This window comes from Bos mutus, chromosome 13 (assembly GCF_027580195.1).
Source record: "Bos mutus isolate GX-2022 chromosome 13, NWIPB_WYAK_1.1, whole genome shotgun sequence".
In the NCBI taxonomy this organism is placed as follows: domain Eukaryota; kingdom Metazoa; phylum Chordata; class Mammalia; order Artiodactyla; family Bovidae; genus Bos; species Bos mutus.
Genome location: NC_091629.1, coordinates 37,592,473 through 37,664,561, shown reverse-complemented (window position 1 = coordinate 37,664,561; position 72,089 = coordinate 37,592,473). Strand labels below are relative to the sequence as shown.

The window sequence follows — 72,089 nt, the reverse complement described above, 5'->3', positions numbered from 1 at the left end:
GCTTTCCAAACTGACTCCACTTTCTAACACCCTCAGAGGAGTATGACCAGCAGATAGTCCTGGGCTAGAATCCCCATTCTGCCATTTCTAAGTGTGTGACCTTGAACAAGTCATGTCAGCCTTGCTCATTTCACCTGTCAATAAATGCTGATGACCTGTAGACAAAGAAAACAGACTTGTGGACACAGGGATGGGAAGGAGAGGGTGGGATGAACTGAGGGAAAAGCATGGAAACATATACATTACCATATGTAAAATACATAGCCAGTGGGAATTTTCTCTGAGACCCAGGGAGCTCAATCCAGTGCTCTGTGACAGCCTAGAGTGGGGAGATAGGGTGGGAGATAGGAGAGGGGTTCAGGAGAGAGGGGACATATGTATGCCTGTGGCTGATTCATGTTGATGGATGGCAGAAGCCAAAGCAATACTGTAAAGCAATTATCCTCCAATTAAAAAAAAAAGAAAAATAAATAAATGCTGATGCCCACTTTGCAGAGCTATAAGGAGTCAACACCTGGGCTAACACATTAAATACTTGGCCACTTTGCTATTTTACTGTGAGTAGTAAATGGCTGTTGTCACACAGGGTTGCATTTTCAGGTTACAAATGGTTTCCTACCTCTCCCCCACCACCCTTCCTGACCAACTGGGAACCCTTAGGGACGAGCTTTAGCTCCAGTCAGCCCAGGTTTCCAAGGCCAAGTCTGTACTCAGAATCAAGGAAGCATCTACATACGTGGAAGGAAAGAAGGAAGGAAGGAAAAAGGATTGACTCCTTTCTCCTTCAGCCCCAGGCTTGTCTGACAAGGCTCTGATCAGAGGAATGGATCAACAGCCCCTGTTCATTCCCATATCACTTTCTGGAATCACAACTTAGGTTCGTAGCTGTCTAATTTATTATTATATGGTACAGTGCAGGGTAATTATATGCTATGGCATAATTTGTTATAACTTGGGCTGAGGCCTATAACTGTATAATTTATTATTATACAGTACAGTGCTGAATAATACGAAGAGTATATAATTTATTTCAGGCTTACGAGCCTAACCTGTAATCCAAATGCAGCACGCAGCCTCTGTGGATGAGTTAATGTTTCTACGGAAACCTCAACTTGGAGATTTCTTCATTTCTAACTGCTTTCCTTGGCTTCTTAGAACTACTCCTGGTCATGAGTTGCCAAGTTCCTGGAACTTTCTGTCTTGAGTCAGGCTGAAATCTCACTGGGCCAGCCTGAGTGGAACTGACACATCAGGTCTAGAGAAGGAGGCCCAGGGCTGTCTCTCTGCCCAGTGAACGTGGGGAGGCCACAGCTTGCCCAGGGTGGTGCCAGAGGCAGGCACATCTGCTACTGCTGCTGCTAAGTGGCTTCAGTCACGTCCGACTCTGTGCGACCCCATAGACGGCAGCCCACCAGGCTCCTCTGTCCACAGGATTCTCTGGGCAAGAATACTGGAGTGGGTTGCCATTTCCTTCTCCAAGCTGGCACAGAACCATGGTCAAAACCCAGTTTCCTGGATCCCCAGCAGGACCCCTGGTCTTGTGATTCCTCTATATATTTATTCTTTGTCTGTTCTCAGCACTGGGAATACATCCTTTGACCCAGAAAAGGCTTCCCCTCATGGAGCTTGCATTCTGGGAGTTGAGGGCTTACATTTCAAAGTTTCTCAAAGTGTGGTTGGTCCCTGGACCTCATCATCTGGGAGCTGGATGGAAATCCAGAACCTCAGCCACCTAGACCTGCTGAATCAGAGTCTGTGTTTTAACAAGAAGCCTTGCTGATTCATACATGATCAAAAAGCACTGCTTAAGTTTCTACATGATTTAGGAAAACCATTTCCTTCTGTCCATCCCCCTACCCTGCAAATATGTACCCACTCGCTGACTTTTAAAGGAGGGTTCCTTCTCCCTGGGGACATTTCTTCTTCTTTTTTTTTTAAGAATGCTTTTTGTTGTTGTTGTTGTTCATAAATGTTCATTGTGAAACTTTTGAAAATAACAAACTAACAACAACAAAAAACTCCAAGAAAATAAAAATCACCCAGAATGCCATCATCCAGAGATGATGTTCTTGATACTTTAGTGACTAATTCATTGGACACTTTTTATCCACCTGCATACATTTTTTAAATCCAAACTGCAAGAAAAAGTGGAATAGGGTAGATCCTGGTAGGCTTGTTCAAACATACATCACTGGGCCTCACTCGGAGAACTTCTTATTGGACAGCCTGGGAATTAGCATTTCTAACAAGTTCCAAGTGATACTGAGCTCCTGGCCCAAGGACCACATTTTGAGAATTGACTGTGGGATCTGGTGTCAGGGGTTGAATTCCTTCACCAGCCTCCTGCCTGCAAGGAAGTCAATCGGTCTCCCATGCTCCAGCTTCTACAAGCCACAAGGACAGCACCTGCCTCAGAAGATTATTGTAAGAACCAAATGGGTTAATTAATTAAGCAAAGCATGTGGGAAGAATTAATTATGATGGATATGCATATACTTTTATAATTGAGTTTTCTTAACTCGGCAATTGTTCGTAAACATTTTTCAAGTCATTCTTCTTCTGCATATTTGTTTTTAAAGGCTGTGGCGTTGTCTTTTGAATGGATACATTTATCAAGTCCCCAGTTTTCAACTAATATAAACAGAGCTGCAATGAGCATTCTCCTGGATAAATCATGGTGCACCTGTCCGATTATCACCTTAGCATAGAATGTTCTAGTTGTGAAATTGCTGAGTCAATGGGATGAACATATTTAAGGCTTTTGATAAGCTTTGCTAAATGGCTTTCCAGAAAAATAGTACTGATTTATAATGTCATCAGCAGCATATGAGAGCACCTTCTCCTTGTACTTTCATCAATGCCTGTGTTGTTTTCTTAATTATGCTAATATTTTGTTTGTTAATTTGAATTTTTTGATGACTACTGAAGTTGAATAGCCCCTTGGCAATGTCCTAGGACTTAAAAAATTTTTAATCCCTCAAAGATCTTGTTTACATGATGTCAACCACCTCTTTTCCTCTCTAATGAACCACCTCCATCTTGGTGTCACTCCATGCTCCTCACGCCTCTGGTAGCAGAGGCCTCATCTCACTGTTAACAGCTGCCTGATTTAAATCCCACCTGAGCTGCTGGTAACACACCTCCCACTTAATAGACAGGTGTGGACTAGAGAAGGCATCAAACATTAAGAATGCAAACAAAAGGAGAAGAGTCATTCGTTCCACAAAAATTTCCTCATCTTTGCCCATAGGTCAGGTTCTCTGCTAAGTATGAAGAGATGTGGATGAAAAGACAGGAGTTTCAAAGTCAGAGAGGGAAGGGAAGAAGCACACAGGAAAGACACAGAAAACGGCACAGAACCCAACAGCGCAAATCGGGACAAAATGGCAAGAAACGGCACTGGCTTTGAAGTCAGAGAGGAACTGGGTTCAAATGCTGTTTTGTCCAACTCCTCACTTTGGGTAGGTTGCCTAACCTCTCTGAGTCTTAATTTCCACACCTGTAAAATGTGAAGACTATTTTGAGGCTTAAACTAGTTAGAATAACAAGTAAAAAGAAAATCTAGAAATATGTAGGTTATGAGTCTCAAGGCTACCCAAGGGCAAAATATAGCCTGTGAAATGTCCTGTTTCATTCATTCAGTGTTTTTTGTTTTTTTTTTTAAATTACAGAGGTTCTCCATCCGAGTTGCCCAGTAGAAACATCTGAATCTATATCGATTCCTTGAGAAGAGATCTGAGCTCATTCATCGACTTTCTTTCTGGCTTAAAAGGAGTTATAAGTGGAGTTTGTCCTCTCACTTGAAACCAAAAACTGGGCAAAATATATGAAACAACAGTTTTCCACACCTCAGACATCAGACAAAGAAGGCAGTGATCCTAGAGAAAGAGAAAGCAAAAGAGAGGGGCCCCCAGCCTCATATCTGGAGGGGCTTTCAGATCACCGTGCAGGAGCGGGAATCTAGGTGGAGCCCCATGGTCTCCCTGAGGATGCAGCTGGGAGGCCAAGATGGCTGCAGTTCACAGGGCAGAGTGTCACTGAGCAGAGAGCAGTACAGAAAGGGAGAAGGACTGAGAGGAAAGAAAGAGCAAGAGCCGGCCTTGGATATCTGCAGATGAGCCCTCAAGTCTTCTGAGTACCAAGGAACACATCTGCATTAGCCAGGGTTTTCCAGAGAATCAGAAACAATAGGATACATGTAGAGAGAAATACAATTGACCCTTGAAAAACACAGGTTTGAACTGCCTGCCTGCTAACTTGTTTCAGTCATTTTTGACTCTTTACGACCATATGGACCATAGCCTGCCGGGCTCCTCTGTCCATGGGATTCTCTAGGCAAGAATACTGCAGTGGGTTGCCATGCCTTCCACCAGAGGTTGAACTTCCTGGGTCTATTTACACACAGATTTTTGACTGTGCAGGGAGTTTGCACCAAAGGTCAACCATACACATAAAGATGTGCATATAAGATTTAACTTCTATGCAGAGTACATCATGTGAAATGCCAGGCTGGATGAAGCACACGCCAAAATCAAGACTGCCTGGAAAAATATTAAAAACCTCAGATATGCAAATGACACCATCCTTATGGCAGAAAGCAAAGAGGAACTAAAAAGCCTCTTGATGAAGGTGAAAGAGGAGAGTGAAAAAGCTGGCTTAAAACTCAACATTCAAAAAATAAAGATTATGGCATCCGGTCCCATCACTTCATGGCAAATACATGGGGAAACAATGGAAACAGTGTCAGACTTTGTTTTCTTGGGCTCCAAAATCACTGCAGACAGTGACTGCAGCCATGAAATTAAAAGACACTTGCTCCTTGGAAGAAACGTTATGACCAACCTAGACAGCACATTAAAAAGCAGAGACATTACTCTGCCAGCATCTAGTCAAAGCTATGGTTTTTCCAGTAGTCATGTATGGATGTGAGAGTTGGACCATAAAGAGGGCTGAGCACTGAAGAATTGATGCTTTTGAACTGTGGTGTTGGAGAAGACTTTTCAGAGTCCCTTGGACTGCAAGGAGATCAAACCAGTCAATCCTAAAGGAAATCAATCCTGAATATTCATTGGAAGGACTGATGCTGAAGCTGAAGCTCCAATATTTTGGCCACCTGATGCGAAGAGCTGACTCATTAGAAAAGACCCTAATGTTGGAAAAGATTGAAGCCAGGAGGACAAGGGGACAACAGAGGATGAGTTGTTTGGATTGCATCACCGACTTGATGGACATGTGTTTGAGCAAGCTCTGGGAGATAGTGAAGGACAGAGAAGCCTGGGGTGCTACAGTCCATGGCGTCACAAAGAGTTGGCCTGGCGTGCTACAGTCCATGGCGTCACAAAGAGTTGGACACAACTGAGCGACTGAACAACAACACATAAAGATGAGAGGAGATTTGTATAGTAATTGGCTCATGTGGTTATGGAGGCCAAGAATCTCACAATCTGCCATGTGTGAGCTGTGGAACCAGGACAGCCAAGGAGCAATTCAATCAGAGTCTGATGCCCTGAGAAGCTGGGGAGCCAACTGTGCAAAACCTAGGCCAAGTCCAAAAGCTCGGGGGAAAAAATGCCAAGAAGAAAACCAGGAGCGCTGAAGTCTAATGTCCCAGGGCAGAAGAAGATGGAAGTCTCAGCTCAAGCAGAGAGCAATTCACCCTTCTGTCCTGGCCCAGTCCTCTGTGGACTGGATGAGGTGCACCTGCATCGTGAGGCCGTCTTCTTCACTTAGTTCAACAATTCAACAGAAACAGCCTCATGGCCACACCAAGAAATGTTTTACCAGCTCTCTGGGCATTCCTCAGCAAGTCAGGTTGACTAAAAACTAACCATCACAGCATGCGTGTGTGGGAATTATCTGAGGTTGTAAGTCTACCCCTTGTCAATTTGACACACATACAGTTAATCCTCAGATAAAGACAATACAAGATCAAAATTCTTTGTAACATAAAATTACCCTATAGAACCAAAAATGCATTCATCTCTTCTCTAGAAGAGGAAATAATGTTCTTGAGTGAGTTTTACTCCTCTCCTGGTATCCCATAACTTAAATAGTTTGATATAAAATAGCAATACTTAAACACTATAAAGTCAATACATCTTATGTTACATGATAAGGTAATAAGAAAAGAAAAAAACAAAGGTATTTACTTAATACATGTGCATACACTCACAAACACATTCATAATAAAAGAAGGAGGAAATACAACAATTGAAGTCCTCATTTCTGTAACTGGATCTGCTGGACCACATGGCCTGAGTATCCCGGCAGCTTGCACAGCAGCCTGGACCCACCGCAGAGTGTTCTCCTGTTCAGGGCCTCACTCAAAACTAACAGCCTTTCAGGTCACCTACTAAATGAGCTGGAGCAACAGCCCCAAAAGAGAAATACGTTTCCTCCAAAATTTAAAGAGATGAGGTAGGCATGTGCCCCTTTCTTGGCTGTAGGAGGGGCAAAATGCAACAACTTATCCTTTTAGAACTAACACCCAAAAAAGATGTCCTTGTCATTATAGGGGACTGGAATGCAAAAGTAGGAGGTCAAGAAACACCTGGAGTAACAGGCAAATTTGGCCTTGGAATACGGAATGAAGCAGGGCAAAGACTAATAGAGTTTTGCCAAGAAAACGCACTGGTCATAGCAAACACCCTCTTCCAACAACACAAGAGAAGACTCTACACATGGACATCACCAGATGGTCAACACCAAAATCAGATTGATTATATTCTTTGAAGCCAAAGATAGAGAAGCTCTATACAGTCAAAAAAACAAGACCAGGAGCTGACTGTGGCTCAGATCATGAACTCCTTATTGCCAAATTCAGACTTAAATTGAAGAAAGTAGAGAAAACCACTAGACCATTCAGCTATGACCTAAATCAAATCCCTTATGATTATACAGTGGAAGTGAGAAATAGATTTAAGGTACCAGATCTGATAGATAGAGTGCCTGATGAACTATGGTCAGAGGTTCGTGACATTGTACAGGAGACAGGGGTCAAGACCATCCCCATGGAAAAGAAATGCAAAAAAGCAAAATGGCTGTCTGAGGAGGCCTTACAAATAGCTGTGAAAAGAAGAGAAGTGAAAAGCAAAGGAGAAAAGGAAAGATATAAACATCTGAATGCAGAGTTCCAAAGAATAGCAAGAAGAGATAAGAAAGCCTTCCTCAGCAATCAGTGCAAAGAAATAGAAGAAAACAACAGAATGGGAAAGACTAGAGATCTCTTCAAGAAAGTTAGAGATACCAAGGGAACATTTCATGGGAAGATGGGCTCAATAAAGGGCAGAAATGGTATGGACCTAACAGAAGCAGAAGATATTAAGAAGAGGTGGCAGGAATACACAGAAGAACTATACAAAAAAGATCTTCATAACCAAGATAATCACGATGGTGTGATCACTGACCTAGAGCCAGACATCCTGGAATGTGAAGTCAAGTGGGTCTTAGAAAGCATCACTATGAACAAAGCTAGCAGAGGTGATGGAATTCCAGTTGAGCTATTTCAAATCCTGAAAGATCATGCTGTGAAAGTGCTGCACTCAATATGCCAGCAAATGTGGAAAACTCAGCAGTGGCCACAGGACTGGAAAAGGTCAGTTTTCATTCCAATCCCAAAGAAAGACAATGCCAAAGAATGCTCAAACTACCACACAATTGCACTTATCTCACACGCTAGTAAAATAATGCTCAAAATTCTCCAAGCCAGGCTTCAGCAATACGTGAACTGTGAACTTCCAGATGTTCAAGCTGGTTTTAGAAAAGGCAGAGGAACCAGAGATCAAATTGCCAACATCTGCTGGGTCATGGAAAAAGCAAGAGAGTTCCAGAAAAACATCTATTTCTGCTTTATTGACTATGCCAAAGCCTTTGACTGTGTGGATCACAAATAACTGTGGAAAATTCTGAAAGAGATGGGAATACCAGACCACCTGATCTGCCTCTTGAGAAACCTGTATGCAGGTCAGGAAGCAACAGTTAGAAGTGGACATGGAACAACAGACTTGTTCCAAATAGGAAAAGGAGTATGTCAAGGCTGTATATTGTCACCCTGCTTATTTAACTTATATGCAGAGCACATCATTAGAAACGCTGGGCTGGAAGAAGCACAAGCTGGAATCAAGATTGCCAGGAGAAATATCAATAACCTCAGATATGCAGATGACACCACCTTTATGGCAGAAAGTCAGGAGAAACTAAAAAGCCTCTGATGAAAGTGAAAGAGGAGAGTGAAAAAGTTGGCTTAAAGCTCAACATTCAGAAAATGAAGATCTCGGCATCTGATCCCATCACTTCATGGGAAATAGATGGGGAAACAGTGGAAACAGTGTCAGACTTTATTTTTGGGGGCTCCAAAATCACTGCAGATGGTGACTGCAGCCATGAAATTAGAAGACGCTTACTCCTTGGAAGAAAAGTTATGACCAACCTAGATAGCATATTGAAAAGCAGAGACATTACTTTGCCAACAAAGGTCCGTCTAGTCAAGGCTATGGTTTTTCCAGTGGTCATGTATGGATGTGAGAGTTGGACTGTGAAGAAGGCTGAGTGCAGAAGAATTGATGCTTTTGAACTGTGGTGTTGGAGAAGACTCTTGAGAGTCCCTTGGACTTCGAGGAGATTCAACCAGTCCATTCTGAAGGAGATCAGCCCTGGGATTTCTTTGGAAGGAATGATGCTAAAGCTGAAACTCCAGTACTTTGGCTACCTCATGTGACGAGTTAACTTATTGGAAAAGACTCTGATGCTGGGGAGGATTGGGGGCAGGAGGAGAAGGGGATGACGGAAGATGAGATGTCTGGATGGTGTCACCAACTTGATGGACGTGAGTCTGAGTGAGCTCCGGGAGTTGGTGATGGACAGGGAGGCCTGGTGTGCTGTGATTCATGGGGTCACAAAGAGTCGGATACAATTGAGCAACTGAACTGAACTGAACTATCCTTTTCCTTAGAAAGGATATCTTGACATACTACTGCTGCTGCTAAGTCGCTTCAGTCGTGTCCGACTCTGTGTGACCCCAGAGACGGCAGCCCACCAGGCTCCCCTGTCCCTGAGATTCTCCAGGCAAGAACACTGGAGTGGGTTGCCATTTCCTTCTCCAATGCATGAAAGTGAAAAGTGAAACTTAAGTCTCTTAGTCGTGTCCGACTCCTAGCGACCCCATGGACTGCAGCCTACCAGGCTCCTCCGTCCATGGGATTTTTCAGGCAAGAGTACTGGAGTGGGGTGCCATTGCCTTCTCCTGACATACTACTAGACATACTACTAGACCTCTAGAAATTTCACTGAGGTCAAAGACCCTAAATTTTTGTCAGAGTTACTTCCCACCCTCTGATACACAAATGTCTTACCAGTAAATCTAGAGTAGCTGCTACTTCCTACTCACTAGGTCCTATTAGTATAATGTGATCAATGTAATGGACCAATGTGATATCTTGTGGAGAAGGGCAATCAAGATTCCTGCAGGTGAAACTATGACACAGAGCTGGAGAGGTAATGTATCCCTGAGTTAGGACAGTAAAGGTGCATTGCTAGCCTTGCCAGCTGAAAGCAAACTCTTCTGGGGACACTTTTAGGTATGTATGAACAAAAAGGCCTTTGCAAAACCAATAGCTGCATGCCAGGTACCAGGGGATGTGTTAATTTGCTCAAGGAATGAAACCACATGTGGTACGGCAGCTGCAACTGGAGTCACCCCTTGGTTAAACTGATGATAATCTACTGTCATTCTCCAAGAACCATCTGTCTTCTGCACAAGCCAAATAGGAGAGTTGAAGGAGGACACAGTGGGAATCACCACCCCTGCATCTTTCAGTTCTGTGATGGTGGCGCTAATCTCTGCAATCCCTCCAGGAATGTGGTACTGCTTTTGATTGACTGGTTTCCTAAGTAGAGGCAGTTCTAATGGCTTCCACTTGGCCTTTTCCACCATAATAGCCCTCACTCCACAGGCCAGGGAACCAGTGTGGGGATTCTACAAGCTGCTAAGCATATCTATCCCAGTTTTGCATTCTAGCACTAGGGAGATAACCACAGGATGGCTTCAGGGACCCAGTGAGAGATGGAGCTAATCTGAAACTCCATTGATTGCCTGACCTCCATAAATCCCTACCCTGACTGGTGAACCACTGTGATATTTTGGGTCTCTTGGAATTACCATCAGTTTAGAACCGGCGTCCAGTTGTCCCCAAAAGGTCTGATTATTTCCTTTTCCCTAATGAACAGTTAGCCTGGTAAAAGGCTGTAGGTCTCTTTGGGGAAGGCAGGGAGAAAGATTAAGAGTATAAAATTTCAGTAGTGTACTGGGATCCTTCCTCAAGGGGATCTGGCCTTCTTTTCATTCAAGGAGTTCTGAGGCTGTTCATTGACTCATCTGGAGATTAACTGAGAGGTCATGACTCTGTTTCTTTGATTCAAGTTTGAATTTGTTTCACTTGACTTAGAACTCCTTTGCTTACATGGATACAGCAAGAATTTAGTAGGTTCCCTATCTATTTCACTTCTAGGAACACCACTATTAACTAGCCTGATATGGGCTAGGTGTACTTGAGTCACTGGGCTTCCGGGGTGGCTCAGGGATAAAGAATCTGCCTGCAATGCAAAAGACATGGGTTCAATCCCTGGGTCAGGAAGACCCCCTGGAGAAGGAAATGGCAACCCACTCCAGTATTCTTCCCTGGGAAATCCCATGAACAGAGGAGCCTGGCAGGTTACAGTCCATGGGATCACAAAGGAGTTGGGCACAATTTAGAGACTAATCAACAAGTCACACTATTTTGATGCTTTGATTCTGCTTAGGGTAAGGTGGGGAACCACGCCCACCTTGACTTTGGTGGTTGAGTGTCACCATTTGGCCCTAGCCACTCCAGGATTCAGTTGTTCTTATTGTATCCAGGTTTTCCAATTGGTTGGCTTCAGTTCCCACCATACGGTCCAGCCTACAGAGAAGAGTGATCATGGAGCTCTTCAAGGATGCTGGGACTTCTCTTACAAATTTCTTTCTCAAAGCATTGATGAAAGATATGTCTTCTGGACCCTCCCAGTGTGAGTGAGTGGCTGCTACTGCTGCTGCTGCTAAGTCGCTTCAGTCGTGTCCGACTCTATGCGACCCCATAGACGGCGGCCCATCAGGCTCCCCTGTCCCTGGGATTCTCCAGGCAAGAACAGTGGAGTGGGTTGCCATTTCCTTCTCCAATGCATGAAAGGGAAAAGTGAAAGGGAAGTCGCTCAGTCATGTCCGACTCTTCGAGACCCCATGGTCTGCAGCCTACCAGGCTCCTCCATCCAGTACTCCAGTACATCCAGTACTCCATCAAGAGTACTGGAGTAGGGTGCCATTGCCTTCTCCAGAGTGAGTGGCTATTAACTGACAAATCCACTCTAACATTCCAATATCCCTAGGCCTCTGAACCCCTTCCTCTGTGCTGTGCTGTGCTTAGTTGGTCAGTTGTGTCAACTCTTTGGAACCCCATGGACTGCAGCCCGCAGGCTCCTCTGTCCATGGGGATTCTCCAGGCAAGAATACTGGAGTGGGTTGCCTTGCCCTGTTTCAGAGGATCTCCCCAACCCAGGAATCGAACTCAGGTCTCCTGCATTGCAGGAGGATTCTTTACCATCTGAGCCAGCAGGGAAGCCCATGCCTCTGAACCCCTTCCTCTACATTAAATTAGTTCACCCACCACTTTTGGTCCATGTTTCAGCTGATCAACCAAACCAGTTGTTCAAGGTCTTTCTACCTCCCCAGACTGCAACATTAAATGCAGAATCTCCGCTTGTTGTTGTTCAGTTGCTCAGTCATGTCTGACTCTTTGCGATCCCATGGACTGCAGCACACCAGGCTTCCCTGTCCTTCGCCATTTCCTGGAGCTTGCTCAAACTCATGTCTGTTGAGTCGGTGATGCCTTTCAACCATCTCATCCTGTCGTCCCCTTCTCCTCCTGCCTTCAGTCCTTCCCAGCATCAGGGTCTTTTCTAATGAGTTGGTTCTTCGCATCAAGTGGCCCAAGTATTGGAGCTTCAGCTTCAGCATCAGTCCTTCCAATGACTATTCAAGGTTGATTTCCTTTAGGATTGACTGATCTTATTGTCCCAGGGACTCTCAAGAGTCTTCTCCAGCACTTTGGAGAAACTGCAACATTAAATGCAGAATCTCCACTTAGTGAGCCCATGTCAGTAAATTCCACCTGGTCCAGCTTTCCATTCCTTCCACCATTATCCCACTCCTTAAGCAACCATTTCTACACATGTTCCCAGGAATTTTTTCTGTACAAATCAGAGAATTTAACTAGTTCTTTTGAAGTGTGGCTCACCTCCTCAGTGGATCCACACTTTGTACCTCACTTTTGGGGGCCTGGTGGAACTTTAGTCTGGTTATAGGTCTAGAAGCAAAGAGGGGTCATGGGGGTGGGTCCTGAAGAGAATCAGAATCGACTTGCATGAAGACTGCCTCCAGGAAGGCCGTTATAGATTTCTCAGGCAGTACGGAGTTTAATCCCCTCAGCTGGTGGCTCAGATGGTAAAGAATCTGCCTGCAATGTGGGAGACCTGGGTTGGATCCCTGGATTGAGATCCCCTGGAGAAAGAAATGGCAACCCACTCCAGTATTCTTGCCTGGAGAATCCCATGGACAGAGGAGGTTGGCAGGCTACAGTTCATGGGGTCGCAAAGAGTTGGACATGACTGAGCGACTAACACTTTCACTTTCACTTTCACAGGGTTAATCCCCTCCATTGGAGGTGAAAAAGCCTATACCAAGGGGTGGAGAGGCCACTTCCTCCACTAGGGGTGGGGAGATCTCATCCACTGGCAAAGAAGACTCATTAAAATTTAGGGGTTTAATGTTCCACCTTCCCTTTATCAGGGTCTTCCCACACATCCCCAAACCAATTTACAGGATCCTGTTCTTTCCCAATCAATGCCCTCACATTAATAGCACTTACTGGGTGAGGCTGAGTTCAACTTGCATTGCAATTCATCCAACCATAGGATGATGTTCTGCATTTGATTTTCAGCAATTTCAGACCACTGGCTACAAGAGATAAGGCTCTCCTTCAAGTCACACATAGATGCTCTTAGGCCATTTATGCAATGCTTGAGCTGGGAATTTGAATCCCTGAGCTCATCCTTTTCCTTCACCACCTTGACCAACAGCATTAGAAGCAACCAACCAGCATTATTATATTCTTAGTTTTACAAAAAATGTTTGAAAATATCATAATCAGAGTCACCTAGCTTTTTGATCCTTAGAAATGGTTGTTTGCTGCTGCTGCTGCTAAGTTTAGAAGTATCCAATACAGATATTTTGTATATCTCTATAAGCTATTCACATCAAAACTACTACTGCTATAAAGAGCAGTACATGAGCAATACATGAGTATCGCCGTACTCATGTAATCACTTCAGTTGTGTCTGACTCTTTGCAACCCCGTGGACTATAGCCCACCAGGCTCCTATGTCCCTGAGATTTTTCAGGCAAGAATACTGGAGTGGGTTGCCATTTACAGTCATTAGTATATATAAATATGAGATACAGTCATTAGTATATATAAATCTAATCATATTAGAGAATCAGTTCCAGAAACCTCAGAACCAATTCACAAAACTTAAAACTCTGTTCCTATAGAACCACTCTTGGTATCAAAATCTGTATTAGTCAGGGTTCTCCAGAGAAATAGAATCAATAGAATACACACACACACACACGTGTGTGTGTGTGTGTGTGTGTGTATGTATGTATATATATATATATATAATATAAATTTTATTGGGTTGGACAAAAAGTTTGAATATTCCCGAACAAACTTTTTGGCCAACTCAACAGTGTAAGAATTGGCTCATGCAATTATAGAGGCCAAGAAGTTCCACTCTTGTCAAGCCAGAGAACTAGGAAAGCTGGTAATCTAATTCAGTCTGAGTTCAAAGATCTGAGAACCAGGAGCACTGATTTCTGAGAGCCGGAGAAGATGCTCTCAGCTCAAGCAAAGAGCAAATTCGTCCTTCCTCTGCTTTTTGTTCTATTCTGCCCCTTGAGGAGTTGGGTGATGTGCACCCACCTTGGAGAAAGTGTTCTTTACTCAATCTACCTACTGATCAAATGCTAATTTCTTCCAAAACCACCTTCACAGACACACGCAGAAATAATGTTTTACCAGTTTTCTGGGCATCCCTTAGCCAGTCCAATTGACACATAAAATTAACCAGCACAACACACATGCATGGAGACTACATGAAGCCACCGAAAACCTGCTTTAAAAGGTTAAAGAGAACGATCTCAGGGGCCCACACAGGACTGGGACTGATTTCTGTTCCCAGGAGACTGGGTGAAAAATCTCATAATTCACAGGGCACTAAGCAGAGTGCTTACAAGGTTTATGTCTCAGTGAAAGAAAGAAAGTGTTTGCCACTCAATTGTGTCCAACTCTTTGTGGCCCCATGGACTGTAGCCCGCCAGGCTCCTCTGTCCATGGGATTCTCCAGGCAAGAATACTAGAGCGGGTTGCCATTTCCTCCTCCAGGGGATCTTTTCCACCCAGTGATTGAACCCCAGTCTCCCGCATTGCAGGCTGACTCTTTACCAACTGAGCCACCAGAGAAGACCTATGTCTCAGTAGTGGGATAAAATTAGCTCTAAACTAAACATCGCTCTGGTCCTATTTTCCAAAGCTTGAAAACAAAGATTAAACAGATTCCAAGTTACTACATGCTATGGATTGGGAGCGATAATAATATGTCAATGTAGGTTCATCAGCTGAAACGGATGTATCGCTCTGGTGGGACACATTAGTAACGGGGGAGGCTACGTATGTGTGAGAGCAGAGGTCTGTGGGAAATCTCTGTACTTTCCTCTCAGTTTTGTTGTGAACCTAAAACGGTTCTAAAAAATTAAGATTTTAAATATGAAAAAATAAAGTTATAGCTAAAAAGACAACAAAATAGATGAAAATGGAATAATAAGAAACATCCCATCCAAAAGAAAACAGAGGGGAAAAAGGAGAAAGGAAACAAGCAACAAATGGGGCAAATAGAAAACAAATAGCAAGATGATGTATTTAAATCCAATCATATTACTTATCACATTAAATGTAAATGGTCTAAATGCCCCAATTAAGGAAAAGAAACCGTTAGATTAAAAATCAAGACCACATAATATGCTTGGCCCTTTAGGGCACTGAGTTTTTCTCTCCTTGCCTGGAGAATCCCGGGGACAGGGAAGCCTGGTGGGCTGCCGTCTATGGGGTCGCACAGAGTCAGACACGACTGATGTGACTTAGCAGCAGCAGCAGCAGAGCCTCAGAAAATGATGAAAGCTAACTCTTACTGAACATCTCCAGTGTGTGCCTTGTAGCTTTTAAGGGCTTGAGATGTATTATCTCATCTAATCCTCACAAGAGCCCCACGAGGCAGGTACTAATGTCATCCCTGCAGTATGGCTGAGGTTATAAACTGAGGCTTAAAGAAGTGAAGGAATGTGTCAAGGTCACCTCCTAATCCGAGGTGGACCCAGGCAGCCCCAGCAGCTGCTCTAACACTACACTCTGCCACCTGTTGGATGTATGGGCCCTTCCCTGTCGGGCCAAAGCAGAAGGCAGGACCATCTGTGCCAGGCTGAGAAGGGAGAAGACTTCCCAGCATGTGCTACAGGAATGTCAGTATAGAATAGCAATGAGTTAGCCTTGAGAAGCAGCTGCGGGCACACCCGAATGAATCTTCATCTGCCTCCATCTTCTTCCCGCAAGGCCTTGGTTCTGATTCCAGAGTTCAACTGACTGACCACCCAATACTTGGGTAATCTCTCGGTGGCCTGTCCCACCCTCAGATGGTTATTCTGCCAGCCAGTACTAGAGACAGGATCTCTCTGGGAAGACAAGTCCTTGGAAACCATTTCCAAATGCCACAAGCAACCAGATTATCCTAGCAACCCCAGGGAATTCAGAGTGGGTCTTTATCAAAGGTCTGCAGAACCGCTCCAGTGGCAGGAGAGACAGTCCTCAGAGGACCCAGGAATAATATAAAGTTATCTTGTTCATTCTTTGTTTGGTAAAAAATTTACTGAGGACCTTCTATGTGCCAGGCACTATTCTTGGCTCAAAAACACAGTGAGAACTGTGAAAAGGCCTTGCCTGCCAGGGCCTCACAGTCTAGTGGAGGGAGAAAGACAGAGGGAAAATAAATATTGGCAATAAAGCATGATGACTGATGAAACAGCCATCATGAGAAGGTACAATGAACACACCCAGTCACAGTTTGAAGGGTGAGCAGGAGTCTTTTGGGGATTCAAGGCAGGGAAAGCTGTCACAGGCAGAGGGCTGGCAGGCGCAGAAGCAGAGGCATAGGAGTGGGACGTGGTGGGGAGCTTCCGAGGCTTCTGTAGGCATGGAAGGTGCGAGTGAGGAGGTGCAGCCAGGCAAGCCAGAGAAATGGAAGGCGCCAGGTGAGAAAGGGCTCTGAAAGCCTGGCCAGGGAGTCTGGACTTGCCCTCCTGGTCTGGAACAAGACACCTTGAAGGGTTTCAGCAAATGAGTGACATGAGGCTATTGGCGGTTCAGAGAGGCCACTCTGGAGGCAGAGGAATGGCCACGCAGGGACTGAGGGAAGGCATTAAAGGCAGAGAGAGGAGAAAGGAGGCTGGTAAGGAGATGTTGGCAAGAGATAACATGGGTCTGAATCCAGTAAATGTCAGTCTGGCTAAGGAGGGTGTGAATGGAGTGAAGCGGTGGAACGGGCAGGCCCTAGAGGCTTATCAGACTCAGGGAGAGAAGCGGAAGCTGGCAGGGGTGGAGGTTTGTTCTGTGATTGATCTAAAAGATATTTCTGCAGAGGCAACACTGCCCAGAGTGTGACCACAGGCAGATGGAACAGCTAAACATGACTCTTAACCACTGGCTCTGACACCGATCGGGAGAGGTGGGCTCTGTCACTGAGGACACTGCAGGAGCCTGAGTTTCTCACAGTCCTGCAGGGTTGATAAGAGCTGATGGAGACCAGAAGCTGCTGGGGGCAGACAGAGCTCCAAACGTGGCCATCCTCACAATCTTAAAGGCCAAAAGTCACCTGGGAGAGACAGGAGTGATTCCAGGCAGTGGGACCCACTCTTCACTGCCTCTCTATCTTTCTCTAGGTTTATTTCTAATTCCCAGCCACACCTACAGGTCCCCTTTCACAATGCCTGCTCTGCCTCCAAGCCTGTGTACATGCTATTCCCTCTGCCTGAAATTTCTACTGCCTCTCGGATTTCTTAAACCCCACTCCAGATGACAGGATTCCTTCTGTGCTCTACCATCCCCTTGTCATGGTTCTAATGACAGTGAAGTGGTGGCCTTTCTTTTATTCACTGGATGAAACTGGATTTTGTCTACTTCTCAATTTTCAGAGTCAACTTGAGGCCTGAAAGGACGGAGGTTGATGGGGGCATGGATGAACAGAAGGAGGAAGTGATGGAAGAATGGTTGGAGGAATCAGTAGATAAAAAAGTAGCTGGATGGATGAGTGGATGGATAAATGGAGATAACAGTTGGAGGAAGGGATGAATGGATACATATGGGAAAGGCAAAGCAATGAATGGATAGATGGAGAGCTATATAATTAAGTGAATGTATGAATTAGCTAAAAGATTAGTAAAGGAGTGAGTGAACAATAGAGTAAGAGAAAGAGCAAATAATGAGTATGCAAATAAGTGAATAATCATAAAAATAAATGAGAGAATAAATTGATGAGTGGGTGAATGAATAAGTAAATGGGGAAATAAGTAAAAGAATGAATGAATGAATGAATAAACTCTCTGCCTGAATAAAATAAAAAAACAAGTAAGTGGATGAATGAGTTGATGAATGAAAGTGGTGCATGAGGAAATGCCATGGGTATCTGGGCCGCCCAAGCAATGTACCTTAGGACTGTGTCGGGTGCATAAAGTGAAGTCGCTCAGTCGTGTCCGACTCTTTGTGACCCCACGGACTGTAGACTACCAGGCTTCTCCACCCATGGGATTTTCCAGGCAAGAGTACCGGAGTGGGTTGCCATTTACTTAATTAAGCGTCTGTTGAATGAACAGAAGAATGTTGGTAGACCAGTTGACTAAGTACCGTGGCAAACACTGAAGTCAATTTAAAAGGTTTGGATTCTAATTCCAATTTTTTATTCTTCAATTATGTTATTTTGAATTTATCATATTCCTTCTCTAAGCTTCTGCTTCCCCATCTGTAAAATGGGGTGATCATTTTATTTGTCAAGGCTGTTATAAAGATGTAATAATAAAAGCCATCTGGCAATGATAGGGGTTTAACAAAAGCTACTCCAGTACCCCCACTCTTTTTGTACTACTTTAAATATCTACTGGATATTTTTTAATAATACAAAGCCCCCAACATGTCTCCTCTCTCACAGAAACACACTTTCTAATTTATACATCTGAGCAGCTGAATTTAACCTGTAGTACCTTCCAGGATACCGATCCGTACTCATGAATGCTCATCCACTCAAGCATTTAAATCTCAGTTGAGAGTCCTCAGCATTTACAGTTTATTATTGTTGCTTTTATCATCATCATTATTATCTAAAAAATTCCCCCAGAGCTTTAGATAAGGATAGATGGACAAAATTAATTGGGTCTGTTTTTATCTTATTTTAAACTTTGAGTGGAGGAAAAAATGGAACAGGTGGAGAAAGAAAAATGCTTTGTTCTCTAGTGAGGCTTAAATTTCTGAAGCCAATTGCCCAAGCTCACTCTTTACTCATGCAGATGGGAGCTCTGGCAAGCCTTATATTCTTTACTTTGCAGTAAGGAAATTGCTTAATCATTTGCAGCCAAAGAGAAAAGACGGCACCGAAGAACAGCCTATTTTAATAGGAAGCACAGAGACCTCTCATCTTAATGCTAATGACTGCCCATTTATATTAAATAGGCCTCTGAGCTCTGATCTTAAATCCTCATTTTCTTCTTGTCTCCTGGAGTTTGAACCACAAGACCACCAGGATGGTGGGGAAAAAAACCCAAATCCCTTAACATGTATTGCTGAGTCTCACCACCAGGGGGCGCTCCCAGATCAGACACAGGTGGGTGCTGGCCACCTGCCTCTCTGCTGCCACCTTCTGTGGATGTAGCATCTTTGCAGACTTACCCAAAAGAGGTGGACCAGAGAACTCCTGCCTTCTGAAGATGACCATGAAGACCACATGCAGCTTTGAAGACTGGAAGTCACTACAGAGGAACCAGATGTTCCTTGAGGCTTCTCTGGATCACTGTGAAACATACCGGGCCTCAAGAGGAAGCGATGGGAACTAAACTGAGGCCCTACTATGTGCCAAGGCTTTGCATACCTCAAGTTGTTCACTCCACAAACACTGAGGGCGTATGGGAGGAAGCTGAGGGTCGAGGCGGAAACTTGACCCTCGGATGAGTTTCATTGGCAGCCAGTAACACTCACCACGTAAGTTACTAAGCAAGAAAGCAGTCTCGGCTGCGGACTAGCCTCAGCCTAATTCCAGGTGAGCTCTGGAGAGTGAAGTGCACCACACAAGGTGAGGGGCTTTTGCACCCCAGGCCAGGGAAAGGAAGGGTAGACTTGCCGGGGAGAGGGCAGTTTTATGGAGAAGAGGGCACAGTGGTGAGCAATGGACTCGAAGCACTGAAAGAGAGGTGCGGCAGCCTCAAGTGGGGGCTTGGGTGTGGCGCGCACAGCACTGACTACGGAAGTCAGAGTGATCACTCTCAGGTTATTTTCACGTCCTGGATTCATCCCTTCCCAGCCACAGAGTGCAGAGATGGCTCTCAGAGAAGCCCCTCTTTCAGAGCTCCTCTGAGGACCTCGCTGGTACCCCAACACTTGCACAAGCGTCTCCCATGACCTTTTTCCTTGCTCCAAAGGAAAGCTTCCAGGAAGGTCAGTGTGTGACCTCGGGAAGTTGAACTGAGTGAGGTGGGGCAGTGGGGACCTGCGTGGGCTCCCTGAGCTCACACACCTGTGCTGACCTGAAGCAATTCATTCTTGATGCCTTTTCTCTTGCCTCCTCTCATGCAGTCAGTTGCCATGTCCTGCCCATTCCATCCTTTTCATGCTCCCCACCCAGCTGGCATCACTAGGTAGCCAACAGGGACTTTGAGATCACCCACAAAAACCTCAGCTTAGCTCCTGAGTAAGCCTGGGAATTTCAGTGTCAGAAAGATTTTTTTTTGTATGTAGAAAAGTTTGCCTATGAGTGCTTATTATTTAATTAATATTCATTGTATTACAGTAGCTTAAATAAAAAACTAGTCATTCTTAAGTTTGAAGTTCAATTTACAAACCATTATTCTATTTTTATGCAGTCACTTTTAAGGGGCTTTTGATTAATGACCAATCCACTCATAGTCAGTTAAATGATCCATCCCATTTGCAAACTTGGTTAATTAAATTATCTTCAACATTTTTCATAGGACTTACTAATTTAACACATTCAATTTCCTTTTTTAAACACTTTCATTGCCTGACCTGACAAGCATAACTTTCCAAAGTACTTAAACTACTTTGGAGAATCTAATTTAAAAACTTATACATACAGTTAATCTCAAGATCATGTATACATTCTGGTATCATTTATAAATTTAGTATAAGAAGATTTGTATGCTTTTCTGCAGAAGAATCACGAGTCTAAAATCAATTACACATTTTTAAATTGGAGTCACAAGGCTAATTTGTTCATACTCTAATATGCAAAAAAAAAAGTCTCTTCGATGTTATGAATACTTTAAATACCAAATACATAATAATATGGGTTTGATTTCTAACCTTTGCTGGGTTGCAGGTATTTGCGTAGTGAAGGGACAGCCTCCTTCCTCAATGAATTGCAGGTGACTTCCTTCAGTTTGCTAGGCCATCTCAGGGGAAAAGGTTTCATGTTGTGGCAGAAATTGCTGGACCCCCATATCCATACTCTCCTTCCTCTTTAGAAACAGAACTTCAGTTTCTGAACTGGCATTTGGCCACCTGAAATAAAGAAAGTATTTCCCAGCCTCCCTTGCAGCTCAGTGTGACCGTGTAACAAAGATCTGGCTGGTGAGAGAGAAGCAGAAATATTAAGTGGCGACTTTAAGAAGCCTTTCTGAAAAGACAGTTGGTGTGTGTGTCCTTTCTCTCTTTTGTCTATTCCTCCATCTTGCCACCTGGACTGTGGGTGTGATGGTTAGAATCTAGCTACTTTTGGACCCAGAGGACCAGGGGCCCCCTGGGAATGGTGGAGGGGTTAGCTGGAAGGATCTCCTGGGATTGGAGGACTTCATGGAGCAGAAGGTCCATTTCAGCCTGTGGTAGATTGTTAGGAAGACCCCTGCTGTCCCAATACCTCTGGGCCACGTGACTTTGCCCTCTTTCTGTCAAGAAACAAAGTCTATTTCCCTGCCCTGAATCTGGACTGGTCCTGTGATTTGATCAGTAACATGTTTCAGAATTGGCATTGAGTGACCACAGGGGCTGCACAGCTTCCACATTTGCCATCTTGAAGGGCTGACGCAGGACCCCAAGAGAGGATATGAGGGTCTCAGCCGGGAGCTACAGCTGCAGGGAAGAGAGTGAGGCTGCCCTCCAGCTGAGCTCAGGAGAAGCCCATGGCGGAGGAGTTCCAACACCACCCAGAATGGAAGAGATAAACTGTCATTGTTTTCAGGCACTAAATTTTAAGACAATTTGTTTATGCAGAAAAGGCTGGATAAAAGAGCCCCTAGGCTGCCCACCTCTGACCTTTTCATGAGAAAGAAACCTTGTTCTTGTTGAAGCCATTCTTGTCGCAGGTCTCAGGTGGGCCAGGTCCCGATGCACCGGTGGACCAGAGGTGTACGCTGGGATGTGACACCGCAGAGGCCAGGGTGATGCTCTGTGGCCGCTGAATGACAGGCTGAGCCCTTTTTGAATTGGTTGCCATGACGACAAGGGACTCCATTTCCTCTAAAAAGGTTGGTCTCATAGACAATTCGATTCTGGCCATACCCATTACCTAATTCTTTTGACTGATCTGAAACTACAAACCCCCCTCACACTCTGAGCCTTGCCCGGGAGGTCAAAGCCGACTTCCTCTGCTAATCTCCTTACAACCTAATTGAATTCTTACCCTTGCTGTCTGCCCAGGCTTAACTCTGATAGATACTCAGAGGCTGCCTCTTGGATTCTGTATCTCTTCCTGTGCTCTCTGCTACATCATCCCTGAAGCTGAGTTAGACAGGGACGGCGCACCTTCTCCTGCACTGAGCCTTAGTGTCCTGATCTGTAGGCAGAGACTGGATCAGACCTAAAGCAGTTGCTGGGAGATCCTTGAGAAAACATCTACAAACAGCTTGCAGCCCTCAGTCCCTTTCTCGGTGTCCCTGAATGACGCCCCAGGGCACTGGCACATCTCAGGGCTCGCCAAGGCCTGGAGGCCGGGGTGGCTCTCCACCTCTGCCGCTGCAAGCCCCTCCCACCCTCTCCCCGGCTCTCACCCCCACCCCCCACCCCCTCACCCCACCCCTGCACTGGCCTCACGCACTTCCTCAAGCCCCTGTGTGTTCCCACCTCTGGGCCTTGGCCCTTGCTGTTCCTCCTGCCAGGAATGCTCTCCCCTTGGCTCTTCTGTACCTGGCTCCTTCCCACCCTTCAGGCCTTATTTTGAGAGTCATTTTCCTGATCATATTGTCAAAAGGTCCAGTCTGTCCTATCTTACCCCAACCTAAGAAAATAACCTTAACAATTAAATTATAACTTTAATAAAAAGTAAAGCTCTTAGTTGAAAACATGTCCACACAAAAACCTGCACACAGATATTTATAGCTTTATTCATAATTGATAAAGCTAAGATGTACTTTGGTAGGTGAATGAATAATAAACTGTGGTACATCTAACAATGGAATATTACCCAGCACTAAAAGGAAATGAACTATTAAGCCATGAAAAGACATGAAGGGCTCTTAAATGCCTATGACTAAGTGAAAAAAACCAGTCTGAAAGGACTACCCACGGTGTAAGTCCAACGACATAACATTCTGGAACAGGGAAAACTATGGAGACAATGAAAGATCAATGGTTGTACAAGCTAGAAGAGACAGAGATGGAAAGATGAACAGGAGATTTGGGGGAGTGAAACTATCATTCCAGACAATACTGCAGTGGTGGACACACATTATTACACATTTGTAAAAACCCAAATACAGCACAGTGAGCCCAAATAATAATGTATCAGTATTAGCTCATTAATTGTAACAAATTCATCACACTAATGTAAGACATTAATAATGGGAAACTGTGTGTATTTGGAGAGGTGATGGGAACTCTATACCTTTGTTCATTTTTCTCTGTAAACTTAAAACTAAAAGAAGTATATATTAATTTTAAATATATTTTTAAACTGCACTTTTAAATATATTTTAACCACACATAAATGTGTGCAGTTAAAATGGGGTTCTATTGTCACTGTCTCATCTTCTAGAGCGTGAACCCCAGAAGAACAAAGAGCTGGCCTTGAGCCACAGGAGGGATGATCAATGACCAAGTGAACTGACTGACAGCTCAGGGCAGCGTCCATCCCTTGGAGAGGGCCTAACCATGCCGCTTTACACTTAAAACCCTTGGAGGAAATTCCAAACTCATTGCCAAGTGCACGAAGCCATCATCTCAGGCCACCCCAGACCTCAATGAAAACCACTCCTTCAGGTTACGATGGGCCCAGCTTTGCCACCAGAAACCGGAAGGTAAAGGTTTCTTTGAAACCTTCTGATTCTGTTAAAGTGAAAGGTTCTGTCAGATGTTAGAATCGTTAACATGCCTCCATGTTTGCAAAGCTGCCTTCTCACTGCAGGCTTGGCCCAGAGCTGGTCCTTCACAATATTGTTCTTTGAATGATTGTTATACCATTTTATTTCTATTAATAGAATACAATACTGGCTTTCCACTCATGCTAGTAACATAACATTTCCTTCTTTAATCAATTCATTCACAGAAGTTTTTAAAAACTAAGTTGAATTTAAGGAAAACATTAAGTACAGGCCAGTGTTGGCAGTAGGTGGCTGAGCAGATGGCATGTGAATGTTTGAAGTTTGAGAAACACAACCAGAGAAATTCTGAGCATCCTTTTAACAAGGATTGTTTGTGATTATATGGTTTGTTGAAGCTGATTGGCTGAAATATATCCATCACTGGGTTATTCACAACAGCAATAACATTACTATTAATAATAATGTAAGCAACTCAAATGTTCATCCCATAGGAAGGGTGGCCATATAATTGTTTATCCAAGGCTCTCTTAAAAATGAAAGAAGTACTATTAATGACAACAGAGCAAAGGTATCACAGGAAAATCAGACGTGATGTTCAATCCCTTTATTATCAGGAAATACTTGAGTAAATTACAGTGGATCCAATTTGTGAACTATTATGATTATACAGATTTATAAATGACACTTATGAAGAATATGTAAAAAATGCTTAAGACATATAATGCTAATTGAGAAAAGCATATCATTCAGTGTTCAGAGACAAGCAGAGAACCCAGCCTGGGAGGAGACATGCTACAAGCAATTGCAACTATCACTAAGAGATGGGATCAAAGGTGGTATTTTTTTCTTTGTTGGAGGTTTACGTAGAAATACGTATGCCTGATCATCTTGTTCCAGAAAACTCTGATTCAGCACATTTGACCATGTCACTTCTTTGCTTAAAATCCCCTACTTACTCCCTTGTTCTTAAAATAAAGCCCACCCATCACAGCATGGGCTACGGATCTTGCAGGATCAAGCTTCCTCCCCACGTCCTTGCTCAGCACCCTGGCTTTCCTCTGGACTCTCCTGTGCACAGTGCTCCTTTCGCCTCTGCCCATGCTACTCTTTCCGCTGAAAACCCTCCCAGTCCCCACGCACACACCCACTTGGCCAATCCCTCCTCTTCTGTCAGATCTCAGCTTCAAAGTGGTATCTTCAGGCCCCTGTCCTCCACCCCTGCTGCTTCCTTTATTTTACACTCATCTCTGGAGTAACTCTTCATTTATTTTTCATACTTGCTTGCTTTACAAGTTCTTCCCTGCTGAAATGTACACTCCTTGTTGTTGTTCAGTCACTCAGTCATACCCGACTCTTTGCGATCCCATGGACTGCAGCACACCAGGCTTCCCTGTCCTTCACTATCCCCCAAAGCTTGCTCAAACTCGTGTCCATTGAGTCAGTGATGCCATCCAACCATCTCATCCCCTGTTGTCCCCTTCTCCTCCTGCCTTCTATCTTTCCCAGCATCAAGGCCTTTTCCAATGAGTTGGCTCTTCACATTATGTGGCCAAAAGATTGAAGCTTCAGCATCAGTCCTTCCAATGAATATTCAGGACTGTTTTCCTTTAGAATTGACTGGTTGGATCTCCTTGCAGTCCAAGGGACTCTCAAGAGTCTTCTCCAACACCACAATTCAAAAGCATCAATTCTTTGGCACTCAGCCTTCTTTAAGGTCCAACTCTCACATCCATACATGACCACTGGAAAACCATAGCTTTCACTAGACAGACCTTTATCAGCAAAGTTATGTCTCTGCTTTTTAATATGCTGTCTAGATTTGTCATAGCTTTTCTTCCAAGGAGCAAGTGTCTTTTCATTTCATGTCTGCAGTTGCCGTCTGCAGTGATTCTGGAGCCCAAGAAAAGAAAATCTGCCACTGTTTCCACTTTTTCCCCATCTGTTTGCTGTGAAATGATGGGACCAGATGCCAACATTAGTTTTTTTATCTTGTGTTTTAACCCAGCTTATTCACTCTCCCCTTTCACCTTCATCAAGAGGCTCTTTAGTTCCTCTTCACTTTCTGCCATTAGGGTAGTATCAGCTACATATCTGAGGTTGTTGATATTTCTCCAAGCAATCTTGATTCCAGCTTGTGATTCATCTAGCCAGACATTTCACATGATGTACTCTGCATGTAAGTTAAATAAACAGGGTGATAATATACAGCCTTGACATACTCCTTTCCCAATTTTGAACCCAACTGTTGCTCCATGTCTGGTTCTAACTGTTACTTCTTGACCAGCATACAGGTTTTGCAGGAGACAGGTACGGTGGCCTAGTATTCCCGTCTCTTTAAACATTTCCAAATTGTTGTGAAGCAGAAGTAGATGTTTTTCTGGAATTCTCATCCTTTTCCTATGATCCACCAAATGGCAATTTGTTCTCATCCTTTGCCTTTTCTAAAACCAGCTTGTAAATCTGGAAGTTCTCAGTTCATGTACTGTTAAAGCCTAGCTTGAAGGATTTTGAGCATTACCTTGCTAGCATGTGAAATGAATGCAATTATGTAATAGTTTGAATATTGTTTCGCATTGCCCTTCTTTGGGATTGAAATGAACACTGACATTTTCCAGTCCTGTGGCCACTGCTGAGTTTTCCAAATTTCTGGCATATTGAATGCAGCACTTTCACAGCATCATCTTTTGGGATTTGAAATAGCTCAGCTGGAATTCCATCACCTCCACTAGCTTTGCTTGTAGTAATACTTCCTAAGGCCTACTTGACTTTGCATTCCAGGATGTCTGGCTCTGGGTGAGTAATCATACCATCACGGTTATCAGAGTCATTAAGATCTTTTTATACAGTTCTTCTGTATATTCTTGCCACCTCTTCTTGATAGCTTCTGCTTCTGTTAGGTGCATACCAGTTCTGCCATTTATTGTGCCCATCTTTGCATGAAATGTTCCTTGGTATCTCTAATTTTTTTGAAGATATCACTAGTCTTTCCCATTCTATTGCTTTCCTCTATTTCTATGCATTGTTCACTTAGGAAGGCTTTCTTATCTCTCCTTGCTGTTCTCCGGAGCTCTGCATTCGGTTGGGTATATCTTTCCCTTTCTCCTTTGCCTTTCACTTCTCTTCTTTTCTCAGCTATTTGTAAGGCCTTCTTAGACAACCATTTTGCCTTTTTGCATTTCTTTTTCTTGAGGATGGTTTTGGTCACCACTTGCTGTACCATGTTACAAACCTCTGCCCATAGTTCTTCAGGCACTCTGTCTATCAGATCTAATTCCTTGAATCTATCTGTCACTTCCACTGTATAATCATAACGGATTTTATTTAGGTCATACCTGAATGGTCTAGTGGTTTTCCCTACTTTCTTCAATTTAAGTCTGAATTTTGCAATAAGGAGGTCATAATCTGAGCCAAGTCAGCTCCAGGTCTTGTTTTTGCTGACTGTATAGAGCTTCTCCATCTTCAGCTGCAAAGAATATAATCAGTCTGATTTTGGTATTGATCATCTGATGATGTCCATGTGTAGAGTCATCTCTTGTGTTGTTGGAAAAGGATGTTTGCTATGACCAGTGCATTCTCTTGGCAAAACTCTGTTAGCCTTTGCCTTGCTTCATATTGTACTCCAAGACCAAACTTGCCTGTTACTTCAGGTATCTCTTGATTTCCTACTTTTGCATTCCAGTACCCTATGATGAAAAGGACGTCTTTTTTTGGTGTTAGTTCTAGAAGGTCTTGTAGGTCTTCATGGAACCATTTGACTTCAGCTTCTTCGGCATTAGTGATTTGGGCATAGACTTGGATTACTCTCATGTAATCTCAATGGATTGCCTTGGAAATGAACCTAGACCATTCTGTCATTTTTGAGACTGCACCCAAGTACTACATTTCAGACTATTTTGTTGACTATGAAGGCTACTCCATTTCTTCTAAGGGATACTTGCCCATAGTAGTAGATATAATGGTCATCTGAATTAAATTCACTCATTCCAGTCCATTTTAGTTCCACTCATTCCTAAGATGTCAGTGTTCACTCTTGCCATCTCCTGTTTGACCAGTTCCAATGTGTCTTGATTCATGGATCTAACACTCCAGTTTCCAATGCAGTATAGTTCTTTACTGCATTAGACTTTACTTTCATCACCAGCTACATCCACAACTGGGCGTCGTTTCCTCTTTGGTTCAGCCTCTTAATTCTTTCTGGAGCTATTTCTCCATTCTTCTCCAGTAGCATATTGGACACCTATCAACCTGGGGGGGAGGGTGGTTCATCTTTCAGTGTCCTATCTTTTTGCCTTTTCATACTGTTCATGGGGTTCTCAAGGCAAGAATGCTGAAGTGGTTTGCCATTCCCTTCTCCAGTGGACCACGTTTTGTCAGAACTCTCCTCCATGACCTGTCCATCTTGGGTGGCCCTACAAGGCATGGCTCATAGTTTCATTGAGTTACATCAGGATGTGATCCATGTGCTCATTTTGGTTAGTTTTCTGTGATTATGGTTTTCATTCTGTCTGCCCTCTGATGGAGGAGTATAAGCAGCTTGTGCAAGCTTCCTGATGGGAAGGACTGGCTGTGGGAAAAACTGGGTCTTGCTCTGGTGGGCAGGGCCTTGCTCAGTACATCTTTAATCCAATTTTCTGTTGATGGGTGAGGCTGTGCTCCCTTCCTAGAATTTGGGCTTAGGTGGCCCAGATCTAGAGTCTGCAGTCTCTATGGCAGGGCTGTAGGCTCTAGGGTAGAGGTAATGGTGACCTCCTCCAAGAGGACTTATGTTAGCATGCTGGACCTCCCAGGACTGCTGTTGCCAGTGCCCCTGACCCTGCAGTAGGCCCCTCTCAACCACGCCTCTGCCAGAGACTCCCAAACACTCACGGACAGTCTGGCTTAGTCTCTTGTAGGTCACTGCTCCTTTCTCCTGGGTCCTTCTGTGAACAAGACTTTGTTTGTGCTGTCCAAAAGTCTCTGTTTCCCCAGTCCTGTGGAAATTCTGTAATCAAATCCTGCTGAGCTTCAAAGTCAGATTCCCTGGGGATTCCCAGTCGCTTTGCTAGATCCCCCAGGTTGGAAAGTCTGTTGCGGGCCCTAAAACTTTCGCAACAGTGAGAGAACTTCCTTCGTATAATGGTTCTCCAATGTGTGGATCACACACCCATTGGCTCTGTGGTGGGGCTAATGACGACCTTCTCCAAGAGGACTTATGCCACACACACACACACACACTTCTTGAGGGCAAAGATTATTCACATTTCAGTCCCCACTGGGCTTGACCCCATGGCTGAGTAAGCACTTGATATCTGAACCCTGATGCTTTTCTGAGTTTTACAAATGTCCCTAAGTGGGCAAGGAACCCTGTTGTAATATATAAAGTGAATAAGAAAGTTAAATGGCAATATTCCCTAGTGTATTAAAATTTGATTGCAAAAATTTAATTTATATACTTTCCAAGAGCCATCTTTTATATAAAGCAAGTCTCAGTTCAAGGACTTTTCTCCCCGTAAAGTTCAAAGCTCAAAACACTGAGCCTACATTTTTCATGGTTGAGATGGTCAGGGGATGGGAAGTGATCACGGAATCTGGCTTCTGCAGACTGATTTCCTACGTGCAACCTACCACCACTTCCACTCGTGATGGGCCTGATGCCCATCACGGTCTGTTAAGGAGAGAATGCTGTGCCTAGAGCCTTGTTCCCATGACAGGAAAGCTCCTAAGTCATTCCTGGCATCCTGCGGCCTTGGAGTTCACTTTAGAGGGCATTTGCCAACAGGACATTCCCTCATGCTCCCTGCAACCTGCTGTCCACCCAGAAGTCAGCCTGATCCCCCTAAATCCACATCAGGTAATGTCTCTCAGTCATTTTCGAACTTTTCAGTGTTCCCTCTCATCCAAAGCAAAAACTCAGGGTTCTTTCCATGGCCCATGAGTTGGGCAAGAATATAATAGATTGCCCAGACCAGGGCACACTGAGAACAGACAGGACTCTGTTAATCCCATGAGGTAACAGTGTAAACCAGGATGCTGTGCCGGGATCTGGGAAGCCCTAAAAGATTGGTGCCTGTCTGCTCTACAGCCTGTTTCCTCCCCTCTACCTTCACCAGTCCCCTTTGCTTCCTAACTTCTTTATACAACCACAGACCCACCTCTGGGTCTTTGCCCTTGCTGTTGCCCTGCCTGGCATGCTACCCACCCACTGACACCCACAAGTCTCCCCAACCTCCCACACATCTCTGATCAACTTCTCCCCTGGTCAGACAGGCCTCTGTGACCCCTCTGAGTCATCACCGGCATCTTTCTACCCTTTTATTTTCCCGCACAGCCCTCGTGCCCACTAGAGATATTGACCCATTCCTTCATTTATAGGCAATTGGTTTCCCCAGTAGAAAGTTGGCCCCATGAGTAGGGACTCTGCTTAATCCCTATGGAATCCCCTGCCACTACCCCAGGGCAGGATATACCACAGGTGCTCAATAAACATTCATCAGGTTCTGGGATGAATTTGAATGGGAAGGGCATTAGTACTAATTACACAACAACTTTGGGCCACAGGCCCTGAGTCTTCTCATGCAACCTCTGCACTACCTGCCAGGGTAGGACTCATTACCCCCATTTTCAGACAAGGAAGCTGAGGGTCCTTTGCTTTGTTCATCAATTGCTCACTTAGTGCCTGAAGCAGAGCAGGTATTGCATGTCAGTTCTCAAAAAGGCAAAAGTCCTTATGAAATCATACACGTGGTTTCACAGATGAGAAACCTGTGTCCTACAGGATTCAAAACCCACCTCCCACAGCAAGTTAGCACAGCCGGGACCACTCTCAGACCCCAGGTCCTCAGACTCTCAGCCCAGTGCTTCTTCTGCAAGTCCAATTGCTACATGGATCTCACAGAGAACAGGAAACTGCTCCTGCCTCGTCAGCACCATGGCAGGTTGCTCAGGAGCTATGCTGGTGCAATGGGGTTAAGAGTGAGACAGGAGGGCATTTTCAGATGGCAAAACTCAAACGTGATTAAGGATGAGGGAAGCCCTGGAGACAAAGAATAATGGGGTTTGGCTTAAGTTAGACAGAGGTAAGACAAATAGGGTGGGAGTGCAACTCATGTAAATTTACATATTAGAAGAGTAATTATAAGTCTTTGTTATAAATCTCTTACTTCTATAATGGGAGGCGACAGGGACTCAGCACATGAATCAGAAATGCCGAAATGACATCTATTAGGGCACCATTGTTCCTGCCACTGTCATGGGGATTTTGTTGTCTTCAGCTTTGGGGCCTTTAATTAATAGACAAGCCCCATTGCTGGGCTCTTATTGTGAAGGGCCTAGAGTTGAGTGGGGGAGGGGTGATCCAAACACAAAGGATCGTTAGGATTGTCATGATCATTATGACAAGACTTTCCTCCCTGGCGTTGGTGTATGGCGTTGTCGTGGAAACCCCAAGCTTATTAGGAACACACTCTTTTAAGGCCACTGGGATGTTGGCATCCCTTAACCAATGCCTGCTCTGTGATCACTGCCCAGTGTGGCCTTGGTGACGTGGAAAAAGAACCAGAACTCCACCAGGCCTGTGATGTCTTTATTCCAATTGTTCCTCTGGCTTACTCTCCATTGCCGCAAATAGCTCATAAAAAAAGATCACCCCCCTGGGATGTTAGAAATGTTCTACATTGCGATCTGAGTGGTGGTCACACGGGAGTGTACATATGTAAGAATCCACTGAGCCATGCATTTAAGATTAAGGACACTTTACAGCAAGTAGGCTATAGCTTGATTTAAAAAAATTTTTTTTTAATATTCTTTTCTTACTACCAGGAGAATTTTGTCCTTTCAACAGGTGTGCGCCTTGCTCAGGTGACATCTGAAATACCATAATCAGAGGCACTGCTCCTCAAGAGGAGGCAGCAACCAGTGTCACATACCCTGGGGCGTAGCGTAAGTCAGCTGTTACTAACCCTTCACCTCTGTCCAGAGAAGTCGGGATTTTTCTCCCCATTTGACAGATTGGAAACTGAGGCTTGGTGAAGCACAGTGGCTTTCCCAGAGTGCAAAGGGATCTGAGCCCAGGTCTCTGACCCCTTCCTTGCCATACTCTTTCCACCTTATTTGGGCAACCCTCCTTGACCAAAAGAAATCCATCCAAAAAAGGGAATTCAGAACAATAGTGTTCTAGAATCCATAGCATATGGAGAAAATCTTAAAACCAAAAAAAGGAATGTTCTCATTAAAAAAAAAAGAATTACAAAATAGTGGTGAGAATAATGAACATATTATTGCTTGCTCTGCTCAGTACCTATAAAAAATGTTACTTGACTACATTGAAAAAACCCACAACCAATATTTCTAGTCTTAAAAATAAAGTCTGACTACTCCAGGCCCATGTTGCCCTGGCATGCACTCTCCAGTCTGTCTAGTCCCCACCCAGCCACCCTCACTCAGTCGGGTGATGGCCATCCTATTTGGGGGGCTGGCATTCACTCACTGTCCTACTGGGAATCAGGCTCCAGTTTTCCTCTTAAGAACCACCCCTTTCTTCCTCCTTGTCCAGCTGCTTTGAATTGGGTTGAATCCAACTCTGTCTTTGGTGGTGATCATGTGATTCAGTTCTGACTAATCAAGGCATCATGTCCATAATGGTTGGCATTAGCTGAAAATTGGACATTTGACCAATTTACAGCCTATGGGGGCAATGAAACTTAGGTTGTGATTTTCTGTGAAAACAGCATGCTAGATCTGAACCTTGCCTGGATAGCCTGGAGCTGCTGTCACCCATCTTAGGAGCATGTTCAGTCTCAGAACTGAGTCCAAGACAGAGGAGAAAAGAGCCTAGTGACAGAGAGGTGCTAGTGTCTTTATTGAACACTTGGGTCAAGTTCCACCTGAAGCTAAATATCCTGGCTCTGTCTTTTGTGTGAGTCAACAAATTACCCTTTTTTTCTTTGTTTTTAGAATCTATTTGAGATGGTTAGGCACCATTTGCTTGCAAGTAGCAGAAAAGTCTGAATGGCTTCTCTGGTTGTTTAGATGGTAAAGAATCTGCCTGTAATGTGGGAGACTCAGGTTCAATCCCTGGGTTGGGAAGATCCCCTGAAGAAGGAAATGGCAATCCACTCCAGTATTCTTGCCTGGAGAATTTCATGGACAGAGAAGCCTGATGGGCTACAGTCCATGGGATCCCAAAGAGTTGGACACCGATGAGCAACTAACACTTTCACTTTTCAGGCATCATTTGTTTGCATGTAACAGAAAAGTCTCCCTTAGAGAACTTCCTAGGCTAGCAGACAGCAGGATCAGGACCCAAGGGGTAAAAATAACAGAAATCTAAATTTTAACCCAACATAAAGATGGAAACTTCCAGTATGGAATTATTAAGCAGCAGCAATATGTTGTGAAATCTAAGTCAATGCAAGTGTTCAGGCAGATCAAAATTTCTTAGTCTGTCAGTTTGGGCAGAGAGTAGGTGGTTGGAGGAGATAATCTCAACCTTATGTTCTTTCCAACTTGCTAATCCTATGAATATCAAGAATGGAATATTTCTTGAGAAGGATTTCCTGTATACCTTAGGGAGATTCTTTTCCTACCACGGTTTTCCATTATCACCAAGCCCCAGTTGTCTCCTTCACAGCAATTACGAATGTTTTAAATTTTATTTATATTTAAATTTATTTTAAATTTTAGCTTTATACTAATAATTGCCTACTTGTTTATTTCTGTCTCCCCCACCAGGCTATAAATTCCATAACAGCTGAGACCTTATCCATCTTGTTTTCTTGTACCTCTAGCACCTGGCAAAATGCCTTCAATTACTACTTTGTTGAATAATTGAGGAAATGAATGAGATCTCCCTGACTCTGCATTTTCTATGAATTTACTCAGAAAACCAGTGTCCAAGCAGAACCCATAGGTCGGTAGCCACTGAATCTTCCAGTCTTAATTAAAGACATCTCATCTATGTTGCTTAATGAAAGATATCATTTTAGTAAAGGACACTGTGCCCACATTTCCTAGAGTAGTCTTCATCCCTAGGACACTCCCCCTTGTCTGGAGACATTTGCCCTCCAGCCTGGTCATGCAGCACGGGAGACAGCACCCCTCTTCTCTCTCCCCACTGTGTTGCCAGATGTTTGAGCTTTGTCACCATTCCTTAAGGCAGTGTAAGAAAGAAAACCCTCATTTACTGAGTGCCTACCATGTTCTAGTAGCTTTACATATGTGATCACACCTGACCCTCACAGCCACTTTACAAAACTGTCATTGTTCATCTTTATTCTACGGAGGAGGGGACAAAGGCTCAGAGAGGTCATGTGACTTACCTAAGTTCAAACAGATTTCAAAATTAGGACTAGGGTAGTCTGAAGTTTGTGCTCTTTCTGTTAGCCTACATTTAGTTCTTCAACTTGAATATGTGTGTGTGTATGTGTGTGTGTATATATATATATATATATATATTTTTTTTTCCCCCTTTCCCCAGCACTCTTTTCTGAAAAGGATCTTATTACTCTTGGGGACTAAGGTACACACACACACAGAGCCCAAGTTATCAGCATCTTTTTTTTATTTATTGTACTGGAGGAGTTGGAAATAACACAAGCCTGTTTTAAGAACTAAGGAAATTCCAAATAAGTTGAAAAAATGGGATGTTGAAAAACACACAAAATAATTCTAAAACAATCTATACATTTCAGAACATCATGAGAGGCCTGAGGGTTATGCATGAAGAAGTGTGCTCAGTAGCATCTTATACAAAATAACCAAAGTCAAGTTCATTTCCTCCCCATCTAGACCAGACTCCTGGATCCACAAACCGAACCATAATTCCTGGGGACAGTGAAGAGAGAGAGAGAGGTTTGAGAGACAGACAGGGACAGAGGAAGGCAGAGAGACAGGGAGAGAGAGAGGAGAGGAGAGGACTTAGGTTAAGATTGCTTCCTCTGCTTCTGTGTTATTTGAATCAACTCATTTGGCCTCAAGCACTTAATCATTTCATTCCTCTTTCTAGTTTTATTTTGAGGCATTAAGAGGAAAGAATCGCCATGGGAGCTAAAGAGGGCCTTTTCCTCTTTCTAGCTGTTGCTTCTGGATTCCCTTACCCAAGGCCCAATGCATATGTTTGGCCAGATGGCTTGGACTCTTGGTGGCAGATTCAGCTGCTCAAGAACATGGTTGTGCTTAACCTCATCAACTTGACTCAGCGTCAGTTCATCCTGGGGTTGGAGTGTGATACCGATCAGTTTAATTAGTTTAATGAGGGCTGAGGGAACTGGTCCACATTTTGAATCTGTTGCACAGAACAAATTGGTTTGTCTCACTCCTGCTTGATTGTTTCAGCATTCAGAAGGCGAGCGGCTCTCATTAACCATTTTGGAAAAAGATTTTTCACTCCCATCCTCTCCTGTGAGAAGTTGGGTGCTGTCCAGGGTATCAACACGGACTGGAGTCCAGGAACCAGGTTCTTCAAAAGGTGTGTTTCTAAACAACGCAAACTCAGAGTACACTGACTGAACATTTAATCCACTGGGAGACGGAACTCTGTAGCGTAGGAATTCCTGCTCCAATAAAAAGCAGTGTTTGAGCTTTTTGCCTAAAGCATGGTCTCCATAGTAGGGAGAGCTTTTGAGGTTTGAGAATAAACTGTTAGAATTTTTTATATATCTATTTTGTTTTAAATTTCTACCTTTTATATGTTTTATGCTATCTATCTATATAGAAAGATATATATATATATCTGCATGGGAGGGGAATGTTCATTTTTCTTCTGAGGGGCATTGATCAGAATACTTGATCATAGATCCAGAGGGATCAAGAGGTCAGTCTGGATTCCTGGGACTGGAGAGTCATATCAAGGGAATCGATAGCAAAGCTGCTGCTGGTGGTAGTTTTAGAGATGTAGGGTTGAAGCCAAGCACTAAGCCTATTGGAGAGGGAACGTCTCTCCTCCCTCCTCACTGACCCAGACAAACACTGCATCTGGGCAGAAGAGAGGCAGACAAGGTTTGGAAGTCTTGTAGACAATGCTGAACTGAGCACGGGGAATGGGGACCATCTGAGCAGGGGCAGATGAATGAGTTCACTCCAAGCTCCAGGGCATTATGGAAAGCTCCTGACTCAACTCCATGATGGGGAGGTGTTTACACATCAAAAAGCTCTTCATAATAGGCACTGGGGTCTTCCTGAGACCGAGTGACCACCTTGAACTGACGGCGGAGGAAGCCACCATAGCGCTTCTGGTTGTCCCACTTGAGCTTGGGACGGATGCGCCGTAAGAATCCCCCGTAGCGCTTATACAGGTCCTCATGGCCCACCTCACCCCCCTCCCCTTCCCCAGCCTCCTTCCCGGTCACCTCTGAGCTCCTCTTGGGGTATTTGCGCAAAAAGCCCCCATAGCGTTTGACCTGCTCCTTGGGTTCCTCCTCATTGGAATCCCGCGCTTCAGCCTCCAGGGCGCCATCATTCAGCTGAGCATCCCCCATCAACTCAGACTCTGCATCCTCCCCCAACCTGCCAGAGAGACCCCTGAGCTTCTCCGCCAGGCTGCTGCTCAGAGCATTCTTCTCTGCTGGGGTGCTGAGAAGGAATCTGTTTTTCTCTAGTTCCTTCAAGTAGGGCCTGATGTGCTTGGCTGGCTCACTGCTGGACTCTTCCAAAACTGTCTTGCTCTTCAAGTCTTCCTTGCCATTGAGCCCAACGGTGAAGGGAGTGAGGAAAGACAGAAGGCCCTGGCACCTCTCCCACTCCTGAGCAGGCTGCAGGGCAGCCTGGCATTCCAGGGAGCAAACCTGCAAGAAACCCCAAAAGACCACAGTGGTAATGCCACCTCCATCAAACTATCAAGCCACAAGCTCCTGCTCCAGAGAGTCCCCTGTCCAGTGTCTGAGAAAATTAAAAAACCATTACTAAGCAACAGGGCACCCACTTTCATGCTCCCAATGGTGCCTAAAGGTAAGTGACTTTATGCCCATGTGGAGGATGAGGAAAGATGAACCAGCTTTCCCAAGGGCCCATGGCTACAGAGGACACTGTCAAAATTGGAAGGAAAATCTTCCCATAGTGCTCTGCTGGGCTCACCCATAATCTTCTGCTTCTGACTCCAGAGGGACTAGTTAGTTCCCCCAACCTTTCCTGGGTATAAAGGATGCTGCACACACTTTACACAGAGGAATAGAAGCAATGCCGAATGGTGGAAAGAACACATGTAAGGAGTTGTTTAAAGGCTCACCAAACCTGGGATGACTATATACTTCATAAAAGTAGGGAGGAGTCAAACATGATGACGATGGTGTTGATAATGACAGTGACCACAATGACAATACTAGACAGTACTGGAACTTGAACCCACGTTCTAATGCCACGAATCACCATACTTAAGCACTGGGCACTTCTGAGATCAGACCAATACATGGGCAGCACATGGTGTGCTGTGCGCATCTCAGTGAAGAGTGGCTAGAGTTAATACTTTGCATCATCAGCTCATGGAATCACTCCCATTTTGCATGCAAGGACACTGAGGCTCAGAGAGGGGGTTCCAGTGTCATGGAACTAGAAATTGGCAGAACCAAAGCCCATGTTCTGTCTACCATACCCTTGAACCTTTATTACAGCTGTCTGCTGTTGTGGGAGAGGCACAGGGAGGAGCTTGATGCAAAGTATAGCCAGCAAGGCCAGCCAAGTGGTGGTGTAAAGAGCTCCTTCCATGAGATTGACTATATTTGGGAGTGCCCATCAGCCTGGTTGTGAGAAGCCCTGAAAAGTTCATCTTGGGTTGCCAATACCCAAAGTCAACATCACCTCATAAATGACACTCCTTGTTATCAGGCAACAGGCTCCTGGAAACCTGAGCTTTGCTCCCAGACCTGAGTGAGCCTATGGTGGTAAGGTCTGGGGAGGGAACAGGAGTCTGGAAAACAGCTGTCCCTAGCTGCCCAGACTGACCACAGGGCAGCACATAGTCTTCACATTCTGGGATGAGTCTACAGAACAGGCTCACAGCTGCCCAGGCCTGCTACCTTCCCTCTCTGGGCTCCACACACAGACTGCCCCTTCCATGCACTTTGGCATTGAGGAGCCTTGCCTGAAACTCACCAGGGGGTTGATGGGTTGGGGCCCATCCTGGGTCTTCACAGCACACAGGGAGCACTGGGCCAGGCAGTCCGCTGTGACAGAGGGGAGTGCAAGCAGGCAAGCAGCCAGTACCAGACCTTGCCACACCATTCTGTCTCGGCTTTTCCTGCTGGAGAGGGAGAAAGAGGAAAGGAAATCTGTGATCGCCTACTCTGTGCAGTGTGTCCTTAACCTGCAAAGCCAACTTTCGCTGGCAGCACTGCACTGCAAGGCAACCATTTGTGTTCCCATTCTACAGCCAAGAATACAGGCCTATGGAGGAGCAGTGGGTGCCCAAGGCCAGTGGTCAAGGAAGGGAACTAACATGCTGAGTGCCAGCAGTGTACTAAGAGCTTTCCTACATGCTCACATTCAATCTGCCCAACAGCTCTTAATGTGGGTTGTACTGTTAGACAGATAGGAAAGTGGAGGCTCAGAGAGGGGAAGTGATTGCTTACACAGCCAGGAAGTGGACAAGAATCAAAACCCACTCTGACCATTCACCAAGCCAGACGTGGTTATCTGTTTCTCTGCATCCTCTGAAGCTTCTACCCGTTACCCGTTTCCCCTTTTCCCCAGGCTGGCCCCAGCCCAGTCCTTTCTGCTGTGGGCATTTCCCATGCCAGCACTCCTCCTTGCCATGGCTCCACCTTCACCGCTCTCCATGCTGGCCCCCTGCCTCCACTCCTTGCTGGTCCCTCCTGCCCACCTGGACATGCCCTTCTTGGTGTATCAATTCTGGGATCAGAACCATTGGATTGGGTCAGGCTGGGCCTTCTCCTAAATGTCAGAAAAGTGAAGATGCTCAGTCGTGTCCAACTCTTTGTGACCCCAAGGACTGTAACCTACCAGTCTCCTCCATCCATGGGATTTTCCAGGCAAGAATACTGGAGTGGATTGCCATTTCCTTCTCCAGGAGATCTTCCCAACCCAGGGATTGAACCCGGGTGTCCCGCATTATAGGCAGATGCTTTACCATCTGAGCCACCAGGGAAGTACTAAATGTCAGAGACACCCTCAATTCTGACCCTATAGCCAGCTCTTCAACTCTGTATTCTGACCACATTTAGCTACTTGTAAATCCCCTAATGAATGGAGCGGCACCTGTCCCACCTCTGGCCCTTTGCACATGCTAGGGCCAGAGAATCCTCCTAGAAAATCCTCTTCCTAGAAAACCCTCCTGTCCTCCCCTGTTATCTGTCATTTTGGCCCTAGAGTAGATGTCGTCTCCTCCAGGCAGCTTTCTCTGATCTCTTACGTGGAAGGGGTGTTTCTTCTTGTATTTTTCCTGAGATTTGTGCCTCCTCCTTTAAACTATTCCACTTCTCAGTAACTACCTATGTGAGTCTTTAAACTTTGGTTCCACGAAGGCAGGAGCTGTGACTTGTTTTCTTCTCTGAAACACTTTCTCTGTGTTCCCCAAACATGCCAGGCTTGCCCCTACCTCAGGGCCTTTGAACTCCCTGTTTCTCCATCTGTGGTACTGTGGCCTCAGATTTTTACCTGGCTCACTCCTTGTAACTAAAGGAATTTAGTGTCACATCCCCTGGGAGGTGTTGGCTGACCCCAGGGTTTAGCATGGCTTCCTGGTTTTCTTGCATTCCCGTGCTTTTGTTTTCATCGGAACATTCACCATCTCAGACTATCCTACTGTTCGATGCTTGTCATTGTTTATTACATCTCTCCCCTAGAATATTAGCTCCCTGCAGGCACAGACCTTAACTGGCATGTTCCCCACTATAACCCAGCATGCACAAATCTGACCAGCAGATAGCAGGCCCTCAATAAATCCTAAGCAGATGAATTAATGCTTCGCAAAGAGTCTATTAAAGGCTGTTCCTTTCATAGTTAACTCCTTATAAACCAAATATCAAGATGCAAAGCTGCCAAGTAGGAGCACAGAGCTGGAAATGGGCAGGGCTGTAACACTCTCTCCATCTTGGTCTCTGTAATCTGCTGCCTCCATCACTGCTCTCAGAGACAGCTGTCTCCTCCCTCCCCGCTCCATCCCCCAGATCCTCCTGCACATTGCCGTGTTTGCTCAGGTGATGAGGGGGAGTTATAAGATTCCACCTGTGGCTCCAGGGCTCCATGCCATAGCCCAGAGCTGGTCTCAGAGCACATAGGAGGTTTCCCTCTAAAGCATGCCTGACAAGGAGCCGGGCCACCATCGATGGAGCCGCTCCTGTGCTTCGGGCCTTGACTGAGCCCCTACGTCTGTTGTCTCATCCATCCATGCCCAGGGAGAAGGACACTTCCAGTTCTGTGAGTTCCCCGTGCCCTCCAGTGAGTGGTGAAAGTGGGGTGTAGGCCCATTCTCTTCGACTCACCACATGTGTGCTTGTAATGACTACAGTTTCTAGAACCATTTTGATTTATTAACATTTTGATTTATGAACCTCCCTCCAGAGGGCCTCATGCACAAGGCTTTTACTTGCATATTATTCCCAACCCACCTGCCAAGTGTAAGAGGTGGGCCTTCTTATCCCCACTTTGTATATGAGAAACTTGGTGCTCAGAGAGGCTTGGCAAATCTCCTGAGGCCACACAGCGATCAAAGGTGAGAACTCAGGCTCATCTGAGGCTGGGCTAGTTCTGTTCTCCTAGGTACAGAAGCTCAGAGAATAAACCTCACGTAGGTGGGCCTGGGTCCATCCCACGCCTCTCTCCTTCCTCGAGTTTTTCTCATGCTCTATCAGCTGCTGAGCGGATTTGGGTTCCAGGTCAGTGAGCTGTGCTATTTATGTGCAGATATAAAGCAGCAGCTCATGTTTTCCTCCTATCAGCGATGGCTGGGCTGGCCTGGTACAAGATTAGCAAGGTCTTGCTCATCCACTGGGGACGGGCAGCAGCACCACCCTCTCTCTCCTGGCCGGAAGCTTCCTGTCAGTGGCTACAGTAGGAAGCTGGATTTGAGATCTCACAGTCCCACACAAATACAGTGACAATATCCCTTCCTTTCATCCATTTCCTTTATATTTAGCAATGATCATTCTAGCCAATCTGATGGCTGGTGAGCATTCATGATGTTCTGAGTAACGTTCATGAATGAACTCATTTATACTCACAGCAACTGTGTGGGGTGGGTACTATTGTCATGCCCACTTCACAGATGAGAAAACTGAGTTAAGACGCCTGCAAAGACTCTAGAGCTAGTTAGCAGAAAAGCTGGAATTTGCACCCAGGCAGTCTGGCTCCAGAGCCCACCTTCCTAACCAACAGGTATGGCCCCAGCTCCTTCAAGGCACCCCAGCCTCCAGCTCCTTCCTCCTGCTTCCAGAACTGCCTCTAATCTTGCCCCCCGAGAACCCTGCACAAGCACCCAGAGGACAATTCTGAATCCAGTCTGACTGCACCCTGCCCTGCATTCAGCTTCTCCATCACCTTTGAGAGGACCTGCCCCTTAGCCAGGCTGTCCAGGGCTTTCCTGCCGAGGAGAGCCGCCGTTGACCAGCTAACCATGTACTGGGCCCTCTGCTGAGTCCTGTATGTGTCTCAGTATAAGGGGTGCTTGTAACAACCCCCTAAGGCTGGGACTGATATTCTCCCCATTCTACAGTGAGGAAGTAGAGGCACAGAGAGATCACACCATTTAAGCAAGGAACCCCAGCAAGGACACGCAGGCAGGCTGGGTGTGAGCTCCGTCTGACCTGGGCCTGACCATATCACCTGCAGTTCTACAAGAAATGCCCTCTGTGCCCTGTCCCCCAAACTTTTGCACATTTATCACCACCTCCACACTCCCGTCTCCCTCTGACCTGCCTGCCTCTCATTGTTCTTTGAAACTCAATCTTAGTTACCTCCTTCAGGAAGTCTGTCTAGATTAGGCTTCTCTGACTGCTCAAAGTTCTCTGTGTATCACACAACTGCCTCCTTCTAAGTTCCCTGCCAGGGCAGACTCAGTAAGTGCAGAGTCCCTGAGGTGAGAGAGGCTGTGTGTGAGGATGACAAGGAACAGCATAGAGAGGAGAGAGGAGATGTGGGCAGAGGCCACGTGGTGTCAGACCTTGCAGGCCAACGTGCAGCTTGCATTTCATTCTAATGTGATGGGAAAACTAAGGAAGTTAGATTGTTAAATGAATGAATGAACGATGATGTCCCCTGCAGAGAAAGCAGAGCTAGAATAGGAACAAGAACATTCTACACATGTGTAGAATGAATAACAGGCAACCCTGGATCTCTCAGAAACCCAGTTTGAATTTTTCTGACTCACACTTCTGTGCCCCCAGAGAAACCCCACTGATCCATAGGACTTCTAAAACCAATACCTGCTAAAGAAATTCAGCAGGTGTTAATGAAACCATGGGGAGAGGTGGGGGCAGGCCCAGGGAAGAGAAGAGGCAGAGTGGAAAGGGGAGAGAGGAAGAAGGGGAATCAGACCAAGGGAGTGAAGTAAGGGAAGGAGGGGACAGGGAGGAAGTGAAAACCAGTCAAAGACAGAGAACAGGGAGAGAGAGGGGGAAGTAGCTAAAGCAGAGACACAGAGAAGCAGAGGAGAGAGAGGCAAGGCTGTCGAGGGGAAGACGCAGAAAGAGCGGATGGGGGCAGAGGAGGAAACGGGGAGTATGAAGGATCCATTCCAACTTCACTTGGGCTACAGGAGATGGAAACGAAAAAGGCAAAAAGGGGTAATAACATAGGACCTAGAACATCGGAGAAACAAACAAAAAAAAGGTGTTGAACGAATTAAATGCCATGAATAGAGACCTTACTGATCCTTCCAGGTGGCTCAGACGGTAAAGCGTCTGCCTACAATGCCTACCATGTGGGAGACCTGGGTTCAATCCCTCGGTCAGAAAGATCTCCTGGAGAAGGAAATGGCAACCCACTCCAGTATCCTTGCCTGGAAAACCCCATGGATAGTGGAGCCTGGTAGGCTACAGTCCATGGGGTTGCAAAGAGTCGGACACAACTGAGCGACTTCACTTCACTTCAGAGACCTTACTATGTACTGATGGGTTGAGAGCTCTGTGTTCATCAATCCAATAACAGAGCCTACTCAGTGCCAGGCTGTGTGTTACCACTTTACACGTGTTATTCTCACCCCCACAACACTCACGCTGGCATACCCACTGCATGTGGGGCAAGACTGAGGCTGGGAGAGGAGTTCCTTGCCCAGGTTTCCTTGGCTTGTAAGGGGGAGAGTTAGACCTTCGAATGGATCTCTCTGGTGTCTAACAGCAACACATCAGCCCTGAGGTTTTCCTAAACAACCCTGCTTCCTTCCTTGTGTAGGATAAACAAATTATTGAGTAACGTCAGTTGAGTCCCCCGGGAGCCTTTTCGCCTTTGCTGTGAGGATTAGCTTGGAAGTCATACATCAGAGATAGCCCTGCCGGCTCATCCCCGACTTGGGAGGAGTCAGGAGAAAAGGAACTTTGCTGTTCAACTCTGTGTGAGACGCGGAAGTGAGTCTGCTGAATGAGCTCGAGGGGCAGTGAGTCAGCGCACAGACCCCGGGGACGGGGCCGAGGTATGGGGCTTGCAGAGATATCTATGCTGAAGGAGCCTCCGAAGGGCCTCCCAAAGGAAAACCTCTGCACTTGCTAGTTTAGGAAGCATTTCCTCAGCCACCACCTCGAGGCACATTGTGACAGCCCAGCCAGGAAAGCAGGGGCTGGCTGGGGAGAAGGGTGACTCTCTCCTAAGGGAAAAGGACATTTTGGACTCGTCAGCCTCCATAATCACATGATCCACTCCCTCTAATAAATCTTTCTCTGTATGTACACATCCCACCATTTCTGTTTCTCTGCTGCTGTTGCTGCTGCTGCTAAGTCGCTTCAGTCGTGTCCGACTCTGTGTGACCCCATAGATGGCAGCCCACCAGGCTCCTCTGTCCCTGGGATTCTCCAGGCAAGAACACTGGAGTGGGTTGCCATTTCCTTCTCCAGTGCATGAAAGTGAAAAGTGAAAGTGAAGTCGCTCAGTCGTGTCCGACTCTTAGTGACCCCATGGACTGCAGCCCACCAGGCTCCTCCGGCCATGGGATTTTCCAGGCAAGAGTACTGGAGTGGGTTGCCATTGCATTCTCTGTTTCTGGAGAACCCTGATTCATACACCATCCTGTTTGTTTACTGTCTTGTGACAAAAGCACAGCTGAGCACTGAAGCAGGTACCAGACTGCCCAAAAGTGTTCCCGTCTAGTCCTTTACAGAAAAAGCTTGCTGATCCCTGCTTTCATTATTTTATAGCCCTTTTATAATTCTAATTATTCTAACAGTTTTGAAGCTGATTTTCTTGGGGAAATCAGAGACTAATCACCCCCTCCTCCCAGCCCCTGTCTTCTCATCTGTCAATGGGCTGTGTGTCGCCTGCCATCGTGGCTCCATTCGGACCCCTGGACGGACCCAGTAAAGGCCAGCGCACCATAGATCTTTCTTCACCAAGGGCCCAGAGTTCCTTCAAAGGTAAGGGACTGCTTGCCCTCTTCTCCCCTCTCAATATTTCTACCTATAGTTAGAGGGCTCTGAGGAGCAGCGAGCATTTTCATTTAAAAAGCCAGCAAGGAATAATAATGGCTTGATTTAACATCACAATTATCTCTCTGAGCACTTTATCGCATATGATTATCCCTATTTGATAGAAGAGGAAATGGGAAAAGGTAGAAATGAAGTCACTTGTTTAAGGTCACAACATGAGTCAGGAGGGAAATGGAGACAGAATTGGAGCCTCCCACACCCAGGCCACGACTCCAGCAAGCGCTGCGCTGCCAGTTTGGGCCAGACCCCAGTCTCCCATGGACCCTCCAGGGTGGTGCTAGTATTATAGGCTCAGGCTCCTGGTGGAAGAGGGAGGACCATGTGACAGAGCCCCCCACCCCTCACCCCAACGCCTAAGCAGGTGTGTAGCTGAGACAGAACTCAGTCCTCCTCATGGCCTTCTGAGGGCCCAGCAAAGGCCTGTATCTCAACAACAACATCCTTTAGTAGGCTCTGGTAGCCTGGGCACTATTAGCCCATCTACTCGGTGGGAAAACAGAGGCTTGGAGAAACAAAATGACTGGGCCAAGAGGCCAGGGCACAGGGCGCAGGCTGCTTAGCGCCAGCCTGAGACTCTGCTCCGCAAACCACCTGAACTCTAGGCATGATCACGGTCCTGAAGACCAGACTGTTCCAGGACTTTGACCCCACTCAAAAATACATAAAGTTCACCTTTGTGGGTCTCCAGTGGGCTGGCTAGCAGAATCCCCTCACCCCAGACTGGAAAACGGCACTTCTGTTAGGCCCTTAGAGTCATTAACAAAGAATGGATCATCAACCTAGAGGTTGAACAGAGGGACCACCCTGCAAACCATGGTCATGACTGGATCATTAAGTATAGTTTTGAAAGAATGCCTTTTGAGAGCAGGATTCCTATGGAATTCTGACCCTTTGTTATCAGATGCAATTAAGAGATGGAGAGAAAAGCAGTGGAGGGTGGACAGAGAGATGGAGGTGAAAAGACAGACAGAGGGAAGAGAGGATGAGAAGTAAGGAGAGTGGCTAAGGGTTGCATATGGAGAGAAAGAGATGAAGTGCCTAGAAAAGCAGAGAGTAAGATGACAGGCCATGAGGGAGAAGAAAATACAGAGGAGACGCAGAAATGGGGAGAGGGTGAACGGGAATGAGAGGGAGAAGGTACAAAGAAGAGGAAGGCGGAGGAGAGGGGACAAGAGGTGGGAAAGAGAGAAAGCAGAGAGCAAGTGGACCTTGATCAGGAGGTTGACCTCCTATGTGAATCACAAACACCAATTCCCTTCTCCCTCAATCCTCTGTTCTGCCCTGCATTTCCAGTGGCCAGTGGACCAGAGGTCCAATCACACAATGATTGCTCTGTAAGCTCTTGTCAGGTTAAATCAAACTGTCCAGTAATAGGCCAAGGGACCCAATGCTGATGAACACGTTGGCCCTGGTGAGCAAGCCTGTGACCTGCCGTAACCACTCCGGCCAGGGGTATGGCTGGAAAGATCCAGGAAGAGGCCTCCTGAGCCAAGAGATGTGCTTCATGGCCCTGGGCCATTGCCCTGCCCCCAGGAGCTTCCATCTGGACCCAGGCTGGAGGGATTAATGACATCTAACTTCATAGTAGCCAGGGACACTTCTCCATCTCCAGGGCCTGATCCTGGGCTTACCTGAGTGTCTCCGATGTTTACTGTCTGTCACAAAGGCCAACTCTGTTGCAGTGAAATCGTTTTAGCCCTTTGTCAGATCCAGTGAGATTAGCCAACATTTATGGGCTGGGATGAGGGAAAACGGGTGAAAGATATCAGCTAGCTGACTGCACTTTCTCAGACATGCGATGGAATCAAATCACCAACTATTGATCCCGCTTAGAAGATGGAAGACATCTAATAAATACAATAATTGTGCAAGAATGGCCCGAGAAGTGGGCAGTGGGCGGAGTGGGAGAGAGGATCAATCAAGAAGACACTTCAAGCCTGAGGCAGGAGCTGAAGACATAAAAGTCTTCTGTTGGTGTGGAGAGAGGGGAGGGGGCAGGGAGGGGAGTGCCAGCCCCACAAACAGAAGTATTAGACACTACATCACATTTCCTGGCTGTAGCACACAGCGAGATGCAGTGGGATGATAGGCTGGGGGGCGGGGATGGCTCCATTTCTGACACTTTGAACAGTGAAAACTTGAGGAGTCACAGGAGCATTTGCTGAGCACCTACTAAATGCCAGGCATCTTACTGTATCTATCCCGTGAGAATCTCACAATAACCTCAGGAGGTAAAATTACTGTCCTTATTGCCCAGAGGAGCAATTGCCCAGTAGGGAGCACTACTGTGCCCGGTCACACAGCAAATGAGTGGTGGATCTGGGACTTGAACCCAACACTGTCTTGGGTGTTGTGAGATGCTCATTTAGATGTCAAATGAAAATCTCCTGGCTCTTCAAGACCCTAATTCCTCTCCATATGCTTAAGGGGACAAGCCTCAGAGCTGGTCCCTTTGCCCACTCTACTAAAAAACGTGCTAGATTCTGCTAAGAAGTCTCTGTGGTTATCCCCTCCCAGCTGTAGTGGAAACACGGGATTCACCTGCCACCCATCACACCTCTAGCTCCTCTGGGGCAAAGCAGTGGGCTTGAGATCCCTTCAGCAACCTCCCCCAGGCAGCACAGCTCCCCCGGCTAGGGCTGCTGCAACAGCTCCCCCACGCAGATCTCAAAGCCTGGAGATAAATGACCTGTAAAAATAGAACAAAAGACAAGGTGGGGGGAGCCCTGGGGGGGAGAAGGTGAGGGAAAGAGATGGAAGGTGCAGCGGTGGCTCAGGGGTGCAGGGGGAGAAAATGCAGAGAAGAGGATTGACATGCTGTAACGTTTGGCAACAGATCTTCACTGGAAAGCCTGTCAAATTAGAAAGACAAGACTTGTATATTTTCCCAACCCTTGGGGAAAAAAATGGTAATGAAGACTTTTGGTCTGTGGGAAGGGAACTGAAATCAGATCCAATAACCTGAAGAGGTTGTTTCTCTTGGGAAGCTTGGAGGTTTAATTAAGGAATGTTTGTAAAGCTTGGAGAGATTCTATATAAAAGATAACCAGGAAAAAGTCTGAGGTCACAGAACTTACTATTCAATCTGGGAGTCATCAGCAAGTTCCCCCCCACCAACCCCCAAAGCTCACCAGCCTTTTTTGCAAGTCAAACTTTGAGATTCAATAATACTTTCTTTGAATGCAGATATCTTTTTACCAGAGCAAATGTCTTTCCCATCTGAGTTTCCTTCCCACCTAGCCTTGACTCCCTGCCTATAATTTACAAGAAAGCAACAAGTCCTCTCAAAGTAAGACCGACAAGAAATATCCTGCTATGCCCATGTCTCCTGGCATGCTGTCATTCTCTCTGCCTGTTCCCTCCCAACAAAACAACCCCAAACTTCATTTCTGTGTAAAATCACATCATAGGAAGCCCTCAAGCCAGCACCCTGTCAGCAATTAAACACGATCCAAAAGAATGAAAAGGCTGAACTTGGTTATACATTGATGTACATGATACATGGTAAATGCCAGAGCTCTGACATCTCATTAATGTCCCCAAGCTCTTGTTCTGTAAGTCCAGTGAGAATCACTGACCTTTAAAATTACCCTGATGAGCTAAACCTTTCATTTCTTTCATCCAGGGCATCCTGCTCTCACATGGACACCGCTGTGGGGAGGCAGCCTGCCAGAGGAAGAAGCACCCCGCAGACAAAACCTAGGGGTGGTCCTCTTGGGAGGGACCAACCCACCTGTTCAAGACAGGGCTGTACAGAGAAGGAAATTCTGAAGAGCAGTCTGTCTCGCACTGATCTGGCTTTTGTAAACTAACCGCATAACTCTTACTACCTCTGCCGGACAGTCAGACCCAAACCTGAAATTCCCCAGCCCAAGCTCCCACCTTCTCCAGGTTCAGAGAATCAGGAAAAAATAAATAAAACCAAGAGAGGGTTGCAGCACCCTCTGGATATTACCTGTGTTCCTCTTTGTCCCTGAGCAGCTTCAGGCCCAGCAGGTCGGAGGGTGGTGGCAGCAGGTGACTGGTCCAAGACTCAGGGATTGTCCTGACTCCAGCTCAGAAGGAGGTGTCAAAGAGGCAGCTGTGAGCACAGCCAAAGCCCCTCAGAATGGCAGTTCTGGTGCCTCGGCCCCCTTTTTATGGACTAGAGCCTCCCCCTGTCGCTCAGCCCTTGCTCAGCACAGGCTGCTCAGAGCCAATGGGGAAGTAGCTCAGAGCAGTCAGAGGCACAGACCCCCGGGCCCTTCAACTCGAACTCCCTGGGCCCCACACAATAGGCTTCTCTTCGTGACAGGGGATGTGGGGGAGGAAGGCAGCCGCGTTGGGAGGGGGGAGGATCCTGTGTGTAGTGCTGTTTGTCACTTGAAATCCGGCCACTTCAGTCTTTGATGCATTTCCAGGAGAGTGTCACAGAAAAAAAGAGAGAGAGGTGGGGAAGGACAGAGCCAGGAAGAGTTAGAGAGACAGAGAGAGACTCAGAGAGAGAGAGAGAGATATGGAGACCGAGAAAGAGAAACAGACAAACGGATATGGAGACAGAAAGAGACAAGAGACAGAGTCAGAGAGAGACAGAGAGATAAATAGACAGATGGACACACAGAGAGTCAGACAGAGATAGAGAGACAGAGGGAGACCGAGAGGGAGGAACAGAAAAACAGATATAAAGACAGAAAGAGACAAGAGACAGAAACAGTCAGAGGGATACAGAGACAGATGGACACAGAGTCAGACAGACAAACAGATAAGAGACAGAGAGATTCAGACAGACATAGAGACAGAAGGAGACAGAGGGAGAGAGAGAGTCAAAGAAACAGAGAGCAAAACAAAGATTCAGAGAGAATCAGTAACAGAGAGAGACCATGTCAGAAGACAGGGAGCGATACAGACAAAGCAGGGAAGAAGGAGTCAAACACAGAGACACAAGGAGAGGGTCGACTATCAGAGAGAGGAAACCCGGAGAGACAGGTCGAAACAGAGAGACAGTCAGAGGAAGCGAGCTAAAGAAGCCAGGGCAGAAGACAAACTCAAGAGCCACACGACAAACAGATGCAGAGACAGAGGCTATGAGTCCTGTGAGAAGAAAGGGAAGAGGCAGAGGAAGCCAGCAGGGCGTGAGCGGCCCTGGGCTGCGTGCTGTGGCAGCTCCGTGCACGGCTGGCGCATGTGTGTGCTGGAATGTTTTTTTGTGTACATTTGCCTGCAACTGACAGTCGACTCTGGTACATGCCTGAGCTGGTGCCAGGCACAACCAGCCCTGGCAGAAGCACAGCCCTTCCCCAGCAGCCAGGAGCCACGGTTTATTTTTCTCTGGCGGCAACACAGAATGAATATCATGAAATCCTCCTCAAAATCTGGGCTGCAGTGTGCCTTTGCATGCACTATGGGCGGGGAGCAAACCCACCTCGTGGGCACCCTCAGCCTGTGCAGGGAGCAGTTTGAAGACTGTGCCTTTTGTGGCTCCAGATACCTTCTAGCATATAGGGGATCTCCGAGTTTGGAAGAGAACGCACTTCTCCCCTCAGTCAGCAGCAGATCAGCAGTTTATGGTGGGCAGCACAGTTGTTTCAGAGGTCAGGAGGGGGCTGCCCATTTCACAGGAACCTATGCTGTATTGGGCAGTTAGCCAGTGTTGCTCGGTTTAATCTCCATGACCTGGCCAGGTAGTGAATATTATTTCCATTTTGCAGGTGAGGGAAAGGAAGCTTGAGGGCTGAGAAACTTGCTCAGAGACATACAGCAAGTAAGTCACCAAGCAAGGATCCAAACTCAGGTTCATCTGACCCCTTCCTTGGACGTGAAGCCTTGACTCTGCCTACCCTGGAGGGCTGGGGGCAGGAGCTGCCTTCCCTGGGACTGTCCCTCCGTCTGCACAGTGTAGCAGAGGCTGCACCTAATACTATTTAGGTTGTGGATTGGACTCCCAGCTCTTGCTTACGAGGGGAGAGGCCCTAGACAAGTTTCCAGGCTCGGCTTCAGTTTGCTCATCTATAAAATGGGGATAGCAGCATCTAGATGTTGTGAGGCTGAAACAAGAGATGTGCCACAGCGCGCATGACGAGAGTTCCGTGACCATGGGTCCTGATGATCAATAACATCATTCCTGCTCTGACACCCCCACGGTTCTCCAGGGCATCATCTTCTCTCGGCACCTGGTTCATTACAAGCTGGAAGATGCAAGGGGCTGTTCTCTGGGCACCGGCAATGTTTCAGACACTTCTGCACTGTTCATTGTATCCTCACAACAAGCAAACAGGGGGTGTGGATACCACAGTGCATCCTTGAACCCCTTGGGCAGCTGAAGTTCAGGGAGGCCCCGGACACACAAGGAAAGGGGAGGAATTGAACCCAGTCCCTCCGCCCCCAAGCTCAGCTCCCTCACATCCCCCTCCAGCCTTGAGAGGAGGTTTCCCTCCTCCCTTCCAGAGAGGACTCTTTGGGATCTGATCTTGTCCTCCTTTCTGTATTTGTCCCTTTTCCCAAACAGCGTGTTGGAGCTGACAGCAGATGCAAAGACCCGGGGTACTCCAGTTGAGTGAGTGGGTGGCTGCACCTCAGGCTGCTTCCCCACCTGGCAACCCAGAGGGGTTGGCTAAGAGGCTGCTCACTGCCACCTGAGTATCTGGGACCTGCAGTAGCTTCTTTACCCCCAAGGCCAAGTCCTCACCCCAGTGGCTCTGTCCTCTTCCTGCTCACCATCACCTCCTCCCCCTTGGCTCTACCTCTAGAAGCTCTTGGTAATAACCTTGAATAGACAAAGGCCCTAAGACATGGGATACCCATTCCTGAAAGCCAGCAGGCACTGGAAGAATAGAGGCATAGGGCTTCTCTTGATTTTTGTTCATCATAAAGAGAAGTAAGAACAGCAGGCATGGAGATGCTGTGAATAGTCCTGCTTTAAGTCATTAATGTTTCCTATCCTTCACCCCCAGAGTCTATTGTCAGCCTCAAGAGCAAACAGTTCATTCACTTGCTTTTCTTTTCCTTCCTTTACACACATACAGGACAAGGCCAGGAACAGCCTTCTCCCCTATCCTAGAAGAGCTTGTCACAAAACTCCCCCGCTCTGGGCTCAGAGATGCTCCATCACATCACAGACCCCACGGCAGCAGCACGTGGGATGGGAAACCATAGAACTGGAACAAGCTAACTTGGGCTCGAATCCCGACGCCCCCGCTTACTCTGGTGATGACTGGTGGATACCTGGCCTCCTTGAGCCCCCAAGTCTTCTGGAGACCGGGGACAGCACCCACCTTGTGCAGGGTCAGGAGTACCCCGATCTCTGCTGTGTCTTCAGGGCACACGTCTCTGATTCAGATCTTGACAGGAACCAAAATCAAAGGCGGAAGACAAAGAGGCATTTGTAACCACCAGCCCTCAAACCATTCTGTTAGGGAGGAATAAGAAAGAACTTGGCAGGAGACAGAAAAGTGAAAACATAAAGGCAGCTTCTTAAGGCCACCCTACATGCCAGGCCTTGTTGTCAACTGTTCACAGTTATTAACACACTTGATTTTTCCCAACAGCCCTGCAATTAGAATGCTATCCCTACCCTGCTTTAGGAGACAGAGGCTGTGTGAAGGTTCAAAGTCGTGCAGATAGAACATAGCAGAGCACTGCCTGCATGGCCTGAAGCCAAGCCGTGAACTTCAGGCCTGTGCCCTGACCCAAGCTGAACTACTTCCCAGCCTTTCCCCACCCTGGTTCCATCTCACTCATGAAGATCTGTGTCTTTCCTTTATCCACCTGTTGCCCTGGAAGGTGGGAGCCGCTGACCATGAGTCATTCGGGAGGATTCCAGGGAATTGAGTCCCCGCCCTCTGCTTGGCTTCCAGTCTTCACAGTGTGCCTGGCACGGCTCTCAGAGGACCCACACCAGCTGCTGGCTGTGGGAGCCATGTCTGCATGGCTGCCATGGGACAGACAAAGTCCAGGCCTGTGCTTGAGGTGGAGCAATGCTCAGTCTCTCTTTCTCTTACTCTCATATTGAAATGTAACAGTGCGTTTGGCCCTAGAAGTGCAATGCACAGCATGCAATTCTGCCCTCTCTATGCTCGTGATCGACTGGGGGCCGGTTGTAGGAAGAGGCCATTCTTAGAGGTGTGATGAGTACAGGTCTGGAAGACCAGGATCACTGTGGGAAGACAGAAGAGGGGCTCCCAACCCAGCCTGGTGGGGGGTGGGGGTGGGGGAGCCGAGTCTGGGAGGTGAGAGCCAGGTGAGCTGGTGCGGGAGTAGGAATTGTCCAGCAAAGGGAGGGAAGGGCATTGTGGGCAGAGGCCTGGAAGCAGGGAGAGTTGAGAAGCCATCCTTGACTGCCCTCTTTCTCTGGCCCCACATCCAAGTCACTGGATGTCTTCACTGTTTGTGGCTCCATCGCTCTGGTCTGGTCCCCATCACTTCTGTCATGGATGACAGCCCAGCCCCACTGGCCCCTCCTTCCAGCTTTAGCCCCTACCTATTACTTGGGTCTTCAGCAACCTGAGAGATACTTTCACAAATGTAACTCAGATTATACTATGCTGCTGCTGCTGCTAAGTCTCTTCAGTTGTGTCCGACTCTGTATGACCCCATAGACAGAAGCCCACCAGGCTCCCCTATCCCTGGGATTATACTATACTTTTGTTTAAAATACTCCAGTAGTTTTCATCTCACTTGGAATACACTCCACACTCCTCCCCTGCAGGGCCTTCTCTCTGCCGACCTCCCACTTCATGCCCGCTCACTGCTCAGCAGCCACCCCGGCTCCTGGCTGCTCCTCAGACACACCGAACACGTTCCTGCTGCGGAGACTTTGCTTGTGCAGTGCCTTCCATCTGGAACACTTCTTGCCTTCCTGTTCACTCCATCACTTCATGTAGGTTTTGGCTTAAACTTCACTTCCTCAAACAGGCCCCTTGCCCACCCTTTGCCCCATCAACCCTGATCCTTTGCCCAGCTCTATTTCTCTTCGTGGTGTTTGTCTCTGGCTGATGAGAGATGTCAGTTTGTCTGCTTGTTACCTGTGTACATGCTGGTGGAGTGTAGACTATGAAGGCAGGCATATTGTGGTGGTGGGGGTGTAAAACAGTACAGCTGCTGTGGAAAAAGTGTTGGTGGTTCCTCAAAATATTAAATATAGAATCACCATATGGCCTCACAATTCTGCACCTAGGTGTATGCCAGAAAGAACTGAAAACAGGGACACAAACAAATACTGGTACACCAGTTCACACCAGCATTGTTCACAAGAGCCAAACCAGCGTCAATCAACAGATGAATGGAGTAGTCTCTAAGTGTCATAGACTATTATTCAGCCATAAAAAGGACTGAAGTTCTGATACTTGCCGCAACATGGATGAACACTGAAACATTACGATATGTAAAATAAGCCTGTAACAAAAAAGACAAATACTGTATAATTCTATGTCTATATTTAGAGGTATTTAGAATAGCAAACTCATAATGACAGAAAATAGAATAGAAGTTACTAAGGGCTGGTTGCTTGCTAAGTCACTTCAGTCGTGTCCGACTCTGTGTGACCCCATAGACGGCAGCCCACCAGGCTCCCCCGCCCTGGGATTCTCCAAGCAAGAATAGTGGAGTGGGTTGCCATTTCCTTCTCCAGTGCATGAAAGTGAAAAGTCAAATTGAAGTCGCTCAGTCGTGTCTGACTCTTAGCGACCCCATGGACTGCAGCCTACCAGGTTCCTCTGTCCATGGGATTTTCCAGGCAAGAGTACTGGAGTGGGGTGCCATTGCCTTCTCCGACTAAGGGCTGGGAGGAGGTGTAAATAGTGCTTAAACATCACAGACTTTTTGTTTGGATGAAAAAATTCTGGAAATGGATAGTGATGATGGCTACCCAGCATTAGGAATGTATTTATAAGTTGTACACTTAAAAACACTTAGAATGGAGGGAGCAGGAAAGGGCTGGGGAAGCAGGTGCCTGCTTTTCTGGGGAGGAAAGCTCTGTAGTAGCAATGAGAAGGCAGAGGGAAAGCTGTGTTGTCTTCCCTCAGCCAAGAGTGCAGACAGATGCCAGCAGCCGAGATGAACTGGAACTGGAGAGAATGTCCCTTTCCCAATGGGCCAAACCTCCCGTTCTCTCCTGCTTCGCCTCAGCTGGGTGTGGAAGTTTATCATTCCAGCTAATAGTTGTCATGCATCTGCTGATGCCCCACACCCCAGTGAGTCGTCTCCACGTGTGACATCATCTTATCCTCATAGCAAACCCCCAGGGTGGGTGCCATTACTATCTTCTTCCGTCAAAGGAAGCGGCACTCAGAGAGGCAGTGACTCAGCTAAGGGCACACAGCTCTCAGATGGATGAGAACCAAGCTCAAGTTAATCTGACTCCAAAGCCCATGCTGTGAACTCCTTCTTCACTGATGCCCATAAGCAGCAGGTGCATAGATGCCATTATTCACTGTGCCAGGCAAGATGCCAGGATCAGGTATAAATTATCTTTAATAAGTTCCCAGCAGCCCTATGAGGGAAGCACTGTAAGTCCCACTTTGCATATAAAGAAAATGAGGTCCAGAGAGGTGAAGTAGCACAGGTACTACTTCAGGGAGCACAGTGGGTCAGGTGTGGAGCCAGGACTCACCCTGAAGTTGACACCTCTCCAAAGCGTGACCCTCTCTGCTGTGCTATTTCCCATGATGCTCCTCTGTCACTTCAAACCACCTGGGAACAGGTCCTGAGCCAGAGTCCAGTCAGCGCTTAGGACGAACAGACCACCCTTTTCCTGTGTTCTGAATCCAGAACTGTAGGCCTCATACTCATAACCACATGCGGGGACCCCTTGACCTCAGCCTCAGTCCAACAAGAGGTCAGTGGTGGGAACCGTTTTTGCCCAAATGAGAAAGGGAAAAGCCCGAAATCTCAAGTCACTGAAATCTTCTCCCAGCCACCATATATCAGGTGATGTCTCAGTCATAGGTGCTTCTTCTAAACCACATTTGCCCCTCACAACAACCCTATCATGTAGATGTCATCAGCACCACTCTGCAGACGGGGACTGAACTCGGGCAGTGCAGTCACTTGCCCAAGGTCACAGTACTAGTGAGTGGCAGAGCCAGGACTTTCTTTCTGCCTCAAAAGCCAGAGCTGTTTTCCCTCATCAATCTGGCCGTCAGTTCCAAAATTCCTCCAGAGCAGCCTGGGCACCAGCAGGAGGACAGGTCCATGAAGGGATCCTAGATATTAGACCTGAAATGAGACCCTTGATCTGAGAGCTGCCCCTCATCAGCCATGAGCTCCACCAGGTACATTGCTTTTAATAACAGCTCTTAATAAGAAGTGAATTTCTTTTTGCCAAAGGGGAAGGTTAAATTGCTTTTTTCCCCCTCAATCTATGAATCACAGTTTCTCCTAAATCCTTTTGAACTGACAAGTTGCTACCTTCTCTGCATTCATTCCATAAAATGCTCCCAGGGTGCCTGCCAGAGGCCAGGTTCTCTGCTAAACACTCAGATGCATGGCTGAGAAGACCCAGTCCCCACCTCTGGGAGTCACAGTCCAGTGGGGATGACAGAAAGTAAACAGGAAATTTCACTGTCATGTGGGGAAGTCTAAGATAGGGGTGACTGTGGAGGAGCTGGGTCCCTCTGGCCAAGAGGAGAGGTACCCACATCAACCCAGCAGCGGAGGTCAATCATGCTAGAGCTGGAGACCAGGAGCCGGGTTTTGGAGACTGTGTAGGGGTGCACCATGGTGATTGGTCAGGTTCCGTAAAGAAGGAAACGTCCAGGCTTTTATAAGCACAAACAAATTCAACATAGGGAATTGGGGAATTTTAAAAGGTGTTGACAGGGACTGGGGGTGGGGGATAGGTAGAGCGGGACTGCTGGAGAGTAGACTGGGTCTCCCAGAGCACTGCAAGGCCTCCAGCCACATGACAGAAAGCAAGCCAACAGGATGCTATCCCGGCATGGCATGAGCTGAAGAACCACAACGACCTTATAATCCAGGGGTCCCGAAGCTGGGACCAGGGAGCCACCACTACAGCCTCTCAGCACCCCTGGGGTGGACACTGGGCTCTGAGATGCTGCTGCAGACCCCCCACTCCATGTCTGCTCTGGCTGGAGGAAGCGACCAAAGCAGTGGGAAGACGGCCTCCATTTCATTCCGTCATGTTGGCTTCACACAAGTCTAGCTATTGGCAGAATATAGTAGCTTCACAGGCATCTGAGGGAAACAGTTTTCAGCTCTGCAGTCCAGGAAGGTACATAATAAAGAAGCAGAAGGAGGGGGATTGGGAGCTGAGGCCAAGCAGGCACACACACTGCATATGGGAAAGAAAGAAGAGAGTGTCATAGGCCAGGCAGACACACGTCTTCTTTCTTCTTCTGCCTCCCGCCCCCACTTTCCCTGCCCCACATCCCCTGCCTCGAGCCTTCATCCAGGTCAACACTCCCCAGGTGGGGTGGGGGCCGCCCCCAAGCCCTGCCTTGTGGCCCACACAGTAGAGGAACCTATCAGACCAATGAATCTGAACTGTCATTTTAGTGATGGGAATTCTGAGGTCGAGGGAGGAGGAGCTACTGTCTTAAAGTTGCACAGCCAGCTGAGCCTAGAACTCAGTTGCTCCCACTGTATCACTCTGTTCTGCCTGCCAGCTCACCCTACCTCCACTTCACATTCTGGGGCTCACCCTGCCAGGTCTGAGGCTTGGCTAGAGCTGGGGGATGGTGGCGGTTGGTGCAGATGGGAAAAGTTCAGTCTCTGGAGTCAGATAGACCAGAGTTCTCTTCCTGGCTCTGCTCCTCCAACAGCATGGCCCTGGGCAAGTTACTTGAGCCCAGCTCCCTCTTCTATGAAGTGGGTGTGAGGGCAGTACAGAGATGTGTTGAGAACACAGCTAAAACATATAAGAGGGCATAGAGTTAAGCACTCTCTAAACGGACCTAGTATGACTAGTTCTACAATACTGTTCATTTTTTAACTGCTATCATCTCACACACTAGTAAAGTAATGCTCAAAATTCTCCAAGCCAGGCTTCAGCAATATGTGAACCATGAACTTCCTGATGTTCAAGCTGGTTTTAGAAAAGGCAGAGGAACCAGAGATCAAATTGCCAACATCCGCTGGATCATGGAAAAAGCAAGAGAGTTCCAGAAAAACATCTATTTCTGCTTTATTGACTATGCCAAAGCCTTTGACTGTGTGGATCACAATAAACTATGGAAAATTCTTCAAGAGATGGGAATACCAGACCACCTGATCTGCCTCTTGAGAAATTTGTATACAGGTCAGGAAGCAACAGTTAGAACTGGGCATGGAACAACAGACTGGTTCCAAATAGGAAAAGGAGTTCGTCAAGGCTGTATATTGTCACCCTGTTTATTTAACTTATATGCAGAGTACATCATGAGAAACGCTGGACTAGAAGAAACACAAACTGGAATCAAGATTGCCGGGAGAAATATCAATAACCTCAGATATGCAGATGACACCACCCTTATGGCAGAAAGTGAAGAGGAACTCAAAAGCCTCTTGATGAAAGTGAAAGTGGAGAGTGAAAAAGTTGGCTTAAAGCTCAACATTCAGAAAACAAAGATCATGGCATCCGGTCCCACCACTTCATGGGAAATAGATGGGTAAACAGTGGAAACAGTGTCAGACTTTATTTTTCTGGGCTCCAAAATCACTATAGATGGTGACTGCAGCCATGAAATTAAAAGATGCTTACTCCTTGGAAGGAAAGTTATGACCAACCTAGATACATATTCAAAAGCAGAGACGTTACTTTGCCAACAAAGGTCCGTCTAGTCAAGGCTATGGTTTTTCCAGTGGTCATGTATGGATGTGAGAGTTGGACTGTGAAGAAGGCTGAGCGCCGAAGAATTGATGCTTTTGAACTGTGGTGTTGGAGAAGACTCTTGAGAATCCCTTGGACTGCAAGGAGATCTAACCAGTCCATTCTGAAGGAGATCAGCCCTGGGATTTCTTTGGAAGGAATGATGCTAAAGCTGAAACTCCAGTACTTTGGCCACCTCATGCAAGGAGTTGACTCATTGGAAAAGACTCTGATGCTGGGAGGGATTGGGGGCAAGAGGAGAAGGGGACGACAGAGGAGGAGATGGCTGGATGGCATCACTGACTCAATGGACGTGAGTCTGAGTGAACTCCGGGAGTTGGTGATGGACAGGGAGGCCTGGCGTGCTGTGATTCATGGGGTCACAAAGAGTCGGACATGACTGAGTGACTGATCTGATCTGATCTGATCATCATTATTATTACTAGTATTATAATCTTCCCCATTTCAAGATGAAAAAATTTAAAGGTTTGATAGTGATTTAACCTGCATTTCTCTTTCTTCTCCTACATCACAGCAGGATCAAAACACCTGCCATGAAACAGCTTCCATCATCCTAACCAACTGACATTTATCATTTTCTAACCAAACATCTAGATTCCTCCCCCCATTAAAGGTATTCAGAAATCACACCCAGAGATCCTCAGGCCCCTACACACACAGTCACACCAAATATACACACATTTGGATAGGAACGACAGAGTGACACATAAACTAACATAATCACATCCCCCAGACTCCCGCTTTCTTTATCTCTCTCTTTCACACACACACACACACCTCCCCACCCCCACATGAACATACAGAGTAACCACAGCAGCATACATGCAAATAAGCCCTCCGATGCACACCTCACAGCCCCAGTTCTGTGGCACATCCAGGAATATTGAAAGTCACAGGAAGGGCAGCTGGGAAGCCCAGTTCCTGACTTCCCTTTAAATAACCAGTTGGCAACAGCTCAAGGGTCCCCAGAGCCCTTGTAGAAGGGCCTTTATCAGTCTAATTCTGGATCTTCAGTCTAGGATCCATCTCAGATAAAATAATTAATTTTCTATTATAGCCTCTCCCTCTCTGAGTCATCCTTACAAGTCCCTGGAATAACGGCATTTAAGGAAGAAGCTTTCTGAACACCACAGATCAGTACAGAAAAGTTCAGCTTCCTTAGTGAAGCATTTATGTGCTAGGGAGGGTGCATGGAGCAACGTAGTTTCCACATTTGAGAAAAGTAAGTGGGAGGGAATATCACACAACTGTGCAGTGCAGATCATCATTTAAATTAAATCCCCTGGGGGCTCCTTGGCAGCTTTAAATCACTCTATGCCTCTATGGAGGTGTCTCTAAACAGCTTCTCTCCTTTCTTCTGCTTACCAGTGAGAAAAGCAGTGTGGAGCAGTGGAAATATTCTGGAGTTTGATCTTGGGCTCAAGTCTGATCATTTCTGGACTATGTGACTTACCTCTCTAAGTAACAGCTGCTTTGTCAACAGAGTACAGTGATTAAAGGTAAGAGCTCCAGAATCAGACTGCCTGGCTCTGCCCCTGACTAGCTGTGTGATCTCTGGCAAACTATTTAATCTCTCTGGACTTTAATTTTCTTACCTTTGAAATAGGAATAACAATGATACTTACCTTACAGGGTTGTTGCAAGTATAAATTAATGCAAATACTCAGTGTTCAATAAGTGCTAGCTAATATTCTTATTACTTAATAAGAATATTGAGAATATTCTTTTTCTTATTACTTCCAACATTGCTGGGAGGATTAAGAGAGATTAAGAACAAGACTGCACCATGGAAGAAGCAGAGGTGTCAGGTGCTACCATGATCAAAGATAGTTCTGTGGGGGGTTGGCCATTAAAAAAAAAAAAAAAAGCCAAACATGAACTCCACATTTGAGATCCAAGAAAAAATTACTGCAAATGGCTTGGGGTCAGACAGATTTTGTATTGAGTCCTATTTTATCTCTTAAGCATTCTGTGACCCTGGGTAAGTTGGTTAAACTTTCCAAGCTTTAGTTTCTCATTTGTCAGATAAATAAACATTCTGCCCAAATCTCAAAGATGTTGATGATCCTGCAGCAACAAGGCCAAAGGTATAAAGTTCCTTGCAGGACCAGTGTGGGGGGAACTCTTCTTGTTTGACAGGATTCTATTGGGTCTTAGGAGTCTCCTTATGGGGATGATAAGGAAGTTCCAATCACCTTATAGAGCTGATTTGAAGACTGCATGAAATTCTCAGCAAAGATGCCTAGAATGCACATTTCTTTACCTATGCTATCTGGCAGAAAGTAGTCCATGCTGCTTTACTCTGGTTACTGAGCCTCAGTGGTGGGCATGCTTCCAAAGCACTTGTTTATAAGGTGCAGCCTACTCTAGTCCAGTGTTGTTTCTGTCTCTCAAGAGGTCCTATTGGAGAGAAAGAGAAATCAGAGGGAAGTGGCTTTGCCTGAGTTTCTGCCATTTGGAGCTTCCTACTTGCCTTTAAACGTTCTGGTTTCATCAAGTGACTCATTCTCTCTTCTCCTCAGCTCCTAGACTATGATCTTTGGGTACATAGTAGGTACTCAGAAGATGTTGGCTGAATAAATAGTACATCACTAACTCCCACTAGCCTTCATTAATTACATCTTTAAACATAATGAGATCTATAGACAGGAGCTCTAATTATCCTTGTGTCCCTGGTGGCATCCAGACTGTTGTGGTTTATCCACAGCAGGTGCAGCAGTAAATGTCAATTTATAAGTGTTTCTTCCATTCTGAGCATCTTTTTTTGTTCTCCTCAAGATACAGAGCTGGTCTTTGTGTATTTATCCAGTCTTTTTTAATGTCCTCTTTGATAAATCTGCTCCATCTGCACTGGCCACTTTGTTCCTTGGAAATGCTATCTTATTCCCTCTTTTTTTTTTTTTTTTTTTGGTCCTCTTGTGCCTTCTGCCTGGAGCACTTCCTTTCCTCAATATTTATATGTCTTATTATTTCAATTAGTTTACATTTATGCTCAAATGTCATTCCTCAAAGAGGTCTCCTGTGATAATCTTATCTAAGAGAGAATTTCCTACTATTATCTATTTTCTTCCCTGGAATTATGCTACACACTCATTTGTATATTTGCTTATTTTGTGTCTCCCCTACTGGAATGTAAGTTCTATGGAGTCAGAGACCTTGTCTTTCTTGTATCTGACTGTATGTGGAGCTCCTCTAACAGTGCCAGATCATGGTTCAGTTCAGTTCAAGTCGCTCAGTCGTGTCCGACTCTTTGAGACCCCATGAATTGCGGCACGCCAGGCCTCCCTGTCCATCACCATCTCCCGGAGTTCACTCAAACTCACGTCCATCGAATTGGTGATGCCATCCAGCCATCTCATCCTCTGTCATCCCCTTCTCCTCCTGCCCCCAATCCCTCCCAGCATCAGAGTCTTTTCCAATGAGTCAACTCTTTGCATGAGGTGGCCAAGTACTGGAGTTTCAGCTTTAGCATCATTCCTTCCAAAGAAATCCCAGGGCTGAAAAAAAAAAAAAAAAAGAAATCCCAGGTCTGATCTCCTTCAGAATGGACTGGTAGGATCTCCTTGCAGTCCAAGGGACTCTCAAGAGTCTTCTCCAACACCACAGTTCAAAAGCATCAATTCTTCGGCGCTCAGCCTTCTTCACAGTCCAACTCTCACATCCATACATGACCATTGGAAAACCCATAGCCTTGACTAGACGGACCTTTGTTGGCAAAGTAATGTCTCTGCTTTTCAATATGCTATCTAGGTTGGTCATAACTTTCCTTCCAAGGAGTAAGCGTCTTTTAATTTCATGGCTGCAGTCACCATCTGTAGTGATTTTGGAGCCCAGAAAAATAAAGTCTGACACTGTTTCCACTGTTTCCCCATCTATTTCCCATGAAGTGATGGGGCCAGATGCCATGATCTTCATTTTCTGAATGTTGAGCTTTAAGCCAACTTTTTCACTCTCCTCTTTCACTCTCATCAAGAGGCTTTTTAGTTTCTCTTCACTTTTCTGCCATAAGGGTGGTGTCATCTGCATATCTGAGGCTATTGATATTTCTCCTGGCAATCTTGATTCCAGCTTGTGCTTCTTCCAGACCATGGTAGGCACTCAATAAATATTTATAGAGTGAATTAATGAACAAACATATTATCACATTAAATACTGGTCAAAATGAATTCTTTGAATATGCACCCAACTCCAGGCTATGAATCTCAGGCCCTAACTCTCTGGTTTCCCTACAGTCAGTTCTGACTCAGAGCTGCCCACAGTCTTGGGTGGTAGACATAGGTGAAATCAGCTAGGAGAGGCATCTGTGACTGATACTTTTTCCTAGCCTAATAGTAAGCTAGAAGAATGAGCTACCAATTTCCAACAACACTTGCAAATAGGGCTTATAAGGCTATGGGCTTCTAATACCTCTCCCATTGTAGAGATTATTACCCTGTGTAGTTATTAAGAACACCTATCTCTGCAGGGTTTCCAGTTAGCAAGAAATGCCAAATGAAGACAGATGGAAAAAGAAGCATCAGCTTTGAATTCCAAGATATGATAAAATGAAGATGTCACTATTAGCCAGTGAAAAGTTGGCTCATTCTTCCCCTCTCTACTCACTTCCCCTGGGCTCCATTTTCTGCCTCAGCACCTGCGCTGCCTCATACTGAGAAGCAGGAATTGCTTTTCAGCACCATGGACAGCAATCTGCAGGCAGCCAGAAGGCAGAGGGAGCCGGAACTTCGGGCATCCATGAAGCCAAACAAATATTGACTGGAGCACATCCTGGGGCCAGGCATACTGGAGAATATGAAGATTTATGTGGTCCTGACCTTTAAATAACTTAATCTCTTCAAGTCATCAGCATTCCTAGACTGACACAGCTGGGGCAAGGCCCCAAGCCTTCTGATACTTGAAAAGTGGGGAGAATCAAAGGGGAAATTCTTTATTTCCCAACAATTGTTGAATTTCTGCTGTGCATCCACGTATGTCATCTGATTTTATCAATAGATTACCATGCTTAAAGAGAACAGGTACTACAATGTCCTACGCACTGTTATATTCCAAGTGCCCAGCATGGTGCTTGGCACATGGCAGATACTCAACAGTTCTTGAATGAATGTATGAAGAAATTCTTACGAAATCCTATTTCATGGTTTGTCTTTTAACCCTTATTTTGCAGATGAGAAATCTGAGGCTCAGAGAACTACCTTCTCATGACAACTATTCAGTGGTAGAGCTTGGATTTGAAACCAGGGTCCCCAGATTTCACACAAGGCTGCCAATCAGAGACAATTACTACTGGATTCTAGAAAAAAATTCTACCTACAGAGAGACTGCTGCTGCCGCTAAGTCGCTTCAGTCGTGCCCAACTCTGTGAGACCCCATAGACAGCAGCCCACCAGGCTTCCCCGTCCCTGGGATTCTCCAGGCAAGAACACTGGAGTGGGTTGCCATTTCCTTCTCCAATGCATGAAAGTGAAAAGTGAAAGTGAAGTTGCTCAGTCGTGTCCGACTCTAGCGACCCCCTGGACTGCTGCCTACCAGGCTCCTCCGTCTATGGGATTTTCCAGGCAAAAGTACTGGAGTGGGGTGCCATTGCCTTCTCCGACAGAGAGACTAGTCCTGGCCTTAATATAGACTTTGAGTAAATCACAACCTTGAGTAAAAACCGTTTTTCTTCCTGGCATCAGTTTCCCCATATGTAAAACGAGGAAAGCAGGTTGGTAAGGGCTCCCCTCTCCCCGCACCTGGCTTGTAAGCTGCTCTCACCAACCCCCGACTCTGCCCAGCTGTCCTCTCCCAAACTCGATCAGATATCTGTAGCAGTTGGGAAAGCATACCAGCAGGGGGCGTTATAAAATGAATTTGAAACGTCCTCCCCCTGCCTCAGCAGGGCGTCAAATGAGAAGTACTGTATTGACATCCCCACAGACTTCGGGCTCCTTTTTCATCTTCCTGCTATAACCAGAACTTGTGCGCCAGCCGTGCAGGATCTATTCTTTTTAGAGTGCAACAAATGAACTTCAACCCCTCTTGAGAAGTGAGTAAAGAGGCAGCCCCAGGATACAGAGACAGTGGAATGAGGCTGCGGTGACTTATCACCCAGGAACCCACTGGTTGAGTAACTTTGGACAAAGCCCCAAGCAAAGATAACTGTTTAAATGGCTGCAGCAGCGGAAAAATCAGTTTGGTTGATTGATGTCCTGGGTTTCTAGTTAGTGGGTGGCTTCCAGCCACGGCTCTGCTTCAGCTCCCAGAATTACTCCAATAAGTGATTTGCTCATCCCTAACTCTTCCCGGGAGGCAGGAGAGGGGGCTGAATCAGCTCTCTCCAAGCCTGATTGGGATTTAATGGGGGCCAATGGGTATTTGTACACTGGGTGTTGCGGGGAAAGGAGGAGCAGATTTGCCAGGCTTGGCAGAAGTATCTGGCTCCTGCCTGGGGGTGTGGAGGAGAAAATAAAATCAGGAAAGAACTGATTGCACAGTGAATATCTTTCAATTATTTGAAAAGAATATGAATCAGCTGTTTAATAAAGGCTGTTTTTCTAACCACATCTTAGTCATTGAACTCTAGGTTGGTCAAGGATGGTCTCCAGATTGAAGAACAGTGATGGTAGGCTGGGGAGATTTTGTTAAGGGGTCTAACTCAGCAGGAGGTTTCTAGGATAACTGGAAGAAAGCAAGCTATGCAATTAGCCACACCTGGGTTCAGATATTGGCCCTGCCGTTGGTTACCTATACAACCTGGGTTGTTTAATCTTTATGAAACTCAGTTAGCCTCATCTGTAAAATGGGAAAATAATATTTACCCTTCCAGTTATCTATTCCTGTATAAAGAAAATAACATGTTAACACGCTGTGGCATAACAAAACAACCATTTTATTATGCTCGAAGATTCTTAGGTCAAGAATTCAGATAGGACATAACAGGTATGGCTTGTTCCTGCTGCATGAAATCTGGGGCCTCAAAGGGGGAAATCTAAAAGACTGGCAGCTGGAATAACCTGGAAGTTATCATTCACTCACATAGTTCTGGGCTACTGTGGCTCAAAGACTAGGCTCATCTGAAACTGGAATATTCTAACCTCCTAAAACCTCCTAAAAACTAAAAAATCTGGCTTAACCTGTTGAATTCCTCAAACACAACCAGCTTTTCCAAGGATCAACTTGGGATGCATATACTCTCCTTTAATGTGTCTACCTACTCTGTGGTGTAAAGAGATCATGATATAAGAACTCAGAAATCAAGGGTTCTCATTAGACTTGAGAAGTAATGAGTTCTTTCTCAGTAGTTGTATTTCAGTACAGGCTTCAGAGAGATGTTATACAAGAGATTTAGTATTGGATAAGTAATTGGATCATGTGATCTTTAAGGACCCTTAAAGCCCTACTTTCTACTTGTAATCTTGTATCTGCTACCAAAAAAAAAAAATCTAAGTATCTCATTGCCTCAATTTCCTCATCCTCAGAAGAGGGTATAATGTAATGATTTCAGAGGATCCTTCTAGCTTGGTAATTCCAAATGTTTTGTCAACAGCCTCCTTGTTGATAGTTCCAAAGGGCCCTTTTCAGTCCTTACCTTTTAAGTATTTTACTTATGATACCTTTTAAGTATTTTACACCGATAATTACTCTCTATCTCTTGACTCACTTTCTGGAGCTCCCAAGACAAAGAACTCTCCTCTGTCTCTCTGAGCACTCCTCTCATGCTCCTTCATGGGCTCCTTTTCCTTAAATGGGCTCCTTCTTTTCTTCTGTCTCTTGACATGCTCTCATTTATCACTATCACTTCCATACCCACTAGATGCTTATATATCAATTAGAACTCTCATTTGATTGAACATAATCTAGGAAATATGGGACATAATTGGCTCACATGATTGCAAAGTCCAGAGACTGAGCACAGATTGACCAGAGGCTCAATTTCCCCTGGACCTACTCATTCCCACCATCCCTCAGTTCTGCTACCTCCCTTGCTGGTATGTTTTCAGGTGGCTCTTCCTTCAGGGAAGCAAACATTTTCCTTCCGCAAGCATCTTCAGATCTTACTTCTTATTGGATTAACTCCAGTTAGAAAGAAAGCGTGTCTTTCCAAGATAAGGGGACAGGAGTATTGGATCTCATTATCATTGGCTAAATTCGATTAGAAATCTAACCCTGAACTAATCCCTGTGGCCAGGAGGAATGAGATAGTAATTAGCTGAGTTTACCTAAGATCCACTTGTAGAGTGGGTTAAACCCACTTAAAAGTGGGTTTAGTGCCTCTCCTGTGGTCAAGAGTCAGGGATAGGTTACCAGAAGTAAACAAAACATTGGGTGGCAAAACCAACAGATGCCAACTACAACTGAAAACATCCAAATCTATTCTTAAGCCCAAAACACCTCTGTTAACTTACGACCCATGTGATAAATTGCCATCTGACATCACCACTTGAATGTTTCACAAATATCCCAAGTTATGTGTTCCAAAACTCTCTTCTCCTAGATATCCTCCATTTAAATTCACCTTGGTAATGAATAACATCACCTTATACCCATCTTCCTGATCCAGAAACTTCAGTGTTATTCTTAGCTCCTTTATTTCCCCACTCCTACATCATCTTGATTCTAGCAAACTGTTAAAAGTATGTACAAGGGCTTCCCTGGTGGCTCAGTGGTAGAGAACCTGCCTGCCAATGGAGGAGACACGGGTTTGATCCCTGGTCCAGGAAGATACCACATGCCTCAGAGCAACTAAGCCCATATGCCACAGCTATTGAGCCTGTGCTCTAGCACCCAGAAGCCAAAATTACTGAGCCCACGTGCTGAAACTACTGAAGCCCGAGTGCCCTAGAGCCTGTGATCTGCAACAAGAGAAGCCACTGCAGTGAGAATCTTGTGTACCCCAACTAGAGAGCAGCCCCCACTTGCCACACTTGAGAAAATCCCACGAACAATAATGAAGACCCAGCACAGCAAATAAATGAACAAATAAATAAAAATCAATACAATTATGTTTTATTTTTTTTATTTTTATTTTTTAATTTTATTTTACTTTTAAACTTTACAATATTGTATTAGTTTTGCCAAATATCGAAATGAATCCCCCACAGGTATACATGTGTTCCCCATCCTGAACCCTCCTCCCTCCTCCCTCTCCATACCATCCCTCTGGGTCGTCCCAGTGCACCAGCCCCAAGCATCCAGTATCGTGCATCGAACCTGGACTGGCAACTCGTTTCATACATGATATTATACATGTTTCAATGCCATTCTCCCAAATCTTCCCACCCTCTCGCTCTCCCACAGAGTCCATAAGACTGTTCTATACATCAGTGTCTCTTTTGCTGTCTCGTACACAGGGTTATTGTTTACAATTATGTTTTAAAAACTATGTATAAATATTGTAATCTTTAGAACATCTAAAATCTCTATACAAAGAGATATAGTAAAGTTAAAAGGAAAATGGAACACTAAAAAGTATTTAAGCCTTCAAAGTGAAAGTGAAGTGAAAGTCACTTAGTCCTGCCCAACTCTTTGAGGCCTTGTGGACTATACAGTCCATGGAATTCTCTAGGCCAAAATACTGAAGTGGGTAGCCTTTTCCTTCTCCAGGAGGTCTTCCCAACTCAGGAATCAAACCCAGGTCTCCCTCATTGTAGATGGATTCTTTACCAGCTGAGTCACAAGGGAAGCCCAAGAATACTGGAGTGGGTAGCCTATCCCTTCTCCAGAGGATCTTCCTGACCCAGGAATCAAACCAGGGTCTCCTGAACTGCAGGCGGATTCTTTACCAACTGAGCTATCAGGGAAGCCCTTCAAAAGAAAACCTTCAAAAGAAGTCAGGAAAAGGAAAACTGAGCAAAGAAAAACAGAAGTAAAAAATAGAAAAAATTTTAAATAAGAGAACTAAATTCAAGCTTATCAATAATTACATTAAATAAAAATAATCTACACATATCAGTTAAAAAGACAGAAGTTATAAGACTTGGATTAAAAAGACTCAAGTATAAGCTGTCTACAAGAATCCCATTTTAAATTAATAACATAGGAAGGTTAAAATCAAAAGGATGAAAAATGATACAGCATACCAATACTAATAAAAAGAAAGCTGAAGTGGTTCTATTAGTATCAGACAAAGTACACCTTAGAGAAAAGAAAATTACCAGAGATAATTTTAGAGAGGAACTAAATAATGATAAAAGGGGCTATTCACCAAAAGAAAAAATTCTAAATGTGTATGCATCTAACAACATAGCTTCAAACTACACAAGGTAAAAATGGCTAGACCTGGAGGGAGAAACGAACAAATCCATATTATATTTGGAGACGTGAACACTATTCTCTAGGTGATGTCTAGAACAAGTAAAAGAGAATCAACACGGATAGAAAAGAGATGAACACCACCACCAAGGAACTGGATTGAGTTGACATTTGCAGTACACTCCATCCGAGAACAGCAGGATATACATTCATTGCAAATATTCAAGAAACATTCACCAAAATAGACCATATTTTGCATCATGAAATAAACCTTAACAAACTTAAGGAACTGAAATCATCCAAACAATATCTCTGAGCATAATGGACCTACATTAAAAATTAGTAACAAAAGTTATCTGGAAAATCCTCCAAATACTTAGAAAAATTTTTATTTTAATTTGTAAATAGGGAATTCCCTGGTGATCCAATGGTTAGCACTCTGCTTTCTCACTGCTGAGGGTCCAGGTTCAATCACAAGACATGTGGCATGGCCAAAAACAAACAAACAAACACACACAGCTTCAAATTGTAAATATCCATGGGTCAAAGAGGAAGTCTCAATGAAAATTAGAAAATATTTGAAATGAAGGAAAATGAAAATAATATCTCAAAATTTGTGGGATACAGCTAAAGCAGTGTTTGGGGGAAATTGAACTAAATTCAATACATATATGAATCATTAAATGCATATATGTGAAAAGAAGAGAGGTGTCAAACCAACAATCTAAGAACTAGGGGGGAAGGAGCAAAAAATAAACACAAAGCAACAAGAGGGAAGGGAATAATAAAGACAGATAATACAGATGGAGATAATAAAGAAGGCCAGAAATCAATGAAATTGAAAGTAAGAATAACAGAGAAAATTGATCAAACCAAAAGCTGCGTCTATAAAAATGTCAATAAAATTGACAAATCTCTGCAGACTAACAAGGAATAAAAGGGAAGAGACATAAATTAACAAAATTCAAAGTGAAGCAGAGAATATCACTATAGACCCCACAGGCATAAATGAATAATAAGAAAATACTGTAACAACTCTATAACTTACATTCTACAACTTAGTTGAAATAGGCCAATTTCTTAAAAGCCCTAAAATATCAAAACTCACCCAAGAAGAGATAGATGACCTTAATATCCTTATGTCTAAGAAATCAAATACATAGTTAAAAACATCCTGAACAATATGACTCCAGGCTCATATGGTTTCAAAAAATATTAGCAAATCACATATATGCATCTATATATAATGTATATGTACACACAGAGGCACGCAACCACATAACTGATTTTCATCAGGTGGGATTTAATTTGGAAGTGCGATGCTCCTTCAACATTCAAAAATCAACATAATCTACCATATTAATATAGTAAAGAAGAAAACCACATGATCATACTAACTAATGCAGAAAAAACCATTAAGACACACCCAACACCCATTTGACTTTTTTAAGGCTCTCAGCAAATTAAGATTAGAAGGGAGCTTTCTTAACCCAATAAAAGGCATCTACAAAACACTACAGCTAACATCATACTTAATGGTGAAAGATTAAATGCTTTCCCTAAGACTGGGAACAAAACAAGAAGGTTCATTTTCACTATTCCTATTCAACATTGTACTGTTAAGTCCTAGCCACTGCAAAAAGGCAAGTGAAAGAAATAAAAGGCATGTAAATTGGAAAGGAAGGAATAAAACTATCACTGTTCACAGACAATAGAATTGTCTATATAGGCAATTCCGAAGCATCTACAAAAAGAAAAGTCTCTAGAACTAATGGGTGAGTTTTGCAGAGTCACAATGTGTAAGGTCAATATGTAGATTATTATTAATCCTACTTCTGGATACTGTCAATAAACAATCAGAAACTGAAGTTTTAAAAATAGCACCATATACAAGTCCTCAAAAGGTAAACTATTTAGGTATAAACCTAGCAAAATATGTATAGGATGTAAATTCCAAAACACTGCAGACTTGAATAAATGAAAAGATATATCATGTTTACTGATTTAAAAACAACATGGTTAAGATATCAATTATCCCTAAATTAATTGCAGCAGGAATTTTTCTGCAGATGGACACAAGATGATTCTAAAATTTATATAAGTATGCAAAAGAACTAGAATAGCCCAAACAGTCTTGACAGAGAAAATGTTGGAGGGCTCACACTACCCAGTTTTAACATTTATTATAAAGCTATAGTAACAAAGCCATTGTACCAACAAAAGCCAAGACAATATCAATAGAACAGAACAGGGGGTACAGAAGAGGGAGCCAAATAAACATGGTCAACCACTTTTCAACGAAGTCATAAAAGCAATTCAATGGAGAAAAGATAGTCTTTTCAACAAAGAGAATTGGAACAATCAGACATTCACCTGCAAAGAAAAAAAATAATAAACCTCAACTTGTACCTCACATCTTACACAAAAATTAACTCAAAATAACCACAGAAGAATGCAACACATATAAAACATTTAAAAGAAACCATACGAGGAATTTTCATGATCTTTAGTTAAGTAAAGCATATGATTCCCAAATCGTGATCTATTAAAAATTACTGATAAGTTGGACTTCATGCAATTTTAAATGTTTGCTCTGCCAAGAGAATGAAGAAGCAAGATACATATGGTGAGAAAATATTTGGAAAAACGTATATTTTGTAAAGGACTTGTATTCAAAATGTACAAAGAACCCTCAAAATTCAACAATAAGACAAAAAAGTAAGCCAAATAATTGCACAGCTACTTTACCAGAAAAGATCTATGAATAGTAAATAAAGCATATGAAATGATGCTCAACATCATTAGCCCTTATGGAAATGCAAATTAAAATTATATTGAGATACCATTAAATACCTATTAGAATAACTACAATGAAGGAAGGAAAAATCCAACAATACCAACTACTGATTAGGATTCAGAACTGGAACTCTCATACACTGACGGTGGGACAAAATGGTACAGCCATTCTGTTCCTCAACAGCTGATAAGCAACAGTAGATCATCAACAAAATATACTACTACTAAACAATAAAGAAGAATGACCTGCTGATACACATCACAATACAGATGCATTTCAGAAGAATTATTCTGACTGAAAAAAGTCAGGATCAAAAGGGTACATACTGTACACTCTCATTTATATGACATCTATCTGACAAAATTATAGAAACAAAGAATAGATCCACAGTTTTCAGGGGTTACTGGTTGAGGGAAGGTTTGTGGAAACTTGAGGGGATGGTGGAACGGTTCTGTATTCTGATTTTTTGTTATTGTTGTTTAGTTGCTCAGTCACGTCTGACTTTCTGTGACCCCATGGACTGCAGCACACCAGGCTCCTCTGTCCTCCATCATCTCCCAGAGTTTACTCAAATTCACATGAATTGAGTCAGTGATGCTACAATCTGTCCCTGCATCAGGGTCTTTTCCAATGGGTCAGCTCTTCACATCAGGTGGGCAAAGTATTGGAACTTCAGCTTCAGCATCAGTCCTTCCAATGAATTTTCAAGGTTGATTTCTTTTAGGATTGACTGACTTGAACTTGCAGTCCAGGGGATTCTCAAGAGTCTTCTCCAGCACCACAATTCAAAAGCATCAATTTTTCAGCCTTCAGCCTTCTTTATGGCCCAACTCTCACAGTTGTACGTGACTACTGGAAAAACCAAGCTTTGACTATACATACCCTGGTTGGCTAAGTGATGTCTCTGTTTTTTAATGTGCTATCTAGGTGTGTCGTAGCTTTCTTTCTAAGAAACAGTTCAGTTCAGTTCAGTCACTCAGTCATGTCTCTTTG

General features: G+C 45.2%; 1 protein-coding gene across 1 annotated transcript; it reads right to left on the bottom strand.

Moving 5' to 3' along the window:
• Positions 1-34,229: 34,229 nt before the first annotated feature.
• On the bottom strand, positions 34,230-48,821 carry PDYN (prodynorphin). The gene is made up of 3 exons (XM_005904361.2): positions 48,224-48,821; positions 37,772-37,919; positions 34,230-36,468 (listed from the first exon to the last, which is right to left on the bottom strand). The coding sequence occupies exons 2-3, from the start codon at positions 37,898-37,900 to the stop codon at positions 35,821-35,823; spliced, it is 777 nt and encodes a 258-aa protein (XP_005904423.1). The 5' UTR covers positions 37,901-37,919; positions 48,224-48,821; the 3' UTR covers positions 34,230-35,820.
• Between the last annotated feature and the right edge of the window lie 23,268 nt (positions 48,822-72,089).

Excerpts from the sequence above, each read along its gene's own strand:
- PDYN (XM_005904361.2), bottom strand. The coding sequence starts at position 37,900 with ATGGTGTGGCAAGGTCTGGTACTGGCTGCTTGCCTGCTTGCACTCCCC. Across the intron at positions 36,469-37,771 it reads CCCAACCCATCAACCCCCTG|GTTTGCTCCCTGGAATGCCA; the intron begins GTGAGTTTCAGG and ends GGTTTCTTGCAG.